The sequence below is a fragment of the Arachis hypogaea genome, chromosome 6, assembly GCF_003086295.3.
Source record: "Arachis hypogaea cultivar Tifrunner chromosome 6, arahy.Tifrunner.gnm2.J5K5, whole genome shotgun sequence".
Lineage (NCBI taxonomy): Eukaryota > Viridiplantae > Streptophyta > Magnoliopsida > Fabales > Fabaceae > Arachis > Arachis hypogaea.
Genome location: NC_092041.1, coordinates 10,026,296 through 10,098,384, shown reverse-complemented (window position 1 = coordinate 10,098,384; position 72,089 = coordinate 10,026,296). Strand labels below are relative to the sequence as shown.

Below are 72,089 nucleotides of genomic sequence, written 5' to 3'. Positions count from 1 at the left end.
TGGGTTTTCAAAAATAAACTAGGTGAGGATGGAAAAGTTGTTCGTAATAAGGCTAGATTAGTGGCCCAAGGTTACGATCAAGAAGAGGGTATAGATTTTGATGAGTCTTTTGCTCCGATAGCAAGAATGGAAGCAATTAGGTTGCTTCTTGCCTATGATGCCCATAAGGGTTTTAAAATGTTCCAAATGGATGTCAAATGTGCTTTTCTTAATGGCTTTATTGATAGAGAAGTGTATGTGGCACAATCCCTCGGTTTTGAAAATAAAGAATTTTCAAATCATATTTTCAAACTCTCAAAGGCCCTTTATGATCTTAGGCAAGCTCCAAGAGTTTGGTATGAAAGGCTTAGTGCCTTCTTATTGGAATATCACTTTCAAAGGAGTACCACCGATACTACTTTATTTATTAAAGCATCTAATGATGATATTCTCCTAGTTCAAGTTTATGTGGATGACATTGTATTTGGGTCGGCCAATGAATCCTTGTGTGAAGAGTTTGGAAAACTCATGACTAGTGAGTTTGAAATGAGTTTAATGGGAGAGCTAACATTCTTTCTTAGCCTCCAAATTAAACAAACTCCTAGAGGCACTTTTATTCACCAAGGAAAGTATGCTAAAGAATTAATAAAGAAATTCGGCCTAGAAAGTTCCAAACCAATGGGAACACCAATGCATCCAAACACTAAAATTGAAAAGGATGATGATGGCAAAGATGTGGATAAAACACGGTATAGAGGAATGATAGGTTCACTCATGTATCTTACCTCCTCTAGACCGGATATTGTTCAAAGTGTGAGTGTATGTTCAAGATTTCAATCTCACCCAAAAGAATTCCATCTTTCGGCCGTTAAACGCATCATTAGATACATTAAGGGAACTAGCGATTATTAGGGGTGTGCATGGTTCAGTTTTTCTATAAACTGAACTGAAACTGCACTAAACCATTTTAAATGGTTTAAAAACTGAACCAAACTGCTTTGTCACATATGAAACTGGTTCTAAACCAGTTTATAATACAGTGCACCAGTTTAAACCAGTTCATAAAAATAAAACTGGTTTTAATTAAAAAAAATCAGTTTAAACTGGTTTATAGGCTAAAACTAGTTTTCACACTCTCCTTCTTTCTTTCCCTCTCTCTCCCCTCTCTCTCCCCACTCTCTCTCTCTCCCTTCTCACTCTCTCTCTCTCCTCTCCCTTTCTCTCTCTCCCTCCCTCCCTCATCCCTCTCTTTCTCTCCCTCCCTCTCTCTCTCTCTCTCTTTCTCTCTCCCTCTCTCTTCCTCTCTCTATCTCTCTCTCTCTTCCACTCTCTCTCTCCTTTTCCTCTTTTGCTCTCTCTCTCTCTTCTTCCCTCACTCTCTCCTTCTCCCCTCTCTCTCCTTTCTCTCTTTTTTCTCTCTCTTCTCATCTCCCTCTCTCTCCTTTCTCTCTTTCTTTCTCTATCTTCTTCTCTCCCTTTCTCCCCCTCCTTTCTCTCTCTTCCTCCTCTCTATTTTCCTTTTCCCTCTCTCTCCCCTTCCCCGCTTTCTCCCCTCCCCTCTCTTTGTCTTCCTCTCTCTCTCTCCCTCTCTCTTTCTCTCTCCCTTTTCTCCCTCTCTATCCCTTTCTCTCATTCTCTCTCTCCCCTATCCCTCTTCCTCTCTCTCTCTCCTTTCCTCTCCCATCTCTCTCTTCCCCCTCTCTCTCTCTTTCTCTCCCTCTCTTTCCGTCCTCTCTCCCTCTCTCCTTCTCCAAAATTAATTTTACATACTTTCTTTCTCTTTCTCCCTTCACACACTCTCTCTCTCTTTCTCTCTTTCTCTCTCCTTCCCCTCTTCCTCTCTTTCTCTTCTTTGCTCCCTCTCTCTCTCCCTCCTCTCTCTTCCTCTTCTCTCTTGCTCCCCTTCTTTCTCCCCCTCCCTCTCTTTGTCTTCCTCACTCTCTCTCCACCTTTTCCTTTTCTCTCTCTTCCCCTCTCTCTCCCTATCTCCATCTCTCTCTCACTCCTCTCTCTCTCCCCTGCCCCTCTTTCTTCCCCTCCCTTTCTTTCGCTCTCCTTTTCTCCCTCTCTATCCCTTTCTCTCATTTTTCTCTCTCCCTTATCCCTCTCTCTCTCTTTCTCTCTCTCTCTCTCCTTCTCTCCATCTCTCTCAATTTTTCTCTCTCTCTCTTCCTCCTTCTCTCTTTTCTTGTGCTCTTTTTTCCCTTTTCTTCTCTCTCTTCCTCTCCTCTTCCTCCTCCTCTCTCTCCTCCTTCTCTCTCTTATTTTGGAGAAAAGAAAAAGAGAAAGAGAAGAGGGATATAAAGTGAGAAAAGGATGAGAGAGAAAAAAAAGAGAGAAAGAAATGAGAGAAAGAGAATAAGGAGAAAAAAGAGAGAGAAATGGATAGAGAAAGAAGGGAATGAGAAAGAGAGAAAAGGAGAGAGAAATAAGGGAAGGAGAGAGAGAAGAATAGGAAAGAGAAAGAAAAAAGAGAAAAATGAGAGAGAGAAAGAGGATGAGAGAGGGGAGGTGGAGAGAGGGCAGAGAGGAGAGAAACAAAAGGGGAAAGAGGAAAAAGAGGAAGAGAGAGAGAGAAGGGGAAGGGAGGGAGAGAGAGAAGGGGGATGGGAGGGGGAGAGAGAGGGAGAGGGGAGAAAAGAAAAGAGAGAGAGAGAGAGCGATAGAAAAAAGAGAGAGAGAGAGAGATAAGGGGGAGAAAGAGGAGAAGGAGAGAGAGAGAGGAAGAAAGAGGGGAGGAGGAGAGATAGAGAGAGGAAGGAGAGAAAAAAAGGGAGAGAGAGAGAGAGGAAGAGAGAGAATAAGGAAGGGGAGGGGGAGGGAGAGGGGGGAATGGAGGGAGAGGGAGAAAGAGTAAGGAGAAAGAGAGAGAGAGAAGAAAGAGGGGAGGGGAGAGAGAGGAGGGAGAGAAGAGAGAGAGAGAGAGAGAGAAAGAGAGAAGGGAAGGAAGGGAAAGGGAGAGGGGGAAAAGGAGAGAGAGAGAGAGAGAGAGAGAGAGAGAGAGAGATAGAAGGGAGAGAGAGAGAGAAGGAGAGGAAGAGAGAGAAAAAGAGGGAGACAAATAGGAGGGGGAGAGAGAGAGAGAAAGAGAGAGAGAGAGATAAAGAAGGGAGAGAAGAAAGAAAGGGAAGAGAGAGAGAGAGAGAAGGGAGAGAGGAGGGGGAGAAAGAGGAGAAGAAGAGAGAGAGAGAAAGAAAGAGGGGAGGGAGAGAGAGAGAGAAAAAAAAGGGGAGAGAGAGAAGAAGGAAGAGGAAGGAGAGGTAGAGGGGGGAGAGAGAGAGAGAGAGAGAGAGAGAGAGAGAGAGAGAAGGAGAGGGAGAAAGAGGAAGGGGGTGAGAGAGAGAGAGAGGAGTGGGAGAAAGAGAGGAGGGAGAGGAGAGAGAGAGGGGAAGGAAGGGAGAGGGAGAGGGAGAGGGGGAAAGGAGAGAGAGGGAGAGGAGAGAGAGAGAGAGAGAGAGAGAGAGAGAGAAAGAGAGAGAGAGAGTGAAGGGAGAAAGAGAAAGAAAGAGTATGTAAAATTAATTTTGGAATTTAAATAAAACCAGTTTTAATTTGGTTTAAAACTAAACTGAACCATAAAAACTGGTTTTTAATAAACTGGTTTTTCATAAAAACTATGGTTTCAGTTCAGTTTTTTATTTAAAAAAACTGGTTTATTTAAAACAGTTTTAGTTTAGTTTCAATTCAGTTCAGTGAAACCAGTTTTTTTGCACACCCCTAGCGATTATGGCTTATGGTATCCAAAATCTGATGATTTTTGTGTAGTAGGTTTTGTGATGCAGATTATGCAGGAGATAGGGTGGATAGAAGGAGCACATCGGGCATGTGTTGCTTCCTTGGAAGCTCACTTAACATGTAGTCAAGCAAAAAATAAGCCACAGTAGCTCTATCCACAGGCAAAGCTGAATATATTTCTGTATCTGCATGTTGTTCACAATTAATTTGGTTGAAAACTCAATTGGAGGATTACAAATTAAAAATCAATAGTATACCCTTGTTCTGTGACAATATGAGTGCTATAAACATCTCTAAAAATCCTGTTCTGCACTCAAGAACCAAGCACATTGAAATCAAATATCATTTTATTAGAGAACATGTGCAAAAAGGTACTATTGATATTCAATTTGTTAAATCCGAAGAACAACTTGCAGACATTTTCACTAAACCTTGTGTAAAGACAGATTCTGCTCTCTAAGAAATAGTTTGGGAATGATAGAATTAAATTTTGTTGATAATTTGTGAAATTTTTTATTCTGTTTGGTTTTGTCTCGTAGGAAAGCAGGAGACAAATTTTAGGAAGTGATGAACAGGAATTGGTACAGGGGGAGACTGAACTGATGTTAATTTTCTTGGGCCCCACCAAACCTCCTTGACCTTACTCTGATCCGTTTTTTGAGTTCCTCAATTCCATTAATCATACTTTTGGGAAGTTGTCTTGTCAAATCTTGTAGGAAGGAGTTGTTGTCAAATCAAATTTTTATCCTTCCCTCATCCCTTGATTCTAGGAGCTAAACTTTCAGTTTTTAATTTTAAAATCCTTCCTTGGTTAATAACCGCGTCTCTTAATGAGTAATAACTCCCTCAATTCTCTCTCCACTCAGCATTAAATGCTTCCATAACCTTCCTCCTCTCACCACTCTATTCGGCCTCTCTCTTCATCTTCCCTTCCCATTCTCCATTCTTCATATCATGAAAAAGAAAGTTACTTCAAGAAGAAGTGACCAAATCCCTCTCACAAAAAAATCTCCATTTTCTTCCACCCCTCAAACTCACACTCACATCCATATTCACTCAACATCCTCCCCATCTCCACCCTCTCAATCCACCGAAGCCATGCGAAGAAAGGTCATAGCCCAGAAAACATCATCGCGCAAGAGGAAGGAACCCGCGGTTGAAGAAGAAGATGAGTCTCACACATCTCTACCTCATTCTCCACCTAAGAAAGCAACTCCTGGCCGTTGCTCTCAGAAGGCAAAAGGTTACATGTTACGTAACACAAAGGAACCCCCTAATCTGAAATCCCTGGATTTCAAGAACAAATACAACAAAGGTCATTCTCATTTTGACCCAGGAAGGTTCAACTCTTGTGCATCTTATGAGTTTCACAAAGATGTGTTGAAGAAACATCACTTATGTGCTTCTTACATAGTGAACCTGGATTCTCTTGCTACCAAAGGAATCAACTTCCTCACTCTTTTTGAGAATATGAAGTGGACTCCCCTATTCAATATCCAAAAACCTGTATACCCAGCTTTGGTTCGAGAGTTTTATGCAAACATGAGGTTGATTGATGGAGCAATTCATTCCTATGTGAAGCGAGTTTATATGACACTGAACAGAGAAACAATAAGTGCTACCCTGGGTTATGTTGATGAAGGGCCAGCAGCTTATATGTCAGAAAAATGGGACTCACAAGTGGGGGTCACTCTCCAGATTGCTTTGAATCAAACCTGCGAGAACTTTTCGGCTTTGGATGGCACTGTTTTAACTCACAAAGCTCTCGGCTCAGAAAGAGCATTGTTGCACATAATCATCACTCACATTCTGACTCCACAGAGTGGCTCATTCAATAGAGTAACTGTTTCCAATACCTTGGTACTTTTTGCTGTTATTACTTCATCTCCTATTTCCTTTGCATATCTCATGATAAGGCATATGTGGGAATGTGTTAGAAGCACCAAAAAGGCTAACCTTCCTTATGGCATATTCCTTACCTGCATCTTCGAACATTTCAATGTTGATATACATAATGAAGAAGTGGAGAATAAAGTTTCATCAATTAAGGAAGGAGGAGTTTCAGGTACTATGAAAGGCACCAAAGGAAAACGGTCAATGCCCTCTGACAGTGATCTTGAGAGCCGTCCAAGGTGGCAGAATCGATCAAGGAAGTCCTCACTGAGTTTTCTAACATGTCCAAACTGATGGTGCAATCTTACAAGGCCGCTCGTAAGCAAGCATACGAAAATGAAAAAGTTTGGACAAAGTGCCAAGAAAGAGTGGGTCTGATGCTTTAGAATTTTGAAGAAGAGATGGGAGCTGCCGATAAGGATGATGAATCTGGATCTGAATATAATCTTTCTGATGATTAACTCATTTGTCTCTTGTTAAACTCTGGTTATCTTTGGTTTATTTTGGTACTCTGATAGCTATTTGGATACTCTAGACTTCTGTTATTTTGTTGAACTCTTAGATATTTTGGCTTTGGTTATATTTATGTGTGTTCCATTGTCTCTCTTTTGCAGGTTCCCCTTTGATGACAAAAGGGGGAGGAAAGCTGAAAAATTGAAAAGTTGAAAAAACAGGGGCCGAAATCTTTTGTGATTCATGATAATCCCTGTGCACCAATTCCTTGTTCCAATTATTATGATCTGTTTTTTTTGAAATGGTTGCTGAAATTTGGAACATAGTTATTTTTTGATAATCCCTTTAATGCTCTGATATATGAATGAATGCTGGATAGTTTTTGTTTATGCTCTGATATGATTATGTTTGATTAAAAATGTTTTCCTTGCTATAAACTAATAATTATTTTGCTCTGATATGATGGCTGAAAAATGTTATGCATTTAATTAAATATTTTGGCAGCAGTTTTTTTTGGAATTATCAAATGATTTTCTCTATTTATATACTATGTACTCAAAATATTTTTTATTGTTATTGAGCAAAAAATCATTTATATGGTAACAAATTAGTTTTGTTTATCACTCTACTTCTACTCATAAATCAAACCATTCAACATCTCAAATCCCATATGTAGAATAACATAGTTGCCTCAGACTTGATAAAAATTGTTACAAGTAATGTTTCCCTTGGTAAAATGGCATATATTAAGGGGGAGCCATGTAATAATTGAAAAAGGGAAGGAATCCTAATCTTCAAAGGGAGTACTTTAATCTTTGATTTCTTTCCATTTCAATTTTTAATAATGTTTGTCATCAAGGGAGAGATTAATGAGTTTGGAAAACTCTAAATTAATTTGATGATGAACAAACATTATTAATATATTTAATTACAAAATTTTCAATCTGTATTTTAATTCATACTTATTGAATTGATAATTTTGTTACTTTACAGGTTATGTATATTGGGCATAGAAGCAAAATTAAAGCCCAAATTGTGTAAAAAATACATTCAGCCTTGTGCAAAATTGTTATATGAATTGTGGCTGAATTGTTGTGCTTGTTGGGCCAAGAAAACCAACTTGAAGCCCAACTTGGTGTTTGGTCTGAAATCAAGAAAGGAAATGGGGCACAATATTTTCTTTACTCATTTAACTTGATAAAATCCATTTCCTTTAATGATGCATGCTTCAATGGATCCCACTTTTACTTTTTGGTGGAATTCAAATTTTTATTAAGCGGAGTTAATGCAGACCTTGGAACTATGAAAGAGAAAGAAAAATTGATTTGATGGCATTGAATGTTGATCCACGGCATTAAGCAAGAAAGAAGCAAAATTAATTCATTTTAATTTCTTCATTCAAATCACATTGAAAGTTTTTTCTCTTCTCTCTCTTCTCTCCTCTAGCTTCGGTCACTTCACAGTAATTATGGAAAAAAAATTTGAGCTATCAAAAGAAAGTAGAAGAAGCTAGTGTAAAAGCCATTGTGATGATGGCATCAAAAAAAAATCTGAAGTGTGGTGTGGCTAAGATCTTTACCACAAAAGGCAAGATGTAGTGAAGTAATCTTAGGCTCTCCATACTCTAAAAAGGAAGAAGATCAACTCGGTCAGAGGAAGAAGATCCTTGGAAGCATGACTTGTCTCTGCTTTTGATTAACCACCACAGGAGGTAGATACAGTAGCTAGTGATGGAGGATGCAGAAGTTAGAGCAGATGAAGCTGTCATCATCAAGAACTCATTAAGGGCTAGGAATCCTTCTTGGAGTGCAAGTCAAGATGGATGACTCGGATTGATGAAGTTTGGTGACAAGGGAAGAAATAGAGGTAATTGCATGTTGGGTTTTACATTCGGTTATCTCTCCTCTCTCTCTGGCCGAACTGGTTTTGCATGAAGAAGAAGAAGTTTAGTTTGATTTAACAGTTTCAATCGTGGAGGCTTCCCCTTCTATAAATAAGGGAGAACAGCCAGGGCTTGAAGAAAGGAAAAGAGTGAAAGCACAGTGTTCCTATAGCTACCTAAGCTAACAGAAGTTCTTCTCCTTCAATATTTTCTATTTTGTAATTTTCTGTTTAATTTTGTCTGTCTTGAGTCTCATGGAAAAAGGCAAACATTGAGGTTTATAAGAAAAAGCCATAGAGCAGAAAAAGGCAGAGTGCACAAAATTAAAAGAAAAAGTCATAGATGTCCTTAGAGGTCCTTTGTACATATGTGTTGTGTATCATGATTCTGTGAAAATTCCCTTACAAGTTGGGTTAGCACTTAGCAGTTGAAAGCTTGGTAGTTGACCAAGTCAAGTTTAGGATTGGGGTTAGATTCTGGACTTATCCCGGATAGAAATGGTAGTTTCTAGGAAAAATTGGTGTTTGTAATCAAAGACGATTATAGTGAAATTCCATCATTGTTGTGATGGAGACTGTATGTAGGCTGCATTGCACTTAGCAGCTGAATCAGGATATATCTTGGTGTAATTTTCTCTCTCTTTTACTCCATTTCTGATTCTACTGCATAGGATACAAAACTGAAAAATATCTCCTAGCTGGTCACGAGACAAAACGAAAAAATCTCTTGACTAGGCACGAGACAAAAACAAGAAATATCTCCTCAAGTGTTTTAAAGGACAGCAAGAGTTATTAAGCGAAAAATGGGTTAAGATTCAACTCCTCCTTCTCTTAGCCACTGATAAACCATCAATATACATTTTAATTTTTTATAATCATAAATTTTAATATTTGAATTTGTAAATTTTTAATGATAATTTATAGACAAATTAATATGTGAAATTTTAAATTTTATTAATTTAAAAGTCATTAATTTTAATTATTTAAAATTTTATATTAAATTTTTAATTATTTTATTTTATATTTAATTAAACTCATTTTACTACAATTCGATCTTAGTTAAACCATTAAATTATCGAACTAATCATTTGATCGGTTCAATAATCAATACAATTCTCACAACCTTAACCAAAGCTCACCAAAATTCTAATGATGTGAATGAGAATTATGAAGAGGTTGGGAACCGGTACCTCATCATAAACCAAATACATGGATCAAACGAACTGAATGCGGATCAAGACCAAAGAAAAAAAAAGGCTTTGATATATAGTGCCTAAACAAAATAACGAGAGGCTTGACCAAATTAAACAAGATAGTCCATGGTGGTGGTTTGTAAACTAGACCAACTAGTTTAAACAACCTCGTTTGTCAATGTGTGCGTGACTGTGTGTTGTGTGTATATTTATATTTTATAGTGTAATTGACTTTGTAAAAGGTCAACATTTCGGGAAACTAGGACTACTTTTGCAAATAAAACAAATAGTATAATACAGTGAGTATTAAATTAATATATAAAAGTCAAACATTCTAATTATAATTATTTATCTAATAATAAACAGGTGAACTTTATTTTATAATACTCTGTCTAAATTGAAACATGATTAAATTGTTAGCCAAAGAGAAAAAAAAAAGTGAGTCATTTAGATAAAGACGTCTAAAATATTTTTTTTAAGAATATTTTTTAATAATTAAAATTTAATACATATAATTAATTAAACCGTGTTATTTTTATTAAAATTAGGTCAGACAAATTAATTTGACCGAAAAATAGTAAATCAAATCTTGAATTGATATAAATTAATATTATATTTTTATAAAAAATGACTATAATATTTTTATTATAGAAAATAATTAAAATATTTTATTATATAATATTAATTTTAAAAATCTTAAATTCTAGCCCTTTATTTCTTCGTTATTATAGGGTTAGGATTTAATGTTTTCAAATATATATATATATATATATATATATATATATATATATAATAATAATAATAATAAGAGTATTTTAGTCATTTTTTATAATAAAAATATTACAGTAATTTTTTATAAAAGATAATATTAATTTAGTTTGGTTTAAGATTTGATTCATCATCTTTTAGTCAAATTAATTTGTTTGGCCTAATTTTGATAAAAATAACATAATTTAATTAATTATATATATTAAATTTTAATTAATTTGACTTAATGATGAATACTATTTGCCAATTGAATTAAGAGACTTTGACCGAGACTAACTATTTGTGAATTGCGAGAAGGCATGCCGAGTCAGAGGAGACAGCCTGCAAATTTCAACAGAGGACGGCAATACAATAAAATATTATTATTGGTTAATTAATTCATATTAGACAAATTCAGACTAGCATACATATCTACTACTGCTACTAGTATATTATACTCTCCTCATATATAAATACCAATACCAATGTCAATGTCCCTGCCAAGTTTATTTCTTCAAATTCTCAAAGTAGTGGGAATATGATCATGGAGACATCACGTGTAGAAGGAAGAAGAAGGGAGGTGCAGTTGCAGGGTCCAAAGCCTGCAGGCCTAGTAGTGAACAAGATAGAGAAGATGATGAAGAAGAAGAAGCAGCCGGTGATAGTGCATTTGAGGTCTTCGAAAGTGATTCACGTGAGGCCTCAAGAGTTTATGGCTCTAGTGCAGCACCTTACTGGCAACTCTACCACTACTGCACCCAAGCAGAGACAGCAACATTTTCTAGATTTTCTATGACCACCACAAAATTATTTCATACTTACCTAATCAAGCATCAGTTCCAAGTATTTTTAAACGCTGCTTGAAATTGAATTTTATGTTGTATGCTTTGATCCCATTTAATTTAATTACATAAAAGAAACCACTATGCATTATTGTAAATGGAACATCTATTACCTTTTTCTAAGGTGTAATATTTACCTACAAAAATAATTCCTTTTTTTTCTTTGGTCTTCAAATAATTCTTCAATTTACAACATGAATGATAATGTACATATTTTTCCATTCATACAAGAAGAGCGTTCTGAAATCACTGGACCAAATGGAGGTGGCCGGCCCAATTGAAAAATTCCAAACAAAAATGTTATTTGTTCTTTAAATTTCAGTCTTTAATCAATTTTTTAATTTAAATAATATTATTTAATTAAGATTAATTAAAAAATATTTTTATGAACTATGATAGATATCTAGTTGCACCGTAAAATTAAAATAGAATTACAAGTTAAATTGAGTTAATTTAAATTATATTTCAAATTATAGTAATTTAAAAAAAGGAATTTTGTTAACAGTTTTGCAAACACTATTGATTAGCTAGAGGCAATAATTAAGCAACCAGATAAGATGTCAACATTATAATGTGAATCTAAAACAATTAAGCATAAATTTGCTATTAATAAAAAGAATTAAAATGAAAGATTTTTTTTCTTCAACTAAAAAACAGTGGAACTCAATTTGTATTATTCAATGAGTAAATATTATGCACCTCCACGTTATCTCGGATGATAATATTTTTCAATGGAATAAGAGTAGGAACAAAGTGAACCATTTGAAACTTACCATGAACCTTAAAATCATACCAAGGAGTCGCACAAATCCTAAACTCTTGATTTTCATGATCATAGTAGACAATACAACGGAACTTACAGAATACTGAAAAACGGGAGTCCAAGATTTTTTATCTCCATATCTTTCCATCATCCACATTGAGATAAGCAGCTCATTAAAATACATAAAGCAAAGAAAACCCCTGAATTCTAACATGGCGCCTGTACCTTGACCCTTAGGCGCGTTAGAGAAGAATTGTAACTGCTCCGTGTCAAAATTGAAAGTCCTAATCAACGCATTTCCATCAACATCTATAATAATCCAATGAATTGCCCCGTTAAAATAAGTAGAATGATTTAACACATATCTCAAATTCTTGGAGTAATCTACCTCAATGTTTATCCATGTTGACGTTCCAACTGTGTGCATTTTAATAACCATACGATGATCATGTTCAAAGATATAGATTCTCATTGCCTTATATTGGTTTGTTTTTGGGTGAAAACGAAAACACCGATATATTTACTCGCAGGGTGTCAAGATTAGAGGTTGTTTTGGAAGTCTTATGAACTCACCTGTTATTGGGTTGCAAACAAGTGAAATGTCTCTATCCATTGAACAACTCAAGTATAAAAGACCATTACAAGAAAGCACATCCACATAAACTCTTCTACCCTGGATTGATTTGGAATCAGGCAGAGGAATCTCAAATTTAGGATCAAGTTTTATGCCGGTACTACTATTGGGTTTCAAGACCTCAAATAAATTGAGGCAGAATGGATTGTTTTCCCTTTTATGGCATTTAATTCGATCATATTCAACAAGGTGAAAGTTTCTTGAATTCCAGCGTCGGATTATGGCAGCAGAAGATGTATAAGTAAAAAGTAACTTGACAAAATTTAGATCAGAAATCAATATGTTCCAATACTTACAAACACATTTACAAATAAGATCAGATTTTACGGAAAGTTTAACAAAAATGTCGGTAATTATATCAACTGAAAGACTATCAAAATAAGACCTTTGTATTTGGGGTTTCCTGGCAATTAAGTACAAAATAATTTAGAGAAAGAAAAAGGAGAAATTCACGGTGTTGTTTTGTGTTACTCCATGAAAAAATAAAATATGACTTACCTCACCCAGCATGCAAAGAAACATTGGAAGAGAGATTTCATCATTTTTTTCATCACTCTCACGTGGTAAAAATTGTTGGGAGAAGGCAGACACCTAATTATTGAAGCAAAGTGAAGTTGATGCTTTCAAGGAAAGTATACTAATTTGTAAAGAGACTTCTAAATAAATTCTTTAAAAAACCACAAATAATAGCATTTGTCACATTATTTTCTGTTTTTGAACTATCCTTAAATCAAGGATATATGCAAATGCAAACGGTACAATTAGATATTTATCATAATTTATTCTTTAATCAAAATAATTATTTTTAGATATTACGTCTTAGTATGCTTTTATATATTTAAAATTTAAAATTATATTTCACAATATTTAAATTTAAATTTAAACCAAACAAAGCAAAAATAACAAATTAAAATTAAACTCTAACTAAATTAAAATCAAAATTAATTTTTTTATTTTTAAATTGGTATATATTCTTTTTATTCTAACATGAGTTAATACAAGCCTAAATAAAAGAATCAAATTTACTCATTTTATATTCATATATATATATATATATATATATATATATATATATATATATATATATATATATATATATATAAAATGGATGAGATAGATGAAACAACTTAATGATAATAACTTAAATCGACTATAAGATGACATGATAAGGGTATAATGGGTACTGTAGGCAATAATAAAAGGTTAAGAGGGGTATCAGTTGTTATAAGGTAGTTATGATTTTAGGTAGAGTTTTCATATATTGCTACATAATTGCTTGATTACGACTCCATCACTACCTATACATATCTTTTATATATATGTATCATCAAGTCTAATAATTATTTGCTCAATTTAGTTTACAATTGCTTTCACAATATTTTAAAGTCGTATAGGATTCAAATTAGATTGAATAATCATGGTATTTTTTTGGAAGTTACGCCAATAAGCTAAGGGGTGAATGTGCATATAAATGGATTCTGAGAGATGTGTATTGATTTGTTGCTATTGGTTTTGTTGGTTTTTGGTTATGGATAAACTATTGTTTTTGTCTAGGAACCTTATACCATTATCTCCATAAAAAATAAGATTATTTCGATAAAATTATGTTACACTCTAAAAATATACTAAAAGTTTTTAAATAATTTAAATTTAAAAAAATATTAATAAAATAAATTTTAATTAATTTTTTTCATTTGCAGAACCAACTATAATGTTGATGAGATATGAGATGAGTGAATATGAATTTTTTTTTTCTATCTGATGCAATGTTGAGTAATAAAGAAAAAAATTTCATATTGATAAATATTATATATATAATATGAGTTCATTCAAAAAATTCATTTAATTCAACCTACTTTATCATGTATATCGCGATACATAAATTCATTTATAATATAGTTATTGTAAACTAACACATTTTATATTGTAAACTAACACATATTATAAAATGTTAATTCGACTCTTCTAAAAAAAATGCTCAAAATATGAATTGGATAACAAAAACTAAATATTTTTATTAATTTTTGTATTTTTATTAGTTTTTATTTTGTTATAAAGTGAACAATAAATAAATTTCGAGTTCTTTAATTTCTCTTGTACTTTTTCTTTCATAATATTTAATTATATCTTTATCTCTATTGTAATCTTTATCGTTATAGTAATAATAATAGTAATAGTAATACAAATACAAATAAAATTGTCCTGTTAGGGTTTTGTGTGAGAGTGTGTGTGTGAATATTGGGTAAGTTTTTTTATTTGTGTGCCAATTATAATATTGATGAGTAATGGATATAAGATAAGTGAATATAAAGATTTTGAAATCAGTTTTTAAAATTTTAAAAGTGGATATTTTAATTTAAAAAAAATAATATATAAAAATATTTTTAAAATTTTATTCTGACAAATAAATCAATTTTAATTTATTTTCTGAAAAAATAATTATCTAAATTAGTTTCTAATAATTTTAAAAACGAATATTTTAGTTTAAAAAAATTAATACACAGATTAATTTTTAATATAGCATAAAATAAATTAAATTACAAATGTATGTTAAAATATAAAATATACATTAAAAATAAATTAAATTATATATATTTATATATAAATATATAATAATTGATTTTAATGTGTAAAGAATTGTTATAATAGACTATTTTTATATTATTATGAAATAAAAAAATCTAAATACACAAGAAATTGCAATATGAGAAGAAATGGGATCTACCGAACAAGAATATTCCGAAGAATGTAGATTTCTAAATCTGATTCATATAATTTGTAAATAAATTTTTAAAAAAATCACAAACTATAGTATCAATCACATTATTTTTCTATTTTCAATAATCAAATCACATAATTTGTAAATAATTTTTTTTAAAAATCACAAACAATAGTATCAGCCACATTATTTTTTTATTTTCAATAATCAAATCACATCTTGGAATAAGATCAAATTAACCTTAAGTCAAGGATATATACAAATTCAAAATACTAAAATGAAAAGAATGAAGTAAATCAAAATTTAAAAAAATAAGATAAAATTAGATTAAAAAAAATCACTTTACCTCATTAAAAATGACTCATTTAATTTTATTTGTGCATTTTATACTTTATCACAAATAATGCTACAATAATTTGATAAGTAGTATTTATATATTTCATATTAGGTTGAGAGAAAATTTAATCATAAACCCATAAATAAAAAGTCCAATCCTTTAAATAAATTAAAAAATATATTAATTTTAAATTAAATATTCATAACAACTAAAAATATGAACTAACCTAAACTGAGGCTCACCCAAAAAACATGTTAAATACAGTTGTTAGACATGCTTCGATTTTCAAGGAAGTACCGTTTCAGTTCAAACTTCAAATTGCTTAATTTTAATTTGTTTGATTTTATTTTTAGATTTAATTTAAATTATATAAAAATTTTGAATTTTCAATTTTTCCTAAAAAAAATGATAAAACTAACATAAGTTAATACAAGACTAAATAAAAGTATGTAAATTCTCAAAAAAGAGCTAAGGTTGCTTTTGATTTACATTTTGATTTTTGGTATTTTTTATATAAAATTTTGTAAAAAAAATAAAATAAAAATAAAAAATATAATTTTATTATTTTTAATTTTTTTACTGTTGATGTATTTAATTTGTATTTTTATTTTTTATTTTTTTATTTTTAAAAGTTTATAAAAAATTAAAAATTAAAATAAAAAGTAAATTTTATTTTTTTTTATAAAATCTAAACAATAAAAAATATTAAAAATAAAAAATATAAAATTAAAATACAAACCAAAGGCACCTTTAGATTTCATTTCATTTCTAATGGGTGCGTAAGTCTTAGAAAACACTCCTCTGCAATTTCTGGTGGCCCGTTCTTACTGATGGTGGAAGAAGGTACAAGAGATTTCAAGTGTACAAGTTGCAGTTAAAGGTTTTTCCTCGGCCATGTATTAGTGTGTTCTATGTTGTGGGTGAGATTTGGTGTAACCCAGAATAATAAGCAAAAATTAATAGTTAATTGCCCCTTTTATACAGCAAATCGCTTGAAGAAAGAGTCACTTGGCTCATGAGTTCGATAACATCCATTTTTTTCTCAAGATTTTAGGAGAATTACACAAGACAGAGCAGAGACCAAAGTGCATAAGTTCTTTAGAATCGCTTCTAGGCTAACCTGTGCGTCGAGCGGGACCAAAGTGCATAAAAATTGAGTTTACACCCAATAAAAATGTATGGAACAAATAAGATGTATTTGATTTTGTAAAGTGTAATAACATTAAATTCGATAATAATAAAAATAATGTTACACTGATTTTTAGTAAATCTGGATTAGTTCGATATTTAAATATTTGGGAGCGAAATCTACTCTCCTTTCCGAATACCAATTTTGAGTTGTGCACTAAAAATTCTGTTTTTGGATTGATAAAAGAAAGAACTTAAAATATAAAAGTAAAATTTGAAACGACCGAAAAGAAAATGAATGAAAAAGATTCTAAAAAAAATAAAATAAGTGACTTTTAAATTTAAAATAAACAATAAAATGCTTCTGACATGATCAAATAACTTTGAGTTTAAATACAATGCATAAACATAAAAGAATATAAAGAAAAGAAAACTTTGTAAATAGAAAGTAAATTTGCAACAAAAAAAACTAAAGAGAATGTAAAGATAATGGAATAAATTCTACAGAAAAGTGAACTTTGAGTAAGATCAAAAAGTTTCTGAAGATGTGAAATTGCAAGAGTATTTTTTTGGAGAAGAATTCCAATCTTTATTCCTTTCATACTTTGTCTATTTATAAGGCCTATCAACCAATCAAATTTCATCACGTACTCCATATGCAAAAGAAACATGTGTAACTATTCCCACTATATGAATAATAGAATAACCATCTTCAATTGTCTTAATTACTAGTCTTCCCACTGATTCGATAACGAAATCTTGCCCTTGACATATGTTATCAATTAAACCACCTCACTCATCGATAACCTTTCTTTGATGAACCCAAAATCCTGCTCGAGATAATTTGAACAAAATGTTTTCGACATATTTTTACCAATTTTAAATTATTTTGAATCAACAAATTGCCCCTTAAATCGACGACTTCTAGCTTAAAAATAAAAAAGTTTGTCGATTCAATAAATTTCTCCTCTTCCTTTTTATTATTATTATTTTTTTAAAAATCCAAAACATTTGAAATTTATAAATGACACCAATTTTTGGAAAATCATTCTACTCATTATATCCATTAAATGTGTGTGCCATCATGCACACTTTTCATTGATTCCGCATGTTCAACTACTCTCTAGTTTAAACCTTTCAATTTTCTCTATAAATACTTTACTTCATTAATTCTTTAAACTTTTTTAGAAATTCCTTCATCACGCATTCCTTCCTTTCTAGCACAATATCATTCCACCTTCAATATATTGTTTCTGTAGGTAAGAATCCCTTGTTTTCTCAAATTTCACACTATTCATAAGATTCAGCTCTTCATCTTCAAGGTACTTTCATTCACTCATCATATACATTTAGACTACCATTCGGATATATCTATATTTTATAAAAAAATATTTTTATTTTTACTTATATTATCATTGTAATTTTCTTGAACTACCATGATTACTGGCAAAAAATCCTTCTCCTTCCACTAAAGGAAAAGAAACATTAGAAGAAAATCCATGTATGAGCCTCCAGATTATAGCTTAGGACCACGACATTGTTATTGAAGATCTCGTCGATGCTGCTAATGCTCAGAAAAATCTTTTTTTTTTGTTGATAACCAAATACACTGTTTCTTGAGTTCTCTACTTCCTCCTTTTAAAATCAATCAAGTTATTTTCTTTTTTCCTTCTCTCCCTAATAAAGAGTTGTTGATAAAGAAAGACATGTACATGGCTCCCTTTGATGACCATACCAAAGGGTTTCAAAATAACCAAAAGACTTCGTTTAAAAGCGTTAACTACAAGGCCTGCTTTAAAAGAATCGAACTACAAAAGAAGGATTTCTGGACCTGGCGTGGTATATATGATCTACTTTGATTATCTCAATATCAGCTCACCACCTATCAATGAATGATTGGAGCCACTTTATATTTCTGGAGTCGATCGACCAGCAATCTGCATCTACCATGTGGGATGGTCGATCCAACTCTTTTCGACGTGGCAACTATCACAAGACTACCTCCTTCTGGGATCGATATTTTCTCAAATATGGAATCATTAAAGAAATATAAAATCAATTGGAAAAGCTCATCTTATGGGAGTTCATAAAAAACAACATGGGTCAAGGTGACGACCCTGTTTCTGATGACGAACATGTGACTTTTTTATGCTTTTGGTTGAATGTTGTAGTCTTTTGCTCTCAAAGTGTCACTATACAGAGACTCTATTAACCTCTCGCTATTTTGATCCATGAAAGTACATCAACTTTGTGTCTTTCTAAATTACTCTTAGGTAATTTATATGATGAGCTTGGCCATATGGTCACAAGTCTCCAAAATCAATCTCCTCTCAGTGCAGGAGAACCACTTTGGCTCCTTCAATTGTAGTTGAATGTAGCTTTTGAAAAATTTATAGAGGTCGATGGCATTCTGATTTTAGCTAGACAACCCATCGAAGGCATCCGTCTATCATCTCTGAGACCAACTTTTTCTGGTCCCAAAATTGGAGATCTTTTCTGGACAATTTTCACCAAATTCTACCATGCAAGTCCTTTCAAAATGAAGAACTCAATTTTGCACCTTTTGTTGAGCAGAAATGTGGTCCGACATGATTTTGAGGGACAATGATCTCAAAAGACAAAAATGAAAAGGTACAATGCTCAACTCATAGAAACTGGAGCAACTACGTTGCTATCCAAGTCTTCACAACTAGTATCTCTATATATATAAAAAGACCAATACCGAGTCACTTTACTTGCTCCCCATTTTGTGGCTAGACAAATGGGATTTTATCAAGCTTTGCCAGCTCCTTTTGGTTCAAAGTTATCAAGCTAGCTTGGCCAAAAAATCTATAATTCCATGTCACACTCATAGCTCGAGAATTGAAGCATAATAAAGGTCGTTGATTTGAATACGAGGCAATCAATTTCGTTTCCAGTCGATATGTGACCAAATATTTTCTTATTTGGTGGCAACAATACTATTCACAATATCATTGTAGTCTTGAAGAAATCCTTGAAGGTATGCTGAGGGTTTGTCTGACCACGAGTGAGAGGCTTGCCACCGTAACTGTTTCAAAACGAAAAGCATAATTTTCAAAAGCTCCAAAAAAGAAGTTGAAAACTTCAAAAGCCTCTTCCGTAACATCTAATTTAGCAGAGGTATCATAACAATATAAATATTTCCATACATTATACATATTGAATACTAAAGTTATTTAAACAACAAAAAACCTTTTAGGCTAAACAACAACACACAAGCAAGTCTATCGATTCTCCATTAAGTGATTCAAGTACTAAGAATTCTCCACCAAACTCTAAATTTTCGAAGCTAACCTTGAAGGTTTCTCCTCCAACTCTTATAATCTAGTAGATTCTGAAGCTACCAAGGTATTTATACCCCTTTTTTTCTTTTTTTTTTTAAATGCCAAGTTAATTTACTTATCAAGTTAGTTCACTCTTATTAAGAAAATAATTCGATGTAGAAAGCAATACTTTCTCCAAAGAAAGCTAAGACAGTACCGATTACCCATCAGTTGTCCTTTTACATCTTCAAGTGCCAATTCAACTCTACCAATTAATGCTGAAAAAGAGAAATTAATAAATGATGATTCCAATTTGTTGTGGATGAAAATGTCATCAATCCACCACCAACCAAGAATGACATCATTGTAACTATTCTTGCTAACCAGATCGAGCTCACATCCATTGCACAGGACCCAATTTCACCACTTGTTTCAAACTGGGACCACATAGGTCAATAACCAGGAGAAGAAATAGCCGATCTTAGTCAGGGTGATGATATCTTAAGTGAACTTCTTTGGTCATTTAAAAAATCTCCAAAGGTAAAGAGACTGGGTTATCAAGTTTTGAAAACAAATCAATTCACCTTTAACAAACTCCACGAATTCCTAATCCCCTTGAAAGCACATCAAATCCAAGTTCAACAAAATATCCCATCAATCCTGATATATTCGAGCTTCTTCAAAAGCTCAAAATATCGTTTGCCAATCCCGTCAAAGCATGATTTTCATAAAGATGGTCTAGACGTTGCACTTAACCAGATTTTAAGCTCTAATATTTTCACCCAGGATCCTTCTGATCATGTCAAACCACTTATGTCCTTCATCGATCATACCAAAAGACTTTTTTCATGTCAGTATAAACTTGAATTCCATCAAAAAGGGATAAAATAAATCAAAGATCGAAGCGTCAAAGTTAAAGTTTCATTATCTGACAAGAAAAGAAAAATATCAGATTATGAAGCTCACTTGTCTGAGGCCTCTGTTGAACTAGCTCAACTAAACAAAAGAGAAGATGACCTTCAAAAAGAATTGGCTGAAATCAAACAAAACAAAGCTTTTCTTCAAAGTCCTCTTGCGAAACTTCAAAGCATAAAAGAATTGCTCGTCCAAGAAGTTTTTTCTTTATGAAAAGAAAATAGAGATCTAGACAATCAAACTTCCCAACATCATGCCGCAGAAAACGAACAAATTCAAGAGCTTCACTTACTTGCACAAGACCGCACAAAGATAAAAGTGCAACTGGACCAACTCTTACAATTTTATGAATATTGAAGGCTTGGAATGCCAAGTGTTTTTTGTAGCTAAGTTTCTTTTGAATAATACTGAGTTTGCCTATACTTTTAGCTTTAATCTCAAATATTATCTCTTAAACATTGATAATGTTTCAAATATTTTACATTTATATATTTGATTTTAATTCCAATATCAATATACTTTATTCGATATGCATTTCTTGGATACAAATTAATTACCCAAAAAGGTCCCTCCCAACTAGGGGACCACTTGCCATAGACTCGCGGTTTCTTATCAATTGGCAAAATAATTTTTTAAATTAATTCACCAATGCTGAACACTTTTTTTTACTCGTCGATTATATACCCGAGTTATATTATATTTTTATGAATAAGATGATCAAGTGCTAATATGTGCTCATTATCTAAATTATTCAACTCATCAAACATTGCATTACAGTAATCTTGAACTGATAATTCCTCTTGTTGCATTACCCTTATGGCAAATTTTGATAAGCCCATAAAATCTGACTCAAAGTTTCATGCCAAGTACGAGGTTTTTGACCAATTTGCTTATTAATCAAATTGATTAAAATTTTATTTGCAGCATCAACTTAGCTATTTTCTTGTGCATAATATAGGGTTAAAGTCACCATAGTTATACTTTTTGATGCTGCAAAATTTTCAATACGTTAGCCAGTGAACATCGTGTCTTGATCAGTACTTAGAGTACAAGGAATTCTAAATTGATGTATTATATGTTCTTCTATAAAATCGATAATCTTGCTTTGGCTGACTTCTATTAAAGGAACAACTTCAACCCATTTTATAAAATAATCAATTGCTACTAAGATAAACTTATAATTTTTAGATGATGGAGGATGAATCATTCTTATCAAGTCCAAAGCTTAACGTCTAAATGGCCAAGGTTTTATCATCGAGTGTAACTCAGAAGTAGGAATCTGTTGTATTACACCATGTTTCTGACACTCCTGACACGTTTTTGCATAATCAAAACAATCTTTGGCCATAGACGGCCAATACACTCAATCACGCTTAAGTACCCATTTCATTATTTTGCTAGCCTAGTGGGCACCATATATATCTTCATGGACTTCACAAAGAGAAATTATTTTTTTAGATTGACTCAAACACTTTATGAGACTTCGTTCAATGCCTTTTTTATACAATTTATCATCTATTACCACAAAATTCATTACCTTTAATTTGACATTTCAATTAATCTGAATGCTAGAATACTTTAAATATTATGCAATTGGCTTTCTCTAATCATCATTATCCCACTCGTCAATGACTAAGATTTTTCTTTCTTCGATGGGTACAAGGATTTGTTGAATCTTTACAAATTTTCCAAAAGATTCGGGAGGAATTTTATATTTTGACGCAATTTTGAGCTAACTCATTAGCAACCTCATTTCGAATCCTTGGAATATGAATTAAAGATACTTTTTTGAAAAGACACTAATAACTCCCATACTGTCAGCAAATATTTTTGTAATTTTTTATTATTATACTTGAATTCTTTTGACAATTGTTTTAAAACTAATTGAGAGTCTCCTAAAATTTGGACATCCAATGCCCCCTTGTCAATCAAAATTTCTAATCCCAATAACAAAGTTCAGATATATTATTCAAACATGAATACTTTAATTCAAACAAAATTTGATGAAATCCCTTTTGGGGATATAATCAAAATACCAATATCAGCACCATCTTTATGTTTCAACCCATCAAAATACAACTTCCAAGGTTCGGATTCGATATCAACGAAATTTGTCCCCTGGTCATTAAGATTATTCGGTCGATCGACCAGAAAATCTTCAATGACTTGATCTTTAACAGCCTTGGCCAGAACATACTGTAAGTCAAATTTCATTAACGCTAGCATCCATTTTCCTAATCCACCTCTTAATATTGGGTAAGATAACATGCATTTTACCAAATTGGTTTGTGCAATAACTTATAATTTTTGCAACCATGTAACACTTTAATTTCGAACAAGCATAATAAGGAGAAAGGCACAATTTCTCGATAGCTGAATGCCTTGTTTCAATATCAAATAATACTTGACTTAAATAATTGAATGCTCTTTCACGTCCTTCCTTATCATCTTGATCCAGCATACAACCGATTGTATTTATCGATGCTGCGATGTACAATTTCAAAGGTTCGAGAGGGCGGACTGTCACTATTACCGGTGCTTTCGACAGGTAATCTTTGATGGAGTCAAATGCCTTTTGATGTTCACTTGTCCACATATATTGGAATTCATCTTTAAGTTTGACTAGAGGCGATAAAACACGGGTTCGACCAGACAAATTAGAAATAAATTGTCGTAAAAAATTAACTTTTCCTAAAAATGATTGAACTTCTTTCTTTGACGTAGGAGATGGCAAATCTAAAATTGCTTTGGCTTTATTCTGATCGATAGTAATTTTTTTCTTTTGCACCACGAACCCTAAAAGTGGAAGTTAAATTGTGTACACTAGTTAGCTTATGTTAAATTGTGTATGTCACTTGCTAATCCCGAAAATTTTTAAAGTGTAAAACAAACTACCTTTTTAAGACCGTTTGGTTTCTTTGGCCTTCCAACTTTTTTTTGACATTGTTATTATTAGATTCATTAAGTTTGCCAACGAAAGCCTTACTAGCTGTTGATTTTTCTTTCTTTGGACCAGCCGAAGTACGTTTTTTAATTGGCATTGTGATTCTAGACTGCATATTGGATATAAGACAAAAACTATACTCAAATATACATCCAAAATTATTAAAGAAGATTCTTAGGTATTTCATCAACACATCCAAAAGTCATATAAAAAGACAAAGTTCAGTGTTCACATCATAAGGTTAAATATAAAGTTTTGATCGGAAACATTTCTAGAATTGAAGGAATAACATAAACACATCCCGAATGATAATAATCCATGCTAATTATTTCATCAATACATCTGAAACTCATATACATATGATAAGATTATAAATCCAAATTTATAAGATTATAAATCCAAAATTATATGTTTACACAACGTAAATCACAAGCTTTGCACACCAAATACCTGATAGTCAGCAAAAATTACCAAAAAAAAGAATAAATTGTCAACACAAGTATGAGAATAGAACAAATTTTTTACACTTGAGTAATTAAATAAAAGAGCATCAAAATCACTGATACAAACAAATTAGATATTTAATTTCAAGTAGTAAATGTGCTCAAGATACATTTTAAATAATAAATAACAAGTATAATGCCTTTAAATTTATAAAGATACACAAACATATCTACAATTAATTAGACAACATAAACACATAAAACTAGAATTTAACACGTCCAAATTATATTACCATTACAAACTAAATAGGCATGCAGATTTTTTACCATGGTAAATTTTCACATTTTTTAAAGCCAAAGGTTTAAAACTCTTATATTAGACCAATAATAAACAAGCATTAGTTTCTCACTTATTACCTAAACAAATTGGGAACACAAACTATAATGCCATTATTCTTTCATAAATACATTCAAAAATCAGCTAACAATATAAACACATCTAAAATATAGAATTTGCACATGCAAAGAAAAAAAAAATTAACATTGCATTATATATGAAAATCTTTTGAAGTCATTTTATTCCATTTTTAATCACAAAAAATAGAATATTTTACAGAATAATAGGAAAAGCATTGGCGTCAGGAAATGTGTAAAGAAAAACTATATGAATACAGACACATTCAAATACTTGAAATACGTTTCAGGCGCGGAAGGATTGGCGACAGTGATGCGGATGAACGATGACGACGAGGAGTACGACGAAACGGAAATGAGGAATGAGCGCTGAGGAGAAAGGCGGCGGGAAGGATGAGCGATACGGATGACGACGGCGCAGAAGAATGGCGACGTAGACGAAGAGAAAGGCAGTGACAAGGATGAATGCCGAGGAGGGAGGCAACGCGGAAGAACGGCGACGTGAACGCTGAGGATGTTGCGGCCGCGCGGAGGAAGAAGCCCATGGACAGTGTGCACCTCTGATTTTAGCTGAGGATAACGGTTGAAATATGATTTTTTTTTAAGATTTTGGATAGTGTGGGTTAATAAATAGAAGCTTTAAGATTTATTTTTGAATTTTAAAATTAAAATTTTAAATTTTATTTAATTTAATTTTTAGATGTGTATTTAAATTATAATATGTTAATAATTAAAAATTTTAAAATTAAAACAAAATTTTAAATTTTATTTTATTTAGTTTATATTTTAGATCTAATTTGCATGGGGGGATGCATTCTCATGAGGGAAGCCAAAGTAGGACAAATCACCACATTGAGTGAATCGAAAGAGTTTTAAGCATTGGAAATGGTGGTTAAATCTATTTAAATATGTTTGTTTTAAGGAAAAATATGATGAGCCAATGGAATATTTGTACAATGTATACAATGGAGGTTTATGGAGTATTAGAGATATAACTATTAGTGTGTTACCTTTTTTCATCAATTGAAATTTTTGGAGATGAGTGGTATCATGATATGGTATCAGAGTGCTAGATCTAAAAAGTCAAGAGTTCGATTCTTGCTAAACTCCAAAATCAGTTTAAACTCCAATTATGCACCTTCTATATTGTTTTAAATTTTTTTTAAGTTGTTGCAATAAAAAACGGAATAAAAAACAACTTTTAAAGAATACCTACTGTTGAACTGAATTCGAAATAGGGGAAAGCGCAAAACGACAAAACGTTCACTAACGGCGTCACAAACAGGAGGGAAATCAAATTTTCGTTTTAAAATTGTAAACGCACGTCTATTTACCGCAAAAAATTTCCACATTAGTCCCTCGGTTTCATGCGCGGCCCAAACACAACACTCGCAGTCTCGCACTCCGCCCTGCCAGAAACCGATACGACATCGCTATCCGCTCAATCTCGTCGTTTTAGCTTTCCCCTCCGAAATCCTCTCATTGTCGGAGACGCGAGACCTTAAACGGTACACCATATTCTCCTTCTTCATTTCCCTTCCTTTTTTCTTTTATATTTTATTTTCATCCGATTCCATTCAGCTGTAGTTACGAATTTGTGCATTCAGGATCACTTGATATTTTGCACGTTCTTTGATTGTACGAGTTCTGATTTCCTCAAATCTAATTGAAATTCTTGCATTCTTACTAAATCTACAGTCTCTTCGATGTGTTTTGGTCGGTGAAGCAGTTGCAGTGGCGCCGGCGGTGGAGCTTCTCTGAAATAAGGGATGGCAAAAGTGGCTACGGCGAGTTCCGTGCCTCCTAGCTCACTTGGAATTGGCTCTGTGCCTTTAAAAGCTGGATCCATGGCTAAAAGAAAGACACCGTCTGAACTTAGGGTAAGTTCCTTCCCAATAACCTCCTCCTCAGCTTACTTTCTGTGCACCTGGATTCTGCATCTCTATTCAAGAGTTCAGTTAGTGTGATTATAGTAACCTACAATTGAAACCAGATTGTATCCTAATGTTGCCAGTTAGAAAAAGTTGGTTATTGTCTAGTTGAACTCACTGCTAAGAGTTATCACTTAGCAGCTACGACAGCTGCTCGGGTTTGATTGTTATAGCAGTTAGTTAGAGTTATCTTCAAACTAAGATGTTAGTTATGCTTATGCTTGTGACTGAAATAGTCTATGAGTATAAAATATTTGTTATTTTCATATTGCTCTAGTTTATTCTGCTTTTCTAACACTGCGCAACCGTGTATAGCTGTAGAATAGTTTAAAGTTTCCTAGAATAATTACTTTTCATACCTACAACTAGCACTGAAATGTCTGTGGAGGAAAAAATTTCTCACATATATAGATGCATGACAGGGGGAGCAGTTAAAGAGGGCAAGTGTTGTGGACCACACTGATGAATCTTCACAACCCTCAGCAAATTTGACTAAGTAATATTCTTCCACTTATTCTCCTCCTTTCACTATATTCTTCCATAATCTGCTAAGAACATGCCTTATTTATATTTGCAGCACTGCTGGGGTCGGAAAAAGGCCTAAAAGACTGGGACTGACAGGGGCCCCAAGATATGTGGAGACACGAGTTGATGGAGTATTTCCTGCCAAAAAGTCCAGGTTTAGGGTTGTCTCTGGAAAGGACAATGCAAAGGTTAATAGATTTGCCCAAATTAAGATTTATTATGTTATTGTCCCTGGCTGTTAATGTTGTTGACACTTAACAAAGTAAGCTTGTTTCTGTGTTCAGGAAAGTCCATCTTTGGAGCAAACCAACAACCTGAATAATATTGCAGCTTTTTCTGCATCAGATACCAAGAGACAACAGGGAATTTCATGGTTTGCTTTATACTTTATGCTTTTTCTTTATCTCCTGCCCGCAGTCAATTTTCCTCCTTTTACTCTATTGCTAATTGTTGTCAGCTTGGAGAATTCTGTTGCTTCAACTGATGTTGTTGAAGATGATAACTTGCAAGCTTTGCAAACAAATGAGAAGTGCAGTCAAGGGAAGTTTCTTAATGTTGCCGAGCTTTCATCAGCTGCTGACAGATCTTCTGGCTCTGCAGCAGCTATTGACATGGTATATAATGGCAGATGTTGGATGTTTACTTATATTTCAGATCCTGTAGGCTATATCTTAGCTAAGGCTTCACCTTTTTCTTTTCCCCAACAGGGCAAAGCATTAAAAGGACTAGCTGCATTTGAACCTCAGGCATCAAGTGGTTTAGCTGCTGATTCTTCTGAAAAATGTGGTGATCTGTCATCAAACTTCACTGGAAATTTTGTGTCAGAATGTCAAGTACCTGGCCAAAAGGCTCCTCTGGATCTTACTCTAAAAACCAGTATTCGGGTAGTATCCTCTTCTTCAGTGAATTGGTGAGTGCTTAGGATGCACTGGAATGGAGTGAATAGAAATGATCTTAGACTGGGATTCATGGTTTCAATATTTGGGTCCATAATTACCTGCTTGCTTCAGTTCAACCATCATCTATATCCTTTTTTTGTCTTTTTGATTTGGCTATTGTGGCTTTCTAATTTCAGGATACATAGGTCAGCTGTATGCGGTACAATGCCTTTCTTCCAACATTGTTTCTCCACTAATCAAAACATGACAGGTTCCCAGAGCTTTAAAGGTTTACATTCCTGGATGTATCCTCAATCTGTTCTACCACCGGCTCTCATATCAGCCTTGAGCTCATCAACTGCAGATGGAGGTGAACAAGCATCTTTAAACATATCCCATTTCATGCCTCTTCTTTGTCTTATTCCTTTTCAATTTCCCTTATGTCTCTTTTTTCCCCATCTTCTCTCCTTTCTTTTCTTGTCAATAGAACTGGACTTCTTAAGTAAACGGCAATCAGCTTGGGAAGAGTCCTTCCGAGATCTCTATTACATGCTTCGAAAAAACATATGTGGCCTTTTTTATGGTAATTATACATAACTGTATCTCTTTGTAGTCTGATGGTGCTTGAATCGAAATTTGTTTGTAGTTATGCAATACCATTTTTGTTGCTGTTTCTCTTCTAAATTCTCTTTTCAGTGTCCATTCTTTTGAAAATGTATTATGTAATCCAAATTGTTTCTGCATTATGATCAATTAACATGATAAAAACTTGCGTCCTTCTACTGATGTAGCTTACTATCTTCCTATGGTTAACTAATGCATAGACTTGAAAGTTTGCCACACTCTGAACTATTCTGATTCATTAAGCATTTTACTTATTTCTTTAGGAACCTTAACATATATCTATATTCATATAGGAATATTTCATGAAACTTTCTCAATTATTTTTTTCTCGCTTTCTAGTTTGCACTTCCCAGTTTGTGGTGATGTTTATTGGTGGTGATGGCTCGGGTAGCTCCAAATACTCGTGCAATGCATATATGTCTCAGTCAACCAGAGGTTTAAGATCATTGTTGAAAGAGCATGTAAGTTGTACTCATATTATGTACAGTTATTCAGACACACTGATTTCAATTCAACATGGCTGTTTGTTTTTTTGAATAGATCATGGGTTGGAAAATAACTGGGGATATTCTAAAATTAAAATTTATTATGAGGCATCTTAGAAAAAAAAACCTCATGAATTATGCACTAGTATGCAATACTGCTTTAACTACGTATATTCTCAGCTTCACATTTTTCTTTGCTTAACAATATAGTTCTCTTATTTTCTGGCCCTTAGTGCCTTTTCGGGTCCATAGTTTGACTGAAGCATCCAAGGTTAATCCTGAGTTATGCAGTTGATCTAAAACTACTTAAAACTTTAGGTATTCTTTGTGCTACCAGAGTTTGCTTTTTATCCAAAGGGTTGTTTTAGTAGCTTATTGTACTAGAATCTCCAATTACTATTTATTTTGGTGAATAACCAGTATACTTATGGCAACTAGGATGTTTGTTTCTCGATGCCTCTTTGCCGTTCAAAAGTGGAACAAGCTAGTACTGAAGATTTGGTTGAGCTCTCGGAGATAGAGAAGCAAAATCTGGGGCAGGTTTGTATCTATATGCTATTTGTATATAATTTGTCTGTCAATGAACTTGAACGATTTCCTGACATGAGTTTATCTCCGCGATTTATGGATAACTTTATACTCATCAATTGTTACTGATAGTGTGACAGTACAGTCTCTCAATGGTTCCTAGTTTGTATTTGTTGCAATTAGTTTTGACCTACTTCTGGGTTATTCACTGGTGTAGTTTATTTGAAATAATGCAGACACGACGATTAAGATCGTTCTCTGATGTTGATAACAGCCCAGAATCTTTGCTGGTTTTCAATGGCAACAATGATGTACATGGTTTATATGACCTTTTACTAAATTACAGGTCAATAATCAATGGGTTCACTTGTTAGCTTTCCAGTTCCCGGCATATTTCATTTTTAATATGTTGCTCACTTGAATTGTCTGCACACTGCAGACCTCTCTTGACCTCACTGTCTGCTATGGATGTACCTGTCTTGTGCTCTTCTGTGCCCTTTCAAAATGCTGCTTTGTCCTCCCCTGATGTATGTCATAATTCCGTTCGTTTCAATCAGCAATAGTTGCTTTTATTTTGTTAGCTGTGAAATAACACCTGTTGGAATTGTTACACTTCTGATTTGCAGATCAAATGTATGGAGATGAGAAGAGCTGAACACATTGCTGCTTCTTATAATGGATCTGATTGGAGAGATGGTGATGGTGAGCCTGCACAAGGATCACCAGATGGTCTTAGTTGCAGCCTTGAAATCAGCGACACGTTCCTTCCACCATGGATTATTTGTGGTATATGTGCACTGCTTAGTTCTGAAGGAGGAAGATTTGAGGCTAGGTATGGGTAGCCTTGATAGTACTTGTTATATGGTATCTGATGATTAACCCGTTGCATCATGCATTGCTATTTTAAACAGAAATAATGTCTTGTTTTATCTTGTGTCGTACAGTTTTGTGACGGAACCTAGTTCAATTGGCTTGAATGTTGCTCTTAAATCAATTTGTGAGAAGTTGAAATCTGAAGATGTCAGTATTGAAAGTATGCAAAACCGCAGCAAGATACTCGGCATCCCAGAAGCTGCGGTCACTTCTTCCTTATGGTCAAGTTCATTAAAAGGCTTAAAGTACTGTGATGGTTCTTATACAGCTTCCCTATCCGCTGTATGATCCTCAAGAAGGAACTCATCATCATATTGATTGTTAATTTATATTGATTACCTTCCCTTAACCTCCAGAAAATGAAAAACAGTAGGAATTTTGTATTCTTTTCCACTTTGGAGGAGCATATTTCGGACCAAGAACTGTAATATCAAAGTTAATTGTGAATCTAGCAGTTCGTTTGTCAATCACCTCATTGAAGGGGAGATGAATCAATGACTTCATTGTATCTTTACGCCTAGTCACTTCGACATGGAATTTGCCATTTGGACATGTAATATCTTTTGTTCTGATCACAACATATTTTATCTTTAAGACTACTTAATTTTCTCTTGTTCGTAAATAAATTCAAACTTCTAAATGTATTTAGGACTATGATAGTCATTAACCTGTAGTTTTTTAATAGAGTTCACGAACATTTTTTATATGAAGACAGTTATATAGTTCATCACCAGTAATCCATACAAGAACACGTGCCTTCTTTAAAGTGATGGAATCGGTTTCGATCTCTCACAATCAACTCTACTTGGAAAACCTTTGAAATAAACTTTGTAGCAGTGTGACAATCTTCACAGACCCGCAAGTTTTTCACAATCCGAATCGGTGAAGGGGCTCGAATCTTCATAATTCCATATGCAATTGCCAGCTTCTCACTATGCCTGTTAAGTGCATCTTCCTTTTCTTCCTCATCTATGTCAAACAAAGCTTCATCAGTATTTCCAATGTATCCTGCCAGCCTTATTTTTTGCAGTATATCTTCCCATATTCTCTCTATTTTCTCGATTTCTGGGTGTGATTTATCTCCAATTGTAAATTCATGAACTTTTCCATCTACCTCAATGAGACTATACCCAGGAGGCTTTCTTACTCCTTTTTCCTTCATGATTTCTCTCATAATGGTAACATCTCTCCACTTGTTTGTGCGAGCATATATGTTTGAAAGCAGCACATAGTAACCACTGTGTTCTGGTTGCATCTCTATCAAAATCTTTCCAACTCTCTCCCCAACCTCTGCATTTCTGTGAATCCGGCAAGCTCCTAGCAATGCTCCCCATATCGGAGCATTCGGCTTTACGGGCATTTCAAGAACAAATTTCTCCGCCTCCGCCAACTTCCCTGCACGGCCAAGTAGGTCAACCATACATCCATAATGCTCCAATCTTGGCTCAATTCCATGATCATGTTTCATGCTCTCAAATATTTCTAGGCCTCTATCTACCAATCCTCCATGGCTGCAAGCTGTCAACACCGCCGTAAATGTAATGTCCCACGGAACTAGCCCGGATTTCACCATTTCCGAAAAATACCAAAGCGCTTTCTCTGCATGGCCGTGCATGGCTAGTCCAGCAATCAAAGCTGTCCAACAAAGTGCGTCCTTCTCGGCCAACTGCTCAAAAACCTGAATAGCTTTCGCAATGTTTCCACATCTCGCATACATGTCAACAAGAGCTGTCCCAAGAATCAGATTCAAAGACAAGCCATTCATAACCACATACTCATGAGCTTCCTTCCCCATAGCAAGAGCACCCAGATGAGCACAAGCGGATATCACCCCCACCATGACAGGCTCATTAGCCACCACCCCTTCACTCCGAAGAACACGAAACAGCTCAACAGCCTTATCATACCTATTGTTTCGGGAATACCCACTAATCATAGTGCTCCAAGTCACCAAATTTCTCTCGGGCATTATATCAAACAGTTCGCGTGCAGAGTCAACATCCCCCGCTTTATGGTACCCAGCAATCATGGAAGTCCAAGACACCACATCAAACCCAGAAATCTCTTCAAAAACGCATCTTGCAGACTTTGAATCCTCAACAGTGGCATACATATGAACGAGGGAGTTTTGGACATAGCAATCGCGTTCAAATCCATGCTTTATGATTTGACCATGTGCTTGCGTGCCCATAACAGCATTCTCAAGTTGAGCACTAGCCTTAACCAGAAATGGGTAAGTGATGTTATCAGGCAAGAGACCAATGCGCTGCGATTGGATGTAATAGCGAAAGGAAGCAGCGGGGTCATCGCTGGTGGAACAACCTCGTATGAGGGCGTTCAAGATGAATAGGTTGGGGTTTTCGATTTGGGGGAATAGCCTTATGGCGTAGTGGAGAAGGTTCTTGTTGGAGTCTGTGCAGAGAGCGATGAGGCGACTGACGGCAAAGACGTCGAAGAAGAAGTGGGTTCGGAGCATGTGGGCGTGGATGATTGTGAGGTCGATCAGGTTGCTGCATGATTCCAAAAGCACCAGCTTTGGATTCTTCAGCCTCAGCGTTTTCAGAACCGAGTTTGAAGCAAACGCCATTTTCCCACCCTCTCATGTTCTCGATTTGGTGCAGACAATCATAATACCCCAACCTTAATGCAATGCATCTAAACTATAATTTTCAGGAAACTAGCATTGCTACCCAAGTTTAGAATGTCGATAAATCTGTCCATACAAAATTAAATTTGTTTAACATTTTAAATTTTCATTGATAAAAATAATAATTTACTATACAAAATTTTATACCTTCATGCAGAAAGCATGACAAATTTGGATGTGTATTTGCTACAATATCTACACTGTTACCAGACAAAGTTTCATAAATCAAAGTTTGAATTTTTTTTTTCCATTTCTAAAATTTGAACTTAAAACCTTGATAAGGAACAAACTTGCTGGGTTGTGAAGACCCCCTACTCACTTCAAGTACCTCAGGAAAAAGAAGTTGGGTTCATAATGACAATTGATTCATGGTTCATCCTCCATCAATATATGGATAGAGGAATCCATGTTTTTTCCAGCTTTGATACTCAATTAGTACAACAGGTAGCCAAAATGGAAGGTTGCCACTTGCCAAGACAATGTAGCACCTAAAACAATTGAAAGAGTACAATCAATGAAAAACCGATCATAATGTCAAAATTGATCGTCGGAATTCAGCAAAATGTATTTCTCTAGAAAGAGAACTTGAAAGCTCCGGCATTGGAATCTGAGACAGAATCCCAGAATGAGAGTTTCTTCTGCTGGATCTTTTTCTCTGCTTCTTTTCTGGCCAGTTCATCTATTTCTCCAGGAAAAGAAGCCTCAATAGCATTCTTAAACTTATCATACAAATTCACACGATCCCTTGTTCCAGACACCAGTGTGCTAGCATTTGGCCTATTAAGAAAATCTAGCACATTTAACAAATTTCTCCTGCAAAAACATTACCACCAACATTTGTGATTGGAATTGGATTATCCAAGGCGCATGCAAAATACAAAGCTAGCCCAAATTTCAAATGGTACATATTCAAATTCATAAGTGATTTAGTAATAATATATTACATATAGTACAAGCAAGCTGTTGTTAATAGGATTTGTATTTTCAAGAATAAATCATGCAAGTTACAATCAGCCAACCACATACCTCTATAAAAGTTCAATTAGTACTTTGTTTATCATAGTTCTGAAACCTCCCAAAAGCAATAAAAAATTAGAAAGCTTACCTACTAACATAATTTTGGGTTATGGCAATGGACTCCTCCAGGTTGATCACCAAATGCCACCATCCATTAGGTACGAAGATAACCTCTCCAGCTTTGCATACACACTCAACAGGTTTCTTTTTCCAATTCTTTGTTGCACCGTAGAAGTGCATGAACCACTCAATTATCGAAACCGGCGATGCAACCTCTGCACCATCAGGACTAGGATGAACGCCTGGCGGGATAACATCAGGAGGAAATAGTATCCATTTCTTTGTTCCCTTGATCACTGCATTCCAAGCTGAAGTTGAATTCGGATCAACATGAAAAGATGATCCGGACCCGGCAGGACCAATAATGATCCACCTGTAGTCAGGTCTCTCGCTGCCTAATACACCAAACAAATCCTCTCGAAAATACACTGGGACTTCATATTCAGAACCTAATTTCGGAACTTTTTCAGCAAATTTTGGATCAAACAAATACAATGGCCTTTCTTCTCTAACTTGATCTGAGTAGCGAAAATAGTCTCCAAGCTTCATCTCAACTGGCCCAACTGCAAACTTAACATCACCAGACAACTGCATCAAATAATCTCTATCCCAATTCTCCAGTGCATCCCAATTATCAATACACCCTTCCAACAACACCGGTTTATTAGGCTCCTCGAAATTCAACACAAACTCTTCAACTGAAATGCCCCTCTTCCTAACAATATTATCCCTCTCCAACCACTCGGGTTTCATTTCAAGATTAGCACAGAGCCAACTCTGAAAGAGATAATCAGAATAAAAGTCTCTAACTTTAAAACTTTTAAGTGCATTACTTGATATATCAAATGAAGGGTAGGAAGCAGCAACATAAGTTGATTTCCAAGACCCATTGAACTGAAACCCACCATTGAGATTCTCCAACACAAGGTTCCTCCAAAGAGGTTCGTGGTTTGTGAAAACATAAAAGGACTTACTCACAGTGGACAAAACCCCCAAATCAGTACTATCCAAGAACCCTAGAATCTCAAGAACAAGCTCGTCAGAAAGGGTATGAAGGTTACCTAAGCCTGTGTCTCTGGAGTTGATGGAACCTGGGTTGAGATAGAGGTTCCCCAAGGGCTGAACGCCATGTGTGAGTAATGGGGCAGAGCTTTTGAGCTTGAAACCTTCTTCAGCGTTCTCTTCTTCTTCATCTTCTTCTTCATGGGGAGAAGGCAAGTCTTTGGGAATGGAAATGGCGTTCTGGTTTCTAAGCTTGAATCTTTTTCTGTTTCTGTGTTTGTTAGTGTTAGTTTTGGTTTTCTTTGAGGAGTTTCTGATACGAGACAACAAGTTCGTCATCTTCAAGCTCCCTTTCATGGTTTCAATTGTTGCCGCCACCCTCTCTCTGCAGCGACGGCGTAGGGTACCAAAACTCAAAGCCTAAACCCCAAAGAAACGCGTTTCTTCTCTCTACAAAATAGAAACGTTTCGAAACTCCGTTTCTCTATAGAAATTCGCGTAAGGCCTTTTTTTTAATTTTAACTCGAGTAACATTTTTTTTTTGTTCTTATTTCTAATTTTACTTTATTTTTTGTTACCCCTTTTTGTTTTAGAAAAATAAATTGCAGAAGATTTTTAAAAATGGATTTTTCTCCCATGTGTTTTAAGAACAATGATAAAATTACTATTAATAATTTTTTTATTTTTAATAAACACATAATAGGATTCTATGGCTAATACAATTTATTATTTTCCACCAATAATTAGTCAATAATCTTACTAATATAAAAAAAAATTTTATACATGAACAGAATGCTAATAGAAAATTATAAATATAATACCGACTAAAAATGCTGACTTCTATAATTAAAAATTACTGGTCTATGAGCTTTTTTTCATAATATATGTATTAAAAACTTAACTTTATATTTTATGTTAATTTTTTTCATTGATAGCCTTTAAAAAATTACAAGAATTTTGTATGAAGCAAGGCAATATAGAAGTTGCGTGGGAAATTAAGGAACGCATGAATCCAAGTGGAATCGCTCACAATGGCAAATCATGACCAACTTTCACCGATCAATCAACAAATTAAATTGAATTTCTTTGGCAAAAGGGAAAAAAAGTGGGGAAAAAAGTCAAAAACTATGGGGAGAGAAAAAAAAAGAAAGAAAAAAAAAAGTTTTTATACAGTGTGATTAAGGTTGAGTTGGTGATCCCACGGTGAGGCTACCCTGTAAGAATCCAACTGGAATTGGAGTATTAATCTTCCAATTGTGTTCTTGCAATATATCGCCATGACTTTACACGTGGTTCCTTGTTAATTAGCATTAGCAATCCAACACTTTCAGATGGTACCCCGAATATATACCTACAAGCATCAAAACCAATCTTTCAAGATTCAACCAATCCTCTTTGCTACAAACTACTATGCATAATCAACATTCAGAACAAATTAAATTGAAGTTTTGAATTTGTTAGGAACCATACACTTCGTGTGTAGGGATTATGCATTAATATATACCAAGAAACTGTGGTTAATTATCATCCACTTACCTGATCTCATGAGATTTCTTCCTCCAGAAAACAATTGATACGACCCACTGTACATACAAAAGCAAAAATGAAATTGAATTCATAAGTGCTTCTATCAATTTTCAACAATGATATGACACCATAAAAAAAAAAAAATCTTCAACAATGATACAGTGATATAGTTACCTTAAAAACCGAGGAAAATGGAGCCATAGCTGACTTTCTTGCTGTCCTTTTTCTCTGTGGTGACATTTCCTTGCACAGCTGTTGAGCTATCTCCTTCAGCAGCACAAGCTGTGCTTTATCAGTGCGCATTGAAATGATTGCTTGCCTCATTGATTCCCTGTCAGCCTCAAGTGCCTGAAGCCTCATGTAAAGTTTCTTAATGTAAGGATCTTCAAAATCACCATGAATGTTATTCCCAAAATCTCTTGGAGTGGTTACAGGAAAATCATCATAAAGAGCAACTTTAAACTCATTGAAACAATTGTAACCAGAGTCAACTGTGTAAACCTTGTCATATATTTCATCACCTGCTTCTGATGCATTATTCTCTACCTTCTTCAAATTGGAATATGGCTCCTCCTCTATCTTGCTAAAGCTACCACCAGTGATCTTTGGAGAATCCATCAGAAGCTCGGGGCCAAATGAATTCGAATCAAACGAATACTTCCGTCTTGATCGTCGCGGCGACTGTCCAACTACCACCTTCTCTAGGAAATTCTTGCCTGTAAAATCCCCTTCCATCTGGCTATAGGTGGGACTCCTCTCCATCTGAGAGATCCTATTCTCCAAATTCCTCAAACGATCTCTAGGAGTTTCCCCAAATATATACTTCTCAACATCAGCATCATTGTTATCAGCATTGGCAGTGGAATTCAGTATATTGCATTTCAATTGAGGATAATCAAAAGAGGCAACCTGGAATTCTTCACAATCTGCCTCAGATTCTGTGAGGCCAAAACTCATTAACCTGTGCTTATAAGCCTGAACCTCACAATTCAGAGATTGAATTGTTTGTTCCCTTTTGTACAACAAATCCTCCAATTCCAACAATTCTTTCTGATCATGAGAGCTTCTCTCCTCCACGATGCGCTTGAACTGCCTCGCCTCCATCTGAACCTCCGCCTTCTCCTTCTGCAGTCTCAGTATCATCGACATTGCCTCGTTCGCCGCCGACGACGCCGCGTTCCTCTCCTCCTCCAATTCAGCCGCCAAATCTTTCACCGCCTGCTGCTGCCGGCTAAGAGCCTCCCGCAGTGCGCTGCATTCGTCCAATGTTTCAACCTTGGCGACTGATTCCGGCGATGCAGGTCGAGAATCATACCTCCGTTTCGTGCTTCGCGAAGATTGAAGTGTCGCCGCCACAGAGCAATCGCAGCCGCAGATGCAGTTCCAGCACTGGCAGCATTTTGCCGAATCGGTGCTAGTTTCCGAATCCATAAATTAAATCCAATTGCATGCAAATTATCAACAATTTTTCAGAAGAAATTAAAAAAAAAAAAAATCAAAAGCGTTTTGAAAAAATGAAAAAAAATGTGGAAAAGGAATTATTCTTCTCTTTCGTCCCCTCCCTCCCCTCCAAGCCAAGAAGCACTCATCTCCGATCGATAAACACAAGCCTGTACGCAAATTAATTAACAATAACCTATTAACAAATTGATTAAGAATAAAATCACCTAAATAATAATATAAAACAAATCAAAATTAAACAATGTAGGTTATTAACAGAGGGATTATTGAATAAGAGAGAGAAAAAGATTGACCTTAGAAGGGAGAAGAGGGAGCTGAACCCGCTTTCTTGGGAGGAAAGAATGCGGGTGCTTTTGTTTTTGGAGGGAAGACCAACACAGGAAGAATTTAAAAAAAAAAAAAGAAAAAGAAAAAGAAAAAGGAAAAGAAAAAACAAGCAATTTTGTTTGTATTATGCCGCAGCTAAATAGCAAGTTATAAAATCTATTTATTTATTTACCGCGTTTTCTTTATCCGTTTATATTATTACAATCCTAATTTACCGCCCTTTACTAAGTATATATCTTCTTCCTTTTCCTTTTCTAGGTTGGAAGATGCTACATTCACTAAATTCTCCTTCGCTTCTTATTATTATTTCTTGAAATAATGTTGTACATTCAAGTTTTTTAGTTAATTAAATTTAATTAAATTGGTCTAACATAATAAAAATAAATTATAATTAATATTATTTTAAATTTTATTATTTAATTTAATTAGATTTAATTTATAAAAAGACTTGAATGTATAGTATTATTTTTTTGGCATTACGGCTCTTATAATTTATGTTTACGAATTTTGTTTTGAAAAAAAAAAGTGTAAAAACATTAAATTTTATTTGTGAATTTTATTTTGTAAATAATAGAATTTTAATTAAGGACGTTTACTTTTAATTTTTTATATAATACAAACATACATATAAAATACAATTCTAGACTACTAGAGTTAACGAGATATAATAACGTAACTAAATTTTATAGATGAGAAATAGATAAAACTGAAAAACTAATAATAAAAATAATATGACTAAATAGTAAGCATTATAATTTTTCAAAATACAACGAAAAGTCTATAATAATTTTTTACATATTTTAAAAATTTATATAAAAGTATTACACATATAAAAAATTTTACTAATTTTCTCTTACATTTTTACTCACTAATTTTATGCAAAATTTGACCTATATTAAAAAATTTCTTAATCAATAATTACAATTTACTAGAAATAACTACTAGAAAAATAAATAAATCATCACTTGTTTAAACTGTCATGATATCAAAATAATAAATATCAACTTAATTTTATCTAATTTGTATAATTTTATAAGTTGTATAATAAATTAATAAATATCAATTTAATCTTATAATTATGTATAATTTTTTTGTTAAAATATGATTAACTAGCAACTTTTTTTGTTTGACTAAATAAAAAATTTCAACTAATAAGCTAGTTTATCAAATTTTAACCAAGTCAAAATTTTATCCAAACTACTACCTTATTAGCTTGTTTCTTCTAAGCTTGTCAAGTTACATTGGTAATTTTATTTTCTTACATTTTTTTTGGTAAAGTAATGGGACCTAAGTCTAACAAAAAAAACTAATTAATTTGACTAGTGGGTCTGAAGACTTTCTAATCTTATTCTATGAGAATTTTTAAGTTTGGCTCAGATTTATCAATAAAACTATATCCAAATAATTTGTTCAAACTATGCTTAACTATCCAGTCGACACAACCGCATAGGTGTTGCCTTCCCTGTCTCTAACTTCCCAAGTGCTACACTTATTACTACTCGTAATCACACTTTTGATTTCAAAATCAAAAGAAGAATTTTACATCTTTTTACAATAAACAAGTGGAAATCGATTAAAGACAGGAAAGGAAAAAAATGAAGATAAGATTCATTTTCTTCAGCATAGCTGTACTTTTAGTTTACTAAATAATTAAAATTTGGAGGTGTGCATATATATTAAAACAGCTTCACTTAACTATATTAATCGCACGTTGTTTCGTTTTTATCTCATGTTTGCAAATTTGACTGCTCCAATTTTAGTATTTTGACCACTTTAGGAATTAATTTGAATTTTGAAGGCACTATAAAAATTTATTATCTCTTTTTGTGTTGGACTATAAATATTATAGACATAACTATAAGTTCATTAGTCATTTTAATATCTATCAAGAGACTTGTAGTAGTGCATTACGAAGAGAAAGTTACAGAAGTTGAATGATTTGATTAATAGTGTAAAGACAATTGATGAAAAAAATAGTAAATTATTGTACTGTTTTTCGAAAGAATTAAAACCACGATGAATCACAGCACCGCTAACGGTTTTAAAAAACGAGTGTTTACCGGTAAAGGTACGCCATGAGTATGCTTTGGATGGAGGAGGTTAATGCTTCTTTACTGTTTGAATTAAAAATAAGGATTTGCCTAACGTTGTGGTGAGAGAGAAAATGAAGACTCCAAAATGGGTTTGGTGGGCTTTTCACCGTGATACTTGAGGAGAATACCTCAAGATATCCATTCAAAATTGAATTTTCTATTAAAACCAGTTAAGTACAAATATTTTATAATATAAATAAATAAAATTAATTAAGATAATTATAAATTAATTAAATTGTTTACTTTTTAGTTGATCACTTTTTGGTTTCATATATTTTTTTAAAATGACACTCTCTTTTTCTTTATTTGTAAAATGTACTATTTAATCCATTTGGTTAAAAATGTCAATAGAATATTTCATTTAAAAAAATTAAATATTTTATTCAATAAAATTAATATTCTAATTTACTATACTATTCCTTTATATTTATTTACTAACTAAACTCAATTTCTGAATTAGGACTCTAATTCCCTTACAGTCGCTCAAATATCTATTAATTTATATTATTGTTCCTATGCTATTTCTCTTTCAATCTCTCCGATTTCTTTTGTTTGTCTTTGCCATTGCTATCTAGGTATTGTCAGTGCTGCATAGCATTGTGTAATCATCACCGTTATTATCAATTCAAGCAATAAGGTTTGACATCTTTTTCTCAAACTCAATTAATTTACAAAAAAAAATTCATATCATTAGCAATTCTGTATATATCTCTAAACCTTTCATTTTTAATTTCTTGTTATTGCATAACTTCTTTTTTTTTTTGCCATTTCTTTGCTTCTGTTATAGTTATTCATTATTAATTATGCCAATTTTTTTTTTATTTTAGCAAAATGTCTACCAATATTGAAGTTATATCTAGTGTCAATGAGTATGATAGAACTGAACCCCCTATTAAACAATTATTTGATAGTGATAAAGAATATGATATTAATAAGGATCAATGCGTGAAGAGTTATTTGGATGATGAGAAGTGGAATGAGGATGACTACACTTCAGAGGAAGAAAGTGAAGTAGAAGTTAACATGGAGAATGAAGGTGAGATAATGAAAAGATTTGATATTGAAAATAATAAAAAGATTAATCCAAAAAAGTTTATGATATTTGTTGACGCACATGAGTTCAGGAGTGTATTGAGAGATTACATAATTTAAGAGAATTTTAATATAACAAGAGTGAAAAATGAGAAAGCAAGAGTGACTGCCATTTGTGCTTTTGAAAGTTGTCTTTGGAGGATCCATGCTTTTCCTTCTCCATATGGTGTTGCTTTTATAATCAAGAGTTATGAGCCAAGGCATACTTGTATTAGAAAATCTAAAAAGAGAAATGTTAATTCTACATAGATAGCAAAAAAGTTAAAACAATCTTTAAATGCTGATCCAAATATGAGCTATGAATTCATGTCTAACGAATTGATTACTAAGTTTGGAGTTGAAGCCCATCCTAGACAATTATATAGGGCCAGAAAAAAAAAAAAAGAAAAAGTTAAAGATTCTCATACTTTAAGTTATAAAAAAATAGTTAAGTTTGCTAATGTTACTAGAAAAAAACAGGGGAGCATAATAAGATTGGAGTACTATGATCAAATGACATTGGAAGAGGAAAATTGTATTTTCAAAAGGATTTTTGTGTGTCTAGTTCCTTGTATATCAGGGTTTTTAAATGGTTGTAGACCATTTTTTGGTTTAGATGGTTGCCATTTGAAAGGTCCACATGGAGAGGTATTATTATGTGCAGTTTCTTTTAATACAAATAATGAATTATTTCTCATAGCATTTGCTATAATGGAGGTAGAATGTAGAGACTCATGAAACTTTTTCTTAAACTATAGACAAAAGGTAATATATTTTAATTTTATATTATATTAACATAATATTATTCATTATTAATAATTTATTTTAATTTGTTTCTATTTAATGTCAGAGACATGTGCAGTTTCTAATTACTTTCCAAATTCATGGCATAGATATTGTAGTAAGCAGTTGAATAATTTCAAAGCAAAATATTCATTATTAATTTTACAAGATCTTTTTTGGATGGCTGTCAAAACTCCAAATGAATTTCTTTTTAAAAAAGATAATGAAAAAGATGAAAATATTTGATAATGAGACCTACCAATATTTGATGGATATCCCGTTACATACTTGGTCTACACATACATTTTACACAAATTATAAAAGTTCACATATTACTAATAATGTGTGTGAGTCGTTTAAAGCTTGGATAAACAATTTGAGAAGCATGAAAATGCACTATCAAATACAAGGAGAATTTCAACAATTAGATGTTCTAATTGTAAAGATTTAGGACACAATAGAAAAAGCTGTCAAAGGACTCCAATAAGAGCCAATAAAGCAAGACAGGTATTCTACTATTCTATTCTTAAATAAATACAATTTGACATAGACTATATATATATATATATACCTTTTCAAATTATAGGAAGTTTCAGCAGGCCAAAGTAAATTCACAACATATTCTATTATTCACAATATTCTTTATTTAGATTAAGAAACTTACTTTGTAAGGATGTAAAGGAATGAGATATTAATTTTTTAAATTTGAAATTCATTCATCTCAACTTATTTTTAAATTTTGATAAAATTGTTAATAAATTTTAATAGTTTATGAATTAAATTATTTATCAATATCAATTGTTATACATATTAACCGTGGTAAGATTTTTTTTATTTAATGTTAAAATAATATATATTGATATCAAAAAATTAATAGTAAAATATAAAAATAACTGTTAACGAAAATTTTAGTAAAATCATAATTTAATAATTAAAAATTATTGAAGAGTATCTTAGAAAAAAATAATTTAATTATTAATTTTTTAAAAATATTTTAGTAAAAATATAATTTAATCAATAAAAAATTAATTTATTAAAGGGTATTTTAGTAAGTAAAATTTAATGACAAAAAAATAAAAATTTTTGTTAAAAGGATATTTTTGTAAAAATATTTTTTTTAAAAAATGAATAAAGTTAACATTAGTTAACACAAAATTTAAAATGGATTAAAAGGAAGTTTTTTAAAAGTTATAAGAGAGAGAAACGTATATTTTATAAATAGAAGAGAGAGGAGTGTCATTTTAGCATCTCTCAAGAAAAAGGAATAACATTTTCTCTTATATATATATATATATATATATATATATATATATATATTATTATGACAAATAATTTTTGCTTATATTTTTTAGATATGATTGATGAATTCTTTATTCGTATAAATAAAAGAAATCTCTATTTTCAAAAACAAATAATAATGACATCATATGTCTTTTTTTTTAGTCTTGATATTTTTTTTAATTATTAGTCAGGAGAAAATTGGAGCTGTCCAATTCATCCTATAAAAAAAGTTTGTGAATTTAAAATTCTAAATATAGTATTTTTTTGCATATATAAATATAATGTCTAAAATACCAACAACTAATATTTATTAGGTTTGAAAATTGGACTATATATGTGGAAGGTTTTTAGAAGACATATTACGAATTACTAAAAAAGAAAAAGAAGACATATTATTAAGAATGTTTGGGTCAAAATATTGTCTCTTTCTCCCTTAATTATTTTTGTTGCATTTTCTTTACAGCTGAAAGGTTCTGAAAATTAAAACTAATTTAGTTAGTTGAGTGATCAGCTTAAAAATAAAAAAAAAGTTTGTAGATTTGAAATTTCAACTCTATGACAAATATAATGTTCTTTTTTCTTTGCATATGTAAATATAGTGTTCAAAATACCAACAATTAATACTTATTGGGCCTGAAAATTGGACTATATATGTGGAAGGCTTTTAGAAAACCTATTACGAATTACCAAAAAAAAAAGACATATTACTAAAAATATTTGGGTTAAAATATTGCCTCTTCCTCTCTTAATTATTTTTGTTGCATTTCCTTTACTGCTGAAAGATTCTGAAGATTAAAACTAATTTAGTTGGTCGAGTGATCAGCTCAAAAAATTTAAAAAAAAATTTGTGGATTTGAAATTCCAACTATACTGTATAATCCGACAAATATAGTATTTTTTGGCATATGCAAATATAATGTCCAAAATACCAACAATTAATACTTATTGGGTTTGAAAATTGGACTATATATGTGGAAAACTTTTAGAAGACATATTACGAATTACCAAAAAAGAAAAAGAAGATATATTACTAAAAATGTTTGGGCCAAAATATTGCCTCTTCCTCCCTTAATGATTTTTGTTGCATTTCCTTTACCGCTAAAAGGTTCTGAAGATTAAAACCAATTTAGTTGGTCGAGTAATCAACTCAAAAAAAAAATTTTTGTGGATTTAAAATTTCAACTATAATGTATGATCTGATAAATATAGTGTTCTTTTTTTTTTTTGCATATGCGAATATAGTGTCCAAAATACCAACAACTAATACTTATTGGGCTTGAAAATTGGACTATATATGTAGAAGGTTTTTAGAAAACATATTACGAATTATCAAAAAAAAAAAAGACATATTAATAAGAATGTTTGGGTCAAAATATTGCCTCTTCCTCCCTTAATTATTTTTGTTGCATTTTCTTTACCGTTAAAAGGTTCCGAAGATTAAAACCAATTTAGTTAGTCGAGTGATCAACTCACTCGTCCGTTTAAACAAATGTTGAGAGTTTGGATTCTACTTTATGCATACAGCAACTCATTGCAAGCGATAGACCTTTAAACGAAGTTTAAATCCGTGACGAATTAATTTTTGACCTATCAAATTAGGAGATACTGTGAATAACAAAAAAAATATTCAAAAAAATATAATTGAATCAGGTATATGAGCAAGATTAGATGAGAGATGAAGTAATGTGAATCTTGTGTATTGATCTGATGTGGTTGCAATGCATAAAAGCAGGAAGGGAAACATTGCTTATATAGCAAACAAGCACTTGCTTCTCACACTAATAATGCTAGTTAGTTACAGCACTAGCAGAACAACAGCCAAGTAAAGAACCTTTCTATTTTTGTCAACCAACACATAACTACAACTAATAACTTCTCCACAACTGCCTTTTGCTAATTTTGTTACCAAGAAGTATAAGGAAATAATTGTTAATTAATTAACATTAGTCAACTTTTTTTAATAGTAAAATTAGTGTTTTTAATTTTTACTTTTTAAAAAATTTAGGATTTCAAATTAGAATTTAGAATTAAAATAATTGATGGTTATTTATTGAAAAAAATTGACTTCCTAGTTAGAAGAGATCCTTTAATTAATTAGTGGCATGGGATATTTTATCTTTTGGTTCCTCCAATTTGTTTTACAGTAAAAAAAATTATTTTACTATAAATTGGATTCTCTAATTTGGTGCATTGTGAATTTTGATCCTTAGATCTGAGTGTTTGATTTGTTATTTAAAATAAAAAAATAAAATATATATTAAAAAAACACACTAATTAATTATGATATTGAATTACACAAAAAAAATTATTTTTAAAAAAATAAGCCACCTATAAATAGTCATCACTTTAGCTTTGTGATGACCTTTTCCTTGAAACAAGGGGGTATTATGGTAATTTTGATGCTGAACTATGTGAGGCATGAACAAGGCATGATTGCTCTCAAGGATATTTTTTTGTTCATGTGGATCATTCTTGTTGACGTTGGAGAACACAAAATTGTACACTGATTTGATACATTGTGACTAGCCAGCAGAGTGATGAATGAGTTGACCAAAGTGCTCATTCCCTCCCACTATATTGTGTATTTGTGTGTACTTGGATTTCCAATTGGAGAATAGGGATGCAATAACTACATATATTATTTGACTTACTATTGCACTGCATTGACTAGGAACAGGGTTTCTCGTGCGCCAACTACTCTGTACTCTCCTTACAAACTCTTGTATGTTTCTTAACATATCGTCTTTTTATTGCCGGAAAAAGGACACACAACCCATGTGATGCCTTTGCCTCCTCCACAATAATCTATGTCATCCAAACTATTCATCTGCAAATTAATCATTATAGTTTAATTTAAAAAAAAAGTCTAAAGAATCAAGTCCAGTGAAAAAAATAAATTACTATAATAAATCAAGTTTAATCTAAAATTATCTAGATCTCTCAAAATAGAATAGACTACTTGAATATTTCAAATTGTATTTTTATATAAATCGTACTGATTAAATTTGATTTATGCAAATACGTACTAAATCAAATCCATTAGATTCGAATAGTATGCAAAATAGAATTTGTTTATAAATCAAAACAAATGATTTCAAATTAAATATCCACACTAAATCGATTTTTATTTACATGTAAATTGAACCAATTCATTTCGATTTAGACACGTAAACAGCAGCCCATGGTAAATCGAAGCCAATGGTTTCTATTTAATGATTTTTGTAAATCGAAACCCATAGATTTGATTTACAAGCAATATCTCCCTCAAGTAGTTCGAATCCAATGATTTCGATTTATGCTTGATGTTGCTATATATACAAATCGAACTTCATTTATTCGAACTACAAAACATACAAACTCCACCCCCAGATCTGAAATTATCGAAAAGCCGCCTAGGAAAAATCGAAGCTGGACGCATGGAAGACGACCCGAATCGTCTATATCGACTAGATGGAGTCGCACATATTGCTGGCACCATCTACCTCGAGGTTAATGAAAAAATTTTCCTTTTTAAAACATAGATTAATCATTCTAATAATGTTAACATCAATCATGTGGTAGTTAATTAGAGTCTTTGATTAGAGATTAAGGGAAATTTTTTTTAATATAAGTGTATGTTAGAAGTAGTAAGCTATTAAGTGGTTAGATTTTGATAAGTTGAAATTGTACTTAAGAAGGTTGTTTTGGATTGTAGGATATGTTAGATTTTTGAAGTTATTAGTCTTATATGCAACAAGACTTGTTTTATGAGTAGCAATAGCTATAAATTTCTTAAGTTCTTTGAAAAAAGTAATATAAATATTTTTTGTAATTGTGATTTTTTGAGTTAGAAAGTTATAATTAGAAATGTTAGGATATGTTAGATTTTTACAGTTTTTTAATCATTTTTGTATTGTTTATGTAAACGTGTGGGACTAAATGCTTTGGTATTTTTTTTTGGAATTTGGTCAAGAATTATTTTAGGGTTTTGTGTTTGGTTTGATTACTAAAACTTGGGCGATATTGTAAACAAGTTATTAAAGTTAGAGCATGCCATGTTTATCATTTTCATAATTTCATGCATTGAAAATTGTATTGTGTCGGCTGTGATAAGAAATTTTCTATCGTTGTGCAACCCTATTGCTGCATCACCAGCATGAGACGCCACGGTATGCCATTGGACGATAGGATCGTTTCGTACTTGCAGATGGCCGGTCTATACCATCTTACAAGATTGAACGAATTTGGAGACTATTTCATCGGGGTTCCTACGTGTGATGACAGTCTGGATGAGCATCAGACGTACATTAGCTCAGATTAGATGCTGTCCGAGATGATGGGCAATGAGGGCCTTGATGCAGAGTTTAGTAGGTCACATTTCCTTATCAGCATGATCATGCAAGAGGATGAGTTGGACAGACGCAGGTCTCCGGTAGTTGGATCCCAGGCTCGGGTTGATGTGGACTTGAATGAGCCTCCTTCTGGACCTGTGGACGACACATTTGCATTGGGCAGGACACCCCATCTGCGTTTGTTGCACCTAGTATATCACAGCCCAGTCCATCCACAGCACAGGCTGGCACACCAGAGGTTGTCCCCGAGGACGGAGACGGTGATAGCGACAGAGGCGATGAGGAGGATGAGGTCCCTCTGGCGCAGAGAGTCCGGCGGGTCAGGCGTCCTCGACGCTACTTCACCGGATCGCATCTGCTCTGAGGATTGATATGCGACTATTTAGCATCATTTTATGTATTCCATGTGTTTCCCATTCCATGTTGTGTAATCAATTTTAGTTATGTATGTCGGCTAGTTATGTATTTCAGTTTGTTGTTATGTTATGTCATGAAAAAATATTAACAGGACTTTAGTAGAACATGTATTCCATATTATGTTATGTATTTAGTTTTAGATGAGTTCGTTACTGCATATTATATGATGTATCTTTAGTAAAACATGAGTCTATATGCGGTGAAACAAATTGCTCAAACAACTAAATTTAACATAAAGCATCCCTGGTAAAATAATATTAACATCGTGAAAACACAAGGCATGATGGCTTTAAATTAAACCCTAAACACACTACAGTAACGATAAAATAAACCATACAACAGTGAAAAAATACCAGGTAAAAGACAACATGATACAATAAATGACCTTAACCCTACACATTACTGGCAGATGCAGAATCGATGGTCACTCCTCCCTAAGGACACCTCCTACGTGTGTGGCCGGACTGTCTGCAAAGTCCACATCTCTTGGGCCTGTTTAGGTCAATCTCGTCCATGGTAGTCCAGATCCTTGTGGTCCTAAGGCACCCCTTAGACGCATGTCTCTTGGCTGGGTCAGGTATGACTATCATACGGCGGCCAAAATCCCTCAAGAATCGAAGGTGTGAACCCTAGGCGATAAACATCAAACACAGAGTTAAGGCGATACACCTTGTGTATGTAGGTGGACCAGGTCAGGTGTGCATATGCACAGCAAGTCAAGGCTTGACAACATGGATAATAAAGTGCCTGGAAATAGCCGCAATCACATGTCTAGTCAGTGAAGGATACTTTGTATGTGCCCAATGAAAAACTCCATGTCGGAGTGGTCTCTACCATAGTAAACTGAGTTGTCTCTGTCATACACCTTGAGGCCTTCAAAATTTCCTCAATCGCCTTAATCAGATGCTGACTAAATTGTTGTCCTGTTCTAACTGTGCCTCGGCCTCTCTGTCTTTCCAAGCGAATAGCTCCGTCAATCTCCCGTAAGTGGCCTTCACCAACGCACAGACTTGAAGGTTCCTCACACCCTTTAGTATCGGGTTTACACACTCAGATATATTCGTATTTATGTTCCCAAATCTCCGACCTTCGTCTCGATGCTAAGTCCAATGTGCATAGTCAATCCAATTAGCCCAATCGCACATAGCAGGATCTTTGGCACGGAAAATGTCAAACCAGTAGTAGAACTCGACCTCGGTCTTGGCGTAAGCAGAATTTACTAACCACCTCCGTGCATCCTTGCCCTTGAAACTCAGCGCAAAATTCACAGCCACGTGTCGGATGCAAAAAGCCCTATATGCAGTAGGCGGCAGCCAGTGTCAGAAGCTTCCAATGTAGCCTTCCTTTTTAACTTACCATCAAGTATTTTATTCCTCTATCTCACATGCTTCATGTTTTCTGTACAACTATGTATATGTCTATTTTTCTTTAGGATTTAGCTTCTTAATTGTTATTTAAATGAGAACTATATTACTTGTATTCGCACTAACAATGCATGCCTCCTTTAGTGTAACTGAAAGAGGTTAAAATAACCTTTAACAAGAAAGGGTTAAAGGATGAGTTAGTTACGTTAGAATGATACTAAGATGGGTAAATATCCCGTTGTGCCTATCTGATATGACAAGGATACCGGCTGAGGGGTCACATGCTATTGCATGTGAGATAGAAAGAATGATCACGACTATGCATTCTCCCCTCCACAAGTGCAAATGCAATAGAAATGATGTTGGAGTTGTCGTTCTGTGCAATCGCGACTAATAGTGTACTACCGTATTTTCTAGAAAAGCTTATGGAAATAAGCTGCAGAGTCATCCACCTGCCCACCAAGCTGCACAAGACTTGTCTTCAACACCGCAACACTACCTGACATCGTGATATGAACACTCAATACCCATCATGGCAAGTCATTGTATGACTCCTTCCCAATCTCCGTAAATCTGGGCCATGACTTTCTATTTAGTGTAACACACTCACTACCAAAATTTCACACTTCCGGCTACGCCACTCTGATAGCAATAAGTATTACGACTACTTTATATACTTAATATTAAAATAGAAGCTTGCAACTCGACACCGTATCGCTGATTTCTTAGAAAACCGAAAATAAATACTTTATCTTAAGAAAAAAAACAAGCAACCATAGATTCATCTACAAGATTTCTTACATAATTTCTTATAATATAATATACATATAAAACATACAACTCCTATCCCTCTTACAAAATTGTAATAACAAAGACGAGGGAAGAAAATATCTAATTAATACAACAACATATAAACCAAACGCAGTATAACTCTTCATAATGCTTCTTCATCCGGTTCCTAAAAAGGTAAAGCTGTAAGGGGTGAGAACCTAACCACACGGTCTGACCACGGAGTTTCAGAATTTTCATAAGAAGATATTTGATAAGAAATCTGTTTTCAAGTTCAGTGATTATCATTGCCTTATGAATCCTTTTAAAAACTAATAGCTAATCGTTCGAAACCTTTTTAATGAAACAATGTTTAACCTTTCAGAAATCCAAAACATTTCTTTTCTTATAAGAAAAACTCAATCAAAAAGCAACCACGCAATCAATCAACACAATCCTCAATTCAACACCAAAGTTCATTCTCAAATGTAGCACACCAGGACAAACACAGGCAAGACAGACAAAGAAAGCACATGTTTAGGTAGCAGTTACAGCAAATAGTTCAGGTAGCAGTTAAGAAAAGTTTTTACAATTAGGCAAACCAAAACAGAATTTAAACCCAAGCAAAGCATAAAAATGCATATGATGCATGCCTGTCCTATGGCTGATGAGCTCATCTGTCGGTTATCCAGCCAACCCGACAAGTCCAAAAACCTTAGACTGTCCCCCGTCGCGCATCCCATGAGTCTATGCATAGCTTTTTCTCATATTCAAATATCAATTGCTCAATGGGGGTACCATTCTCGGGAATTTATACCTGCCCGGTCACCCTTACGATGTCGGGTCAACAGAGTATCGAATCTCAACTTGGAGCAAGTGGTGGCAAGCCACTGCGTCTACCCAGGAAAATTCGTGTCTCAGATAATTCAAATTCATAAGCCATATAAATAATTCAAAGATCATATCTCAACATTCTCAATCCATATCTCAACATTTTCAACATTCTCAACAGCATCATCATTCATCAATCCATATCTCGTTTCCAAATTCATTCAAAAACCATATTTCAAAGAAAATCCTCATCGTCCTTCTTTCCATTCCATTCATTAACAATCCCAATTCAAAACATAATTCTTTCTTTGATAAAGAAATCAATCTTAAAACATATAATGTTTAAAAACAAATCTTTTTAGATAATACTTTAAGCGAAACTTCCAATTTTATAAAATTTCGGCAGCAACTCCTCTAAGCCCTTTTCGGGTCCCATCCCAACATTTCTCAAACCTTTTCTCAACTATTTCTAAATCTCAATCATTTTCCAAAATTCAACTATTTTCAATATCAAATTATTTTTAAATCGAACCAATTTCAATAATAAAACTCTTTTTAAAATCAAACCAGCTCAAATATTAAATCATTTATAAAATCAGACTAACTCAAAAATCAAACTGCTTTGAGAATCAATTTATCTTCATATCTCAAATTATTTCCAAAAAATCTACTCATTTACTTTACCAAATAAATTCCAAAACCAAGACAATTCACTTTTCATAATAATCAAGTAAATAACATTTCAAACCAATTTTTTATCAACAACCATACTCCACTCACGTAATCAAGCAACCAATAATTCAGTCTAACAAATCATCACATCCACAAGACAGATATAATCACAGAAACATATCTTTTTACATCAATATCTATTTATAACAATTTTGTAATATAAAATAGATTTTAAGAAAAAAATCCTACCTCGAAAAGTTGAACCCATAAGCTAAATGCGTCACAAGAACCCTTTCTCTCGGCCCGAAATCAATTGCAGCTTCAACCACAGGTTCGCTCACTTCCGCAATAGCAGAAACGACTTTAATCACGACAGACAATCCCAATAACTCAATCATAAAACATAAATATCGCGGAAACCTTAATAATATGTATTGGAAAACTAACAACGAGAGTTCAAAATAAAATATACTTACGATAACAGCAGAACGAAGCAGTCGCAATCCCGAACTGACTTGACAGCAGCTCCGATAGCGGCCAGAAGCCCCGGTGGTTTAACAGCAACCTTAATTTCGACGTGCAAACACCGGAACTCAGCCCTACGGTACCAACATCTTAATATCTTTAATAAACTTCAATAGAGCACTATTTTCTAAATTTAATTTTCGAGGGTTCTGGACAAGGAACACTTACCGCACTTAGGAAGAACGCTAGGACAGAGCAGCGGTATCTCCGACGGTAACTCCCAGCGGCAAGGAACTCAGTAACGGTCTCCGATAGTCTGAATGACAGCGGCGGCTCCGCGGACGACGTTTGGGCACAGCAATGCGAGCAGCGCCGCCTTCTTCTCCCTCCGTCTTCCCCCTTCTGCGCGTCTGCTCCTCGAGCGCGTTCTCGTTGGCGGTAGTGAAGAGAGATGCGACAGTGGTGGAAGCTGGCATCGCGGACAGGATCAGCAGTGGCGATGCATAGACGTCGATGAGGGTAGCTGGTGTGACGCTCGCACTCTCACCCGCGGGCTCTTTCTCTCTGCGACTCTGCTTTGACGACAGCTACCAGAAGCTCTGGTCTTTCCCGCGACGGCGACGATGGCGATTCGGGATGAGGGCGATGGTGACAGCAAGACGCGAGGTGGCTTCTCTCTCTCCTTCCAGTCGCGGCCTCTCTCTCTCTCAGTGTCTCGACAGCGACGGCGGCTCCCATCCCTGCCGGCGCCATCCCCTTTTCTTCCCCCTCTTCTTCTCAGCTTTCCCGTTCTCCCCTCTCTACCCTCACTATTTTTTTCTTTCTTTTTTTTACTGCTGCTATTGGGTTTGGTCAGAGAAGGGAAACATTGGCGGTGGTTAGGGTTAGGTTAGAAGGGGTTAGGGTTTTTTGGGGATTAATTTGGGAATTAGGGTCTAATTTGGGACAAAAGTGAAATTAAGAATTTTGGATAAATTGGGGTTTGGTCAATTTTAATAAAATTAAAGTATATTATAAAAAAATGAAATCTAATTTGCTCTTTTAAAATTACTTTAAAAATACTACTTAATTATCAATTTACTAATCAGCTTTTAATCAAATATTCTAGTTGTAAAATTAGAAATAATATAATTTATTTTTTTATAAAAATTAGAGTATTAAATTCTAAAATCTTAATTATTTAACTAAATCGTATGAAATTCTTATTCTTTTACAACTGTTATGTTGTATAATTTAAATATATAAAATTATTTAATAATTATAAGATTAAGTAAAATTTTCAATTTAATTATCAAAACTTGATTTAATTACTTTTAATAAAATAATTTCTAAAAATAAAATTTTTAATGAATATATAAATTGAAATTAACTCATAGTAATAATTTTCGAAAGTTCTGGGTCTTACATTTAGCCATCCAAATTCTCCTGTAAGTCAGTCTGAACTTGAAGTGTGCCTTCGTGGCATTCTGCAGTACCTTGATCGAGACGGCAGCATTAGCTCTAAGCATGGGCATGCAGTATGAAGGCCCATATGACATGATAATCAAATTTTCTGTGATCACTAGATATCGATGTGGCTAGACAAATGTGAGGACCATTGTATCGTTTTACCTCCTAAATACCTCTGTGCTGGCGGAGGCTAACCCGAATGAGCCATGCGCACTCACTGCCAAACTCCTTGCGATTATTGGATTCCAGTACCTTGTACTCAACCCCACGGAGAATGCTATAAGTCTTCACGCTTAACACGACTTCTTCTTTATCCTGAAACTGCTGACCAATTTGAAATTCATATACAACTCCAGTATTCTGTGTCTTTCTATCCCCGAATCCAATAGGTACTCCCGGATCCCCCTGAGGTGCCATGGCATCCAAGTCCAAAGCTGAGAAGTGTGGGAAAAATTGATTAGTACCCGAACTAGATGCTCCCCCACCCACAGCTGGAGTCGGTCGTGGAGTGTCATCGTCATTATCATCCGCTATTGTGACGGGCTCCACATCATCATCATCATCACATCATACAGTGCATCCTTAACCCCATCAGATACTCCAACCTCTCCGAAGACCGGGGCCATTGTAGAAAAATCTGGCGTCGTAAATGCTACCTCTCCCAACGGTCCAGTCTCACCAACTCCGGCATCACCATTGTGGTTTAGATTGAATGCAAAGGAAGGATAAGCAACTAAAACTGCCTCAAGTGCAATGACCGATGCAACCGACGAGACACCAACAGCCATGGAACTAGAGCAGGCTGGATGTTCTGAGGATTGAGAATTTCGATTCGAGCCTCCAGAACTAGATACCACATCTGCAAGTTTAGCCAACAGTTTCAGAGTCCATTTAAAAGTGCAAAACTTGCAAGTCTTCGTCACTGCCAATAACAAATGAATTACACTTCACATCATCGTGTAACACGGATATCGGGATTCTATAGAACAACTTCTCCACCTGTTTGACGCTAAGCAGACCTAGTTTCTAGAGTATAGTATCCTTAAACTCAGCAAGACTCGTCGAATGTTTGAGAAAAATACTCAGCGGGTCCTTATCAGTAAACTTAATACCTGATCGTATTTTTTTTTAATGGACCCTCTTAGTGCACAAGAGTTATAAAACTCTCATCACTAACCATTGTGAATCTCACTATGGTAAAAGTTTCATGTTGAGCTCGTATTTATAAATGTCAGTAATGTATAAATCGAATTAGGTGCATTTGATTTAATCACATAGTATAATACATACTAAATCGACCCTATTGGCTATGATTTACCTAAAAGGCCACATATCATTATAAATCAAATTGAATTGGTTCGATTTACATGCAAATAAAAATCGAATCTCATTGTTTCAATTTAGTGTGGGTATTTAATTCGAAGTCATTAGTTTTGATTTATAAACGAATTCCATTTGCATGCAATTTGAATCTAATGGTCCATTTAAAGAAAGCCCATCTTGATCACCAAACAAAGCTTGCCTCATACCAATGTGTTTTAAAATCAAGTGGCTGAAATTCAAATAGGTCCAAGTCCTTCAAAACCCGTGATAAATTAAAGAAAGAAACCAAAGGCCACAAGCTCCATACGGTGATCCCAAAAAGCATTCACTTTCTCTCATGCATTGGTAACTGAAACTTGGAATTCAATTTGATTTAATTCCATTAAAAACTTCCACTAAAAATTTCTTTATTCTCTCTCCTCTCTCTTGTTTCAGTCACATCATATGTTCATCCAAAAAAAGAAAGAAGAAAATAGAAGGTTCAGAGATCAAATTTTGAAGAAAGGCAAAAAGGTTTTTGCCAATTCAAAGTGAAGAAAAGAAGGCTACAAACCGTAGCTATTCTCTCGGTCAAAGCACAACAAAAATTTATTTCCTCTTTTGTGGTACAAAAAGGAATGAAGAAGAAAGCTTTAAAGTCTCAAGTATGGAAGAAGTAACAATGGAGAACGTGAAGCCATCTTAGGTCAAAAGCACATTAATGGTTAGAATCAAAACTTGGGGCCAAAGTCAAGCTCAATGGTTAAGATTGAAGCAGTTTGAAGAAAAAGGATGAGAGAGAAGAGGTGAGCATGCATGCAACAGCCTCGATCATCTCCCTCCTCTCTGTTGAAGCCGATACTACTCTGATGTTGGAGAAAAAAGAAGATGTGAGGGTTGAACAAACTTCAACTTTGGAAGCTTCACTCTTCTATATTAAGGGTGAACGACCAATGGTTGAAAGCAATGAGAGTAAGTGAAGAGCACAGAGTTCACTCTCATAGCTACCCAAACTGTTAGAGTTCTTCTCCTTCATGTAGTTTATTTTGTATTTTCTTTTTCTCTGTTTGGATGTGTCTCTGTCTCATTGTAAAAAAGCAAATATAGTGAGGTTTGCAAGAAAAAGTCAATAAGAGATAAAAGGCAGTGAGTTAAAACAGTGAGAAAAAGCCATAAGATGTCTCAGAGTTTCTTTGTACATCTTTATATTTTGTGTCATGATCCTGTGGAAATTTTCTTACAAGTTGGGTTAGCATTTTGCAGTTGAAAGTTAGGTTTTGAGTTCTAGTCAAATTCAGATTAGGTTTAGAATCTGGATTTGTCCCAGATAGGATTGGGTAGATCCTAGGGAAGCATTTATGTTTGTAATTTTGAAAAAGATAGTGAAATTCCATCATTGTTGTGATAGAGATTGGATGTAGGCTGTATTGCACCTTGTAGCTGAATCAGGATATATCTAGGTGTTATTTCTTCTTCCCTCCTACTTTTCTGTTTCTATTACTCAGAAGACAAAAATGAAAATGTCTCTTAGTTTATCACAAGACAAAAGTGAAAATATCTCCTAAATTCCATTGAAAAAGAAAAAGTAATATTCAGCAGAAAGAGTAGCTAAGATTCAAACCCTCATTCTTTTAGCCACTAATAACCATCAGATTCCCTAGTAAAATCCTTAATTTAAACACTATACACATGTATGTACATATTTATCTCCTCTTATTTCTTGTGTTTTAGCTTTCAAATTATACATTTTTTTGGGCTACAACAATTTATGTGTATATGGAAAGTTGTACAGGCTGAGATGATTATCTATCAATCTAAAATCAAGTTTTAGACGTAAATTATCCTAGATTATGGTGTTTAATTTTATGTTTAAATCTAAAATTGGACATCCTGAAATGAGTTATATAAATAATAATGAGTAAAATATTATTTTGGTCTCTAATGTTTGAGTCGAATTTTAATTTGGTCTCTAACATTTCAAATGTTTTATTTTAGTTTTAAAAACTTTTAAACGTTCTATTTCAAATTTTCAATTCCAAAAAAATTTTAAGCGGGTTCAATATTATCTCACAATTAACTTTGATATAAACTAGGAGTGTGCACGGCCTGACCCGGCCCAAAAACTAGGCCCGGATCCGAAGGATTTTAGACCATGAAGATCCGGGTCGAAGTGACCTGGGGAAAAGAAATGAAATCTAAGAAGTGAGTGAAACTGGGACCGGGGCAGAGCTCGGGTCACTCAGACCCGGCCCAGTCATCATACACAATTAATGAGTAATTTCACATGTTTTGTAGGTTTCACTAATACATCCACATTACAAGGAACAAGTTAACAATATTAATGGTTATTGATGGATGATGGCTATTCTTATGTGAAATTTAAGTATCGTAAATCTTAATATTTTGTGTTATTAGTCGTTATAAGACTATAAGTTAATGTTTTATGTTTAGAATGCATAAGATTTTAGACTAATGCATAATATTATGTTATTTGTATTGACGTAAATATTTGGTGCTATTAGACAATATTAGTATTAATTGTGGTTATGCTTTAATTTTGGAGAAGTGTTGGTTCTTGTTATATTTTTCTAAGTGAATTTTACCATGTCAAATAATGGTTGGAGTCTTGAAAATTTGGATATTTCACATGTTAGCTTACAAAAAGGTATCAAGGTAATGTAATGTTAACGGTCCGGTTTTCAGCCGGTATAATTGTGGCCCAAAAGTGTGTAGGTTTCATTAGATTTAGAGCCAGGTTCGAGTCTAACAAATAGGCCCGGTATATATTTCAGGCCGGATTTGGGTCACATCAAACCCAATTTCACCCGACCCATGCACACCCTTAATACAAATAGTTTGCATATTAAAAAGTCAATAGCATTCGATTTCAGTATGCAAGTAAAATTGATTCACCAACAATTATTAATATAATTTTTTTTATTTTGAAACATTGATAATTAATTGTTTGGATTTAGAGTTTTGTACAAAAAAGAAATTAAAGAAAAGTGTTATAAGAAGATTTTGGTCATGCTTTTAACATATTAAAAAAGATATGACTTAACAAGTCAAGTAACATTATTAACATCCACGTCACTCATTCGGCTAACTATATATTAGTGTCAAATTTAATGATAGAATTATATTAAACCTGTTTAAAAAAATTTTATGACAGAAATATAACATTTAAAACGTTAAGAATTAGATTAAGATTTAGTCCAAACATAAAAGACTAAAATAATACTTTACTTAATAATAAAAGATGAGATTTGTGTCTCTAAATTTAATTTAGAAAAAACATGTAATTTTAAGATCTCTTTAATTTATTTATGTAAAAAAGATTATAACATATGTTTTAGATATGTTATATTGTTATTTATCTCAAATTTTTATATCTTTTAGACTATTACATTTGAGCATTGGAGTCCTGTAAGTACGTCCTTACATATATAATATATTTTTGTAATTAAGATGTGAATCCGAAACAAAAAATCTATTGTAATCTCATATTTCAATGTTATAATTCAGTGTTCTAAGACTACGCGGTATTCCTAATTTCTCTTTTGAAATAATATTAAATCCAATATAATGCGTATTGCCTAGAGATAAGTTTGATGCAAAAATGGCTTTGCCTTGTTCCCCTTTTATTTGGTCCGTTGACTGGCGTGGCCATGAAATGATTTCAGCATTGACCGTTTATTGTTATCTATTAATAATTAAATTTTGGATAACTATGTATAAGATGTGGTGAAAATTTGATAATCAGATTTGAGTCTTCTAACCAAAAACTTGTGCAGCCAAATCTGGTCTTTATAGTGGACATTAGGGGTTATCCCACTTAGATTAATTGCTGTGATGATTATTTTTGAAAAGTGTCCAAATAATATCATCAGTTAGTGTAATAATTAAAAACGTTCCAAACAAAGAAATTAAACTATTAAGATAATTAAACATATCCTACCTCATCTCTTTTTGGATAAAGGCTAAAAGTTTTTGGAATAGCATTGAGGATAAAGTGATAAACTATATAATATATATTTATTTTTATATTATATGAGTTTGAAAGAATAATAACTATTACTATACTTTGATGATCTGATCAAATAACGTGTCCGAAAAAGATTCATTGAACTAACATATATTGATTTAAAGTTTGAACCCGGAAGCTTCGGGTGTTTCCACTTATACCACCAAAATTTTATGTATCTTTTGGAGTTAGCATTATCTTTTTTATAGAGAGAGAATTAACAGTTAATGTTTACCAGAAGAACATGGACATTAAATTAACTCTAGCTTAGTAAACATGCATGCATGGGACACAAAGTGCCACCAAATAAATAGTATGAGAAACGAAGGTAGCTAGATTCAAGTCATTTAGAGACTCATTGGACCCACCAAATCCTCGCAAATATTATTATTATTATTATTCATTAAAAGTTAGATAACATTATGCAAATGGAAACGTCTGTAGACGCACGTGTAATACATGATGGTATATTGTTCAATTTAATTTATCACGAATATTCAGTATATATAGTTGTATTCATCTAAAGTTATTAAGTCCGTGAGAATTATTATTTAATAATTTTTAACTACCAATTTTACATGAAGAACATAAATTTTTACCTAATTTATTTGTATTATCAAAGAGTAGACTCAAAAATAAACTGTTGTATAATTTGATTGTTGATAAAAAGACAATAATAAAAACTTTGAGATTTTTTAATGCATTATTAAAAATACTAATAAAACTTAGCTTGTTCTTTTAATAATTTATTTTTAATAAATATTTTTAGAGTGTTATGATTTGTTATTCTTTTATTAACAGTTAAACTAATCACATAATTATATTCCAATGCAATCAAAGTGAGAAGGATAAACAAAAATAATATATAGGCATATAGCAGTGTCCAGTAGTGGAACTTATTTAGATACAATATATTTTTTTTTCCATCAATAAGTTTTCATTATTCCATTTCTTTTCTAAAGAACGGAATTTGTGTTCAAATCAGCAAAAGTATCATGGTTTTCGAAGTTTATCTATCGCATATAGGCTTATATAATAAGGACATCGTGGCATAACCATCGAGGTTAAGTCTGGGCCTAAAAGATCACATGAAATTATACATAAGATAGACAAGCAAATCTCTTATGAATTTAGGGATACTCTTTTAATTTCAATTAAAAATGAAGGAGATTCTCCATTCGAGGGGAGTAGACTACTCAAAAATTTTATACCTCTTTTCTGCGATAATTGAGAAAAGGAGTTCATCAACAATGAAAAGTTGTTGGGTTTTTCTTTAGTGATAACTTGAGTAAAGAGTAAAAATTTTTAGATTATTTGATTCTCCATTTTATAGAATTTGAACGCAGAAATTCATTATTCTTTATTTTGGACTTAATTATTTAAGCCGGATGAAAGGAATTGTCCCTCCCGAATACTTCGATTCAGTGCTAAAGAATTTCCTGTAGCTACCATATAGTATTCATCTCTACTTGGTGGTAAAAAAAGCATCCGTATTCTTTTTGATCTCTTATCAATTTCATAAAATGGACTTTCTATAGACCCCCAACGACCAATTCTCCCATGAATAGCTAGAGATCCAATAAGTCCAACATTGATTCCTTCAGACGTATCAATTGGACAAATGCGTCCATAATGACTAGGATGGATATCTCGTATCCGAAAACTAGCAGTTCGCCCCGTCACCCCTCCGGGGCCCAAATAACTCAATTTTCTACCATGAACTATTTGGGTCAATGGATTGGTTCGATCCAGAACTTGAGATAATGGATGTAATCCAAAAAAAGATTCAAAAGTAGTTGTTGGTGGAGTTGAAGTCACCAAATTCTGAGGAGTCGGTATCAATTTAAGTCTAATTGCTCCACATATAGTTCCTCTAACCATATTTTCTAAACGAACCAGAGCCAATCCGAATTGATCTTGTAAGAGATCTGCTACGGAACGAATACGTTTATTTTTCAAATGATTCATATCATCAAGTGTACCCATTCCAAATTTCATTCCAATCAAAAAGGATATCTCGTTCGTACACATCTTCTCTTTGTTTCTCGAGCCTACAGAGAGTTACAGACAGAGTCGAAACCCAAAGATCTATGAACAAGTCCATGTTTGACTAACCAAGCAGACAAAGGACCCTGCATTTTTTATTTCTCCTGCTATTTTTGTTGTATAAGTTTTGTATGAGTCTTTTCCATTTCCATTACGGTGAAATTCTTGAAGATTGACTTGCTATTTTTTATTTATTGTATATTGGATTTTTGTAAAAAACAAAAAGGATTCGGTCTAATTAATTACTAAAATGATGTTATTGCTGTTATTCGTCAGCTTTGTGCACTATGTGATGCTGCATTGCTTCTAATTTTGTACAGACATGAATGACCTTAAGCTTCAAGATTCCCACTTACTTCCACAATCTGATCCCTATCTATATATGCTACTCATTCATCTCTTATTCTATCTTTAGAAATATCTTTATCAATGATGTTTGGTGAGTAGGAATGATGTACTCATCAAGAAGAGAGTTTTTTTAATTAAAAATTTTATTTTTATTTTTTAGTATATTTGATAAATTTATTTATATAAAAGTAGAAGTATACAAAATAAAAAATTATTTTTTAAGCTATAATTTTTATCTTATTAATTTTTTAAAATTTAGAAAAAAGATGTTTAAATAGAACAAAGTAAATAAAAAATATTTTGTATTGTTGTATTCAAATATAATTGGTAAATTAAAAGGTACCTTTGCATAAATATTTAAATATTAAATTATTATTATTTTTAATTATTTTCAAATAATATTACTTAAAAATATTTTTAATATTAAGATTTAAAATTAAAAAAATTTAACTAATATTAAAAAAACTGACTTTCTACTTCAATTATAATTATTATTATTAGTTGGAACAACGTTATTACTCTTTTTGTTTATAAAAATTTAACTAATTTATACCTAATGACACATTTTAAAAATACAATAATAATTTTTTTAAAAATATTTTTGATATATTTAATGCATCAAAAACGTAAAAAAAATTAATTTTTATAATATTTTTTATAAAATATTTTTTTATATAATATGATTAACTTATGTTATTAGGGAACAACTTAACAAAATCTTATATATAATAGGAGAACCAATTTAAACCACCACCAGCTTTTGTTAAAGTATTTTTCTGTCCATCTATAACAAATTGTCAATATAATAATATAACAATATTGTTATAGCAAATATTAAATATATAATTATTTATATATTTTTATTTAGTTTAAAGTTTTAGAATATATAGTTTTATAATATAATATCAAATGTTTTATAACTAAAATGATCTAAAATTCAAAAAGTTAAGTATAAGATAAATTAAAAATAAAAAACAAGAATAATAAATTATCACTGCATGTACAGTATTTCATAGAGTAGTGCTAAATTAGCCTAATAAATTATAAGAACAATATAACATCACTAATAAACTTTGACTAATTTTAAATTTTAAATATTAAATTTTAAATTATAAATTTTTATTTTAAATAGTATAAAAATAAAATTTTAATAAAAAGCATTAGCTTAACAAAAAATAATACTAGTACTATAATATTTCTCTAATTATTATAATAACCATGCACCAATATTTAAGAAATTAAAGGTCAATATGGATACCAATAAAATTGACATAATTCATTCTCACAGACTACTTTAATAAGCTTGATCAACAACATATATGCCATGATATGCTCATGAAAGTGATATATAAACTACGTACTTTATGTACTAAAAAACTAAAAATATTATGGCTTATCTATTAGGACGCCTTTATTTGATTATTAATTATTTATTTTGTTTCTTCTTTTGAGGCGTGTCTTCGATAAATTAATTTCTTATTCTGACTAGAAATTAATTAAGTTGAAGCATGAATCTTGTGAGGATTTGGATGACTTGATTTGCCACTTGAGAGTATGAATGATGAGTGAAAAAACCATGTTGGCACCCTTCAAACTCAACATATTCAATGTTCTTCCCAAATTCTTTTAACTTGTTTGCATAATCTTTTGTCCTATCCTTAAGCAATTCATTGCCACCAACCATAACAAGCATAGGATCAAGTTTCAATTCTCTAAGATTATTTCCGCAAACTCCAAATGGATTTGCAAATGGATGGTCTCTGCTCTCTCCAACAGGCAGCGAAAGCCTCCAAAATCTGTTTTTAATTATTGAGTAAAAAATTATCAACACCGTCGATATCACTTTAATACATTTGATGACTCATCATAACACAATAAATAATAATAATAATAATAAAAAGTTTAATTATTCTATTGGTCTAGTTTTACTAAATTTTAATTAGTTTTTTTAATTAAATTCTTCTATTATTTTTAGTTTTGTAATTAGATATTTTTAGTATAAAAAATATGAATTTACAAATTAAAATTATCTATAATTAAAAATCTAATTAGATTTTTTATCACATATTTTTTTAAAAAAATATTCTATTAATTTTAATATTTTTTATATAAAAAATACCTAATTATAAAATTAAAAATCCTATAAGAATCTAATTAAAAAAAATATAAAAATTTAATTAAAATTTTAATAAAATTATAGAGACTACATAATAATAATAATAATAATAATAATAATAATAATAATAATAATAATAATAAATGATTACTTTAAACACTCATTTAACTGAATTTTATATTTTAACTTCAAAAGTTATATGCTGAAGGAGGCATTCTTCTAGTAAATATTCACATTTTATTTAATATTTAATAATATAGCTAAAATATGAGTAAGTATAATATCTAATAAAAATTAAAATTTTTATGCAGTACAAATAGATTTATATTATTATCTAATTCTTATATTTATTTTAAATAATTATTATTTAAGTCAAGGATTACGAAAATTAGTTTTTTTGTATAAAGTTATTTTGTATAAAGTTACATAATTGAATAGAAGAAAAGTTAACCTGAAAAATATATGTGTACCCTGCACTAGACATTTTATTTTCTTCTGATTTTTAATTATTTTACAGTTTTACTATTCTCAGTGTCGAATAATATAATTTGTTTGTTTTTTCTTCCAAGATCACCGTTATCTATACTGTTAACTTTAGATTTAATTGTCACTTTCTATCTGGAATATATGTAACTTTATAATATTTGAATTTATTTGAAGCATATTGGATAAAGCTCGGAATAAAAAATTAAACTACATACAATTATATGCTATATGTTGGATTAGGTATATCCTCTCTACAAAGTGGGAAAGCTTCTAATGGATTTTGTTATTTAAGAATGGAATCTAAAGTTTTTGCTGATGATGGCTTATTGGATTATTTTGTTTGTAAGCAAATAATGATGTGCATTCCTTTAAAATTTAATAAAGTATATAGAAAATATATAATCTCATTTTTTATACGTTTTAATTAAATAATCATTCTAACTAAAAAAAACAAAATCAGTTCGAACAAATATAATTAAAACCTCTATTGTATGAATAATAATAATGACTCATCACATATGGTAATAATATATATATATATATATATATATATATATATATATATATATATATATAGTATTTTGTAAATAAGAATATTTCAAGCTATACCAGTTTTGCCAACACTAAAATTTGATTAGCAGTTTTTTAATAAATTAAAATAGTGTTAATAGCATAACTTTTCTTTTAGTATTATATGATATAAATTAATAATGAAACATAAATGCTTCCAAAACATTTTAATTGAAGTCCTTTTTATTGCTCACTTTAGTATTTGTAATAGATTTTTTCATACCTATTTTTTATTTCTCATTTGGTGGATAATAAGAAGGGTTCAATTAAAAATTATTTTTTTTAAATTAATATTAATTAATTTTAAAAATATAAAAATTAAATTATAAATTTTAAACATTTATTAATTCTAAATAAATTTTATATTATAAATTTTAAATTCTCGAAAAATAAAAAATTTATAATTAAAAAATTAATTAATATTAATTAATTAAAAGTTAATGTTCTGTACTTTATTTTCTGTCATTCTTTTTACCACGTTTTCTTTGTATGACATTGTAATACCTAATTGGACTGTAACCACTAAAGTAATGGAAACCTCACTAATTAAAAATGAATAAAAAATAAAAACCTAGAAATAAAAGAAAAAAGGTTTCGAAAATGACGTTTCTCTTCTTCTCCACAATGTGATAGACAAGTTTCTTTTGATTTAGAATTATTCATGTGGCACAATGGCACCACTAGGCACTAGCCGTATAACATTTAAAAGGGTGCAATAGGCACTGCCCAAATGTTATCACTAATCACTTTAATTTCTATGATTCACATCCGTGAATTTTGGCCTTTCAAACAATCATTGCCATTTTGATTTACTCATCACATTCCAAGTACAATTATTACGCAGTTTCTTTCAGTTTCTTTATTGATCAAAATTCAGTAAAAATTTATATACACTTATTTTTATATAAAATTATTTGTTAAAAATAATTAAATAATTTAATATATTTAATTAAATTATTATTTAATAATTTATAATTATTAATTTTATATAAAAATGACTATATATGAATATTCACCATTTTATTAAGCATATAGAAATTGAAACAGTGTGATGATGAGTTGACCATATTAGAGTCAAGGTCAAGGCAGGTAACAACGTTTTGAAATCATTATTTTACATGTAATTAGGTAACAAAAGTTACAAAACTTGCATTTTAATGTAATCATTAATTAAAATTTTTATCTAAAATTTTTATAAAAGTAAAAACGAATTTCTCCGCAACGAGCGGAACCACTTAGCTTCCAAGTTATATATTCTTGAAGTGCCCATCTAACACCTAATTTGGAAAACCCACATTTAACCCTAACAATATAGACAAATAATTGGATGTCCATGAATAACTCTGCCATACTGAGTATTTACATTCAAAACAATAAAATGCTACCTATTGGATTTTGGCTGAGTGTTAGTTAAAGTTTACCATAAAAAATAGTAGTTATTACTAAAACGATATAATATATAATTTAACACCAAATTAAAATATAATATTGATATTATCAATAAATTATAAAATAATTCACTATCATCGCACTCAAGGTATAAAATATTCTATAATATCAGTGGATTAAAAGTTAAACTATGTATTTATCTATAAACATATCTTCTTTCAAGTGATTTTTTTAAAAGACTTTTAAAAAATAAAAATAAATTTATGTTTAAATATTTTATTAAAAAATATCTTTTTATTTAATAATTATATGTTTGAGTACGATTATATAAAGATATTTTTTTATTTATAATATTAAAATTTTTTTAAGTATATTTAAAAAAATATAAATTATAACTTCTAAAAAATATATATTTTAATTTTTTTTAGTATTTTTATCTTTATACTAAGATTTTGTCATACATATTAACAAATAAAAAAATAAATTCATTAAAATTTTTTTTAACAACTTAATAACATCCAAACAAATTCTATATATATTCATCATAATGTAAAAGAGAAAAATTTTATTTGTAAAACTTTAAAATTAATAAATGATTAACTGAAATACTTTATTCATATAATCAGTATATAATTATAAATTAGCTACTCTAGATAAAAAAATAAAAGATAAATTAAATGAGTAGAATGAACAAAAATAATCTAAAAAATTTAACATATATTAAAATGAAAATGAATTGTTAAAAAATTAAAATTTATTTATAAATTATCTTTATATAAAATTAATAGTTAAAAAATATTATATAATAATTTAATTAAATTTATTAAATTATTTAATAAATTTTATATATTAATTTAAAAAATAATAATTATATGTGATATTTTATCGTATTAAAATATATAAAAAAATTGTGTTTAATTTAATTTAAAAAAAATAAAAAAATGATAAATTTGAGTGAGAAAGTGACCTGTCAAGTAAGTCAAGAGTGAGCATGCGCTCCGATGGACCCTCCTCGGACTTGGTCCGAACAACCCCGCCAAAAAATGGCGCCAACAGCACGTAACCTCGTATTCGAACTGGTTTTATCTCTCTCGAATCGGGTCCGAACCGAACTGCCAGGTGGTGCGCAATGTTTCCGCCACTCGAGTCACCCATTATAAAAACGCGGTCAAAGTCAACGTCACCACCGTTACTCAACCATGCATCGCCACAAACACTCAGCGCTTGCCTCTGCAGCCACCTCACCGCCTCCACGGCGTCTTCCACCGCCGCAGGTAGCCGGTGCTCCGGCGCCAGCCTGTAGTCCGGCGTGACCACCACCGCCTTCAGCCCCGATGCGAGGCGCATGCAGCAGTTGTGCACGTGCGGCCACGTGCGTGACCCGAAACAGAAGCCTCCACCTCTGAAGAACATCACCACAGGGAGCTTCGAATTCCTAACAACGTTGTTGTTGGATTGAGGCTTGTAGAGGCGGAGAAAGAGGTTAAACTTTTTGTCATAAAGACAGTCCTTGAATGAAACGGTGTCGTCTTCGATTGGAGTTTCGTGAAATTTAATGTCGTTGGATCGAAAAATGGAACCGTCACTGTAGAGTTTGAGGAACCCCATGCAGTCCTCTACTATGTTTGGAAGAGAACCCATAATGTTGAGTATTTTTATCAGATCAATTACCGGTTCGAGTCTGATACCTATAATACTGGTCTTGTCGCACCACCGAGGCAGGTATATTTATAGAGCTAGAATGGTGAATGGATCTGAGGTAGGACATTGTGTTGTTATTACTGTACCATGTTGAGGGCAATTTGATAATTTCGGTGTATGATTATTGAGTTTTGGTGGCACATGACTATTGGTTAATTTATTTTTTTTATTTTTATTCTTCCACGCTTTGAATATGGACCTTAGTTTGGATACTCGTTCGTCATATTATATATTTAATTACTTAATTTGTTAAATATTGTTTGGAGAAGGATGAGACGTATTAATGGATAATTTAGATATATATAAAGATATCATATCATTTTTCATTTTAATAATAAATATACATAAAAGTACTTTTTGAGTACTGTATTTATATTTAATTATAAAAATATTATTAATATAATATTTTTATATATATTTAAATTGTCTATTAATAAAATAAAACATAGTTGGTGAAAACTTTTTGTCATATACGTTGGTAAATTTATTAATATGATATGTGAGTATCACCATGCAATGTGGCTGTCAATTTTAGGGGGCTGTGTGTTTGTCTTAGATCCACGTTTCTATGTATTTGGTGATGATGTTGGTATTATTATATAGGAATAGTTATCTATTTTTTCAGACATTTTAATTTCAACTAATTAGGTGTGTTATATAGTGAGGAAAAAATAGATAGCTTTTTTAAGACTTTATAGTGATGAAACATCATATACATTAATTTTTTGTGTACTTTATTTTTTAGTTAATTTGTTGGAATTATACATGTACACTTACTATTCATTCCGGGTTTGGATAATGACTTATTTTCTATCAATTGATGTCAAATTTTTATCAAATTTATTTGTTATCAATTACGTTAAGTAATTAACTAAGGTAAAAGTAAACTATATAGTCTAATTATTATTATTATTATCTAAAAACTCGCTTTCATTTTTTTTTATGGAAAGTCTGCACCGTCTACTACAACTCTGTTATATCATGCCGGAAGAAAAATGATCGATGCAATGACTTTTGTCAAAGCGTCGTTGTCAAAGTATCTTCTTCTTTATTTGAGGATTATCTTTTTGTTATGTTTTACATGTTTATTTTTTTTAAGTCTTGAACGTTTCTTTTATTAGGTTTTGAATTTTTCTATTTTAAAATAATTTTAGATGTTTTTTTTATTAGTTTTAGAATATTTTTTGTTAAATTTTGAATATTTTTTTTGTTAAATTTTAAATATTCTTTTTCAGTAATTTTAAATACTTTTTTAAGGTTTTGGTTATTTTTTCTTCGTCTAGTGTTATTGTTCATCGTCAAAATAACGTTGGCACAAGAAGCATCCCTCGCCATCAAATATGTTGTTCTTGCCTCTAGCATATAACAAATTCTCACAAATCCCGATGTTCTTCCTTAATGATTGTTAATGTTTTTTTAGATTTTAAATGTTATTTTTTAATGATTTTAGTTTTTTGTTAAGTTTTAAATATTTTTTTTATTATAAAGTTAACTGATTTGTTAAAAAAAATTGACTGAAAAAATTTTAATTATTTAAATTTTTTATAACAAATTTTAAATATTTAAAATTTATTAATTTTTATACTTTTAAATTAGATACTAATTATTTTTTTTACAATCAAGTACCAATTTTTTTAACAATATGTAACAAACACCTAAAGTAAATATCCAAAATCATAGTATGGAATTTATCGAAAAATTAAAGTGACTGCATGATCGATATACACACTTATTGTATACTTTACGGGTCAGATACTATCTAAATTTGCTCATGATTCATTCAAAATCTAATTAAGATTGGTTTGAAATCATAGAATAAGTATATAATTTAATTAAGGTAATAAATTGCCAAAAGGAAATGATAGTGCCTCATTATTAATTTGGATATATTTACATTTTGCACGCTAAGCAGATTAAATAAATATATATACCTTGACATTGACCACAACTTTTCTGATTTGATTTTTGCTTTTTGCATATAAAACAATAGTAGGAAAAAGGTGTGCAAATTAAACTAGTTCCAAGTTTTGTTATTGGAATTTTCTTATGACAAACAGTTGTTATTCTACTTTTGTTTAGTTATTATTTTTTTAACTTTCACATATTTTTTCTTTGGTAATTAATTCTTAATTTCTACATTAAATCTTAATACTACTACTATATTATTGTATATAGTGATGCTTTTATATTTTTAGAGATTTATTGAAACAAAAACATATTAATTCATGTACTCAATCCATAACATTATAGTTAATAAAAATACAAAAATATTCAAAACACAATAAAAAATCAGTCTAAAATAACTTAAAATTATTTTATTTTATATTTTTTAATTATCATTTATCTTATTTTATATTTTTTAATTATTGCTAGAATATATAAAATTATGAATGTTAAATTAAATAAATAATTTTAGTCACCAACAAAAAATAATTTTAAATTATTATCTTCTTAGCATTATCAATAAAAATAGTTACAGAAATGATAATAAAATTAAATATCATGCATGATCTTATGAATATAATAATTACAATTGATACCTTACTTAAAGTATTTATAATAATTACATTGTTGAAAAAAGAAGTGTTGAATAATGAATACTACTACTTACAGATATATTGAAGAGATAACCATCTCAATTAAAATAAATCCAGTCATGATTTGCTACTAAAATGGGAATGGAATAATTTATGTATCCATGAAATATTGTGAGGATGATGCAACCAAAATAGAGAATTAGAACTGCTAGATCAGATAGAAACACTAAAAAAGATAGTGATTGGTGCTTTGAAGTTTGGAGTTGGATCCATGTAGGTATGTTCCATTTTTTATGGTGATACTAACAATAATATTGCTAGTGTTAGTGGGTGCTGTAGCAGCCATGAAAATGGCTTATCCTCATGATCTCACTACTACCAACATACAATAATCAATTAATGAAATAAGCCATTTAATTAATTAGTATATCTTTAGGTGGCATTTATTATTGCCATGACTTATTACATAGGCACAATAATAAATCATCCACTCTTAAGTTAAGGACATTTGCATCACTTTACATCAAGATTCAAAAGTTAATCTAACCAATTACTTGCATATAGACGATGTTAAGTTTTATTTATTATGAAGAATATTTTTTATGGTTATTAAAAAGTTATTTACAATTTTTTTTCATACTTAACTTGCCATTAATGATAAAAAAATATAGTTTATTTAACAAAATAGTTTTGATCAATTTAATCCTTAAAAGATCAAATACTTTAAATTAATTCTTAAAAAAGTACTATAATAAATTAAATTGGTCATTCTACTACTTAAATGATGATATAGGATAAAATAATTATACTAGATGTTATTATCTAACTGATAAAATTACTAATTCACTCCATATTTATATTTTTTAGAATTAATTATAGATATTTGATTTTTTGAAATTTCATGCATACTTGATCTTTTTAAGACGATTTCTACTATTAATCCAAAAAGTATTAATAAAAGTGTTGTTAAAGAATTCTTTTTTCTTCCTGATATATTAATATTGACGGTAAAAAGTTAAATTTTTTTGATACTTTTTTATAATTATTAACATATTATTAATCATTAAAAATACTTTTAGTATAATTTATTTCTAATAAAAAATAGGAAAAAGCTCTGCATACAAGCCATTAGGGCTTGTATGCTTTACAAGTTCATTAAACAATAAAATCAAATTACGCGCTGCTCTACGTACGACGCGCTACATCCCTTCTTCTTCTCCTTTTTCGATCGTTCTTTTCTCCTCCTTTTTCACTGGTTTGTTCTTCGTCGTTGACGTTAGTTCCTCCACATACTGTTACGGCACGTTTTCATTGCACATTCTTCTTCTTCTTGCTGCACGTTCTTCTTCCTCTTCCTCTTCTTCTTCTTCTTTTCTTTTGTTTCTTGCCTTCTCTTTCTCCTTCTTCATTTACGTGCTTTTCTCTCTGTTTTCTTTCTTCGTTATTCTCGATTTTTATTGTTTTTTGACATCAAGCTCTGAAATCGTTTTTGAAGAAGAAGAAGTAGTAGAAGACGAGGAGGAGAAAGAGAAAGAGTTCTGAATTATGCATGATTTTGGGTGTATTTCTTTAAATCCTTTGGGTGTATTTTCTGTAATCTTTTGGGTGTATTTCTATAATCGTTTGGGTGAATTCCTGTAACCGTTTGGGTGTATTTCTGTAATCTCTTGGGTGTATTTTATGTAATCGTTTGGGTGTATTTCTGTAATGCTTGCCATTTTTTCTGAAATGAAAAATACACCCATAGATATCAGTAAGATACACCCATAGATATGAGTCAGATACACCCATAGATATCAGTCAGATATCACTCAAATACACCCAAAGGGTTACAGAAAATACACCCAAAGGATTTA

At 32.0% G+C, this 72,089-nt stretch overlaps 5 protein-coding genes across 7 annotated transcripts; 1 reads left to right on the top strand and 4 right to left on the bottom strand.

Moving 5' to 3' along the window:
* The first annotated feature begins 25,642 nt into the window (after window positions 1-25,642).
* Window positions 25,643-30,802, top strand: LOC112695920 (uncharacterized). Of its 3 annotated transcripts, none has more exons than XM_025748458.3 (15): window positions 25,643-25,812; window positions 26,003-26,184; window positions 26,658-26,731; window positions 26,813-26,948; window positions 27,045-27,133; window positions 27,218-27,374; window positions 27,468-27,670; window positions 27,836-28,008; window positions 28,126-28,221; window positions 28,602-28,723; window positions 29,186-29,287; window positions 29,512-29,621; window positions 29,715-29,802; window positions 29,902-30,107; window positions 30,220-30,802. In XM_025748458.3, the coding sequence occupies exons 2-15, from the start codon at window positions 26,074-26,076 to the stop codon at window positions 30,434-30,436; spliced, it is 1,884 nt and encodes a 627-aa protein (XP_025604243.1). In that variant the 5' UTR covers window positions 25,643-25,812; window positions 26,003-26,073; the 3' UTR covers window positions 30,437-30,802. The 3 variants fall into 3 exon arrangements, with proteins under 3 accessions (XP_025604243.1, XP_025604244.1, XP_025604245.1); XM_025748459.3 differs by having other exon boundaries at window positions 25,653-25,812; window positions 26,031-26,184; XM_025748460.3 differs by having other exon boundaries at window positions 25,666-25,812; window positions 26,034-26,184.
* On the bottom strand, window positions 30,773-32,974 carry LOC112695922 (pentatricopeptide repeat-containing protein At5g06540-like). The gene has a single exon (XM_025748461.3). The coding sequence runs from the start codon at window positions 32,733-32,735 to the stop codon at window positions 30,876-30,878; it is 1,860 nt and encodes a 619-aa protein (XP_025604246.1). The 5' UTR covers window positions 32,736-32,974; the 3' UTR covers window positions 30,773-30,875.
* A 146-nt stretch (window positions 32,975-33,120) lies between these two features.
* LOC112695923 (arginine-specific demethylase JMJ22) lies at window positions 33,121-35,978 on the bottom strand. The gene is made up of 2 exons (XM_025748462.3): window positions 33,901-35,978; window positions 33,121-33,608 (listed from the first exon to the last, which is right to left on the bottom strand). Exons 1-2 carry the CDS (start codon window positions 35,229-35,231, stop codon window positions 33,368-33,370), a joined length of 1,572 nt encoding a protein of 523 aa, XP_025604247.1. The 5' UTR covers window positions 35,232-35,978; the 3' UTR covers window positions 33,121-33,367.
* On the bottom strand, window positions 35,925-37,976 carry LOC112695919 (myosin-binding protein 7). The gene is made up of 3 exons (XM_025748457.3): window positions 36,576-37,976; window positions 36,411-36,457; window positions 35,925-36,225 (listed from the first exon to the last, which is right to left on the bottom strand). Exons 1-3 carry the CDS (start codon window positions 37,830-37,832, stop codon window positions 36,117-36,119), a joined length of 1,413 nt encoding a protein of 470 aa, XP_025604242.1. The 5' UTR covers window positions 37,833-37,976; the 3' UTR covers window positions 35,925-36,116.
* A 24,687-nt stretch (window positions 37,977-62,663) lies between these two features.
* Window positions 62,664-67,705, bottom strand: LOC112695918 (strigolactones hydrolase CXE15). The gene is made up of 2 exons (XM_025748456.3): window positions 66,963-67,705; window positions 62,664-63,230 (listed from the first exon to the last, which is right to left on the bottom strand). Exons 1-2 carry the CDS (start codon window positions 67,634-67,636, stop codon window positions 62,927-62,929), a joined length of 978 nt encoding a protein of 325 aa, XP_025604241.1. The 5' UTR covers window positions 67,637-67,705; the 3' UTR covers window positions 62,664-62,926.
* Between the last annotated feature and the right edge of the window lie 4,384 nt (window positions 67,706-72,089).

What these genes read in the sequence shown, in the direction of transcription:
- LOC112695920 (XM_025748458.3), top strand. Translation starts at nt 26,074, where the DNA reads ATGGCAAAAGTGGCTACGGCGAGTTCCGTGCCTCCTAGCTCACTTGGA. An exon ending in GATCATTGTTGAAAGAGCAT is followed by an intron (nt 28,724 to 29,185) that starts GTAAGTTGTACT and finishes TATGGCAACTAG; the next exon opens with GATGTTTGTTTCTCGATGCC. An exon ending in AGAAGCAAAATCTGGGGCAG is followed by an intron (nt 29,288 to 29,511) that starts GTTTGTATCTAT and finishes GAAATAATGCAG; the next exon opens with ACACGACGATTAAGATCGTT.
- LOC112695919 (XM_025748457.3), bottom strand. Translation starts at nt 37,832, where the DNA reads ATGGATTCGGAAACTAGCACCGATTCGGCAAAATGCTGCCAGTGCTGG. An exon ending in CATTTTCCTCGGTTTTTAAG is followed by an intron (nt 36,458 to 36,575) that starts GTAACTATATCA and finishes TTGTATGTACAG; the next exon opens with TGGGTCGTATCAATTGTTTT. An exon ending in AAGAAATCTCATGAGATCAG is followed by an intron (nt 36,226 to 36,410) that starts GTAAGTGGATGA and finishes TGATGCTTGTAG; the next exon opens with GTATATATTCGGGGTACCAT.
- LOC112695922 (XM_025748461.3), bottom strand. Translation starts at nt 32,735, where the DNA reads ATGGCGTTTGCTTCAAACTCGGTTCTGAAAACGCTGAGGCTGAAGAAT.
- LOC112695923 (XM_025748462.3), bottom strand. Translation starts at nt 35,231, where the DNA reads ATGAAAGGGAGCTTGAAGATGACGAACTTGTTGTCTCGTATCAGAAAC. An exon ending in ACCCAAAATTATGTTAGTAG is followed by an intron (nt 33,609 to 33,900) that starts GTAAGCTTTCTA and finishes ATGTTTTTGCAG; the next exon opens with GAGAAATTTGTTAAATGTGC.
- LOC112695918 (XM_025748456.3), bottom strand. Translation starts at nt 67,636, where the DNA reads ATGGGTTCTCTTCCAAACATAGTAGAGGACTGCATGGGGTTCCTCAAA. An exon ending in ACTCTTGACTTACTTGACAG is followed by an intron (nt 63,231 to 66,962) that starts GTCACTTTCTCA and finishes AATTAAAAACAG; the next exon opens with ATTTTGGAGGCTTTCGCTGC.